Source organism: Salmo trutta, chromosome 13 (genome assembly GCF_901001165.1).
Source record: "Salmo trutta chromosome 13, fSalTru1.1, whole genome shotgun sequence".
NCBI classification, from domain to species: Eukaryota; Metazoa; Chordata; class Actinopteri; order Salmoniformes; family Salmonidae; genus Salmo; species Salmo trutta.
In genome coordinates, this window is record NC_042969.1 from 28,144,495 (window position 1) to 28,214,493 (window position 69,999).

The 69,999-nt window shown below is 43.3% G+C and overlaps 1 protein-coding gene across 1 annotated transcript; it reads left to right on the forward strand.

Moving 5' to 3' along the window:
- Positions 1–5,289: 5,289 nt before the first annotated feature.
- On the forward strand, positions 5,290–58,409 carry LOC115205596 (monocarboxylate transporter 8-like). Its single transcript, XM_029771740.1, has 8 exons — positions 5,290–6,472; positions 36,911–37,055; positions 39,111–39,348; positions 39,493–39,747; positions 45,712–45,855; positions 51,043–51,271; positions 57,511–57,765; positions 57,858–58,409. The coding sequence occupies exons 1-7, from the start codon at positions 5,953–5,955 to the stop codon at positions 57,747–57,749; spliced, it is 1,770 nt and encodes a 589-aa protein (XP_029627600.1). The 5' UTR covers positions 5,290–5,952; the 3' UTR covers positions 57,750–57,765; positions 57,858–58,409.
- Positions 58,410–69,999: the final 11,590 nt, after the last annotated feature.

The window sequence follows — 69,999 nt, forward strand, 5'->3', positions numbered from 1 at the left end:
TATTTCGCAACAAAGCATCCTTCACTCATGCTGCCAAACATACCCTCGTAAAACTGACTATCCTGCCGATCCTTGATTTCGGCGATGTCATTTACAAAATAGCCTCCAACACTCTACTCAGCAATTGGAGGCAGTCTATCACAGTGCCATCCGTTTTGTCACCAAAGCCCCATATACTACCCACCACTGTGACCTGTATGCTCTCGTTGGCTGGCATTCGCTTCATATTCGTTGAAAACCTACTGGCTCCAGGTCATCTATAAGTCTTTGCTAGGTAAAGCCCCGCCTTATCTCAGGTCACTGGTCACCATAGCAGCACCCACCCGTAGCACGCGCTCCAGCAGGTATATTTCACTGGTCAACCCCAAAGCCAATTCCTCCTTTGGCTGCCTTTCCTTTCAGTTCTCTGCTTCCAATGACTGGAACGAATTGCAAAAAATCACTGAAGTTGGAGACTCATATCTCATTCACTAACTTTAAGCACCAGTTGTCAGAGCAGCTCACAGATCACTGCACCTGTACATATCCCATCTGTAAATAGCCCATCCAACTACCTCATCCCCATACTGTTATTCAGTATTTGTTTTTTCTCCTTTGCACCCCAGTATCTCTACTTGCACATTCATCTTCTACACATCTATCACTCCAGTGTTTAATTGCTAAACTGTAATTATTTCGCCACTATGGCCTATTCATTGCCTTACTTCCCTAATCTTACCTCATTTGCACACACTGTATATAGACTTTTTATATTGTGTGCCGTTGTGCCGTGGCGGAGATCTTTGTGGGCTATACTCGGCCTTGTCTCAGGATGGTAAGTTGGTGGTTGGAGATATCTCTCCAGTGGTGTGGGGGCTGTGCTTTGGCAAAGTGGGTGGGGTTATATCCTGCCTGTTTGGCCCTGTCCGGGGGTTTCATTGGATGGGGCCACAGTGTCTCCTGACCCCTCCTGTCTCAGCCTCCAGTATTTATGCTGCAGTAGTTTATGTGTCAGGGGGGCTAGGGTTAGTCTGTTACATCTGGAGTATTTCTCTTGTCTTATCCGGTGTCCTGTGTGAATTTAAATATGCTCTCTCTAATTCTCTCTTTCTCTCTTTCTTTCTTTCTCTCTCTCGGAGGACCTGAGCCCTAGGACCATGCCTCAGGACTACCTGGCATGATGACTCCTTGCTGTCCCCAGTCCACCTGGCCGTGCTGCTGCTCCAGTTTCAACTGTTCAGCCTGCGGCTATGGAACCCTGACCTGTTCACCGGACGTGCTACCTGTCCCAGACCTGCTGTTTTCAACTCTCTAGAGACAGCAGGAGCGGTAGAGATACTCTCAAAGATCGGCTATGAAAAAGCCAACTGACACTTACTCTTGAGTTGCTGACTTGTTGCACCCTTGACAACTACTATGATTATTATTATTTGACCATGCTGGTCATTTATGAACATTTGAACATCTTGGCCATGTGCTGTTCTAATCTCCACCCGGCACAGCCAGAAGAGGACTGGCCACCCCTCATAGCCTGGTTCCTCTCTAGGTTTCTTCCTAGGTTTTGGCCTTTCTAGGGAGTTTTTCCTAGCCACCGTGCTTCTACACCTGCATTGCTTGCTGTTTGGGGTTTTAGGCTGGGTTTCTGTACAGCACTTTGAGATATCAGCTGATGTAAGAAGGGCTATATAAAAAAAATTGATTTGATATTGACTGTGTTTGTTTACTCCATGTGTTGTTGTTTGTGTCGCACTGCTTTGCTTTATCTTGGCCAACTCGCAGTTGTAAATGAGAACTCGTTCTCAACTAGCCTACTTGGTTAAATAAAGGTGAAATAAAAATAAATAATATTGTCACGCTAATATGACAGCTCATAAATCATGCTAACATGACATATCTCTGACAAGAATGGAAGAACACTGACAACACACAGACACACTGTCACGTTTGTCGTATGAAAGAGACCAAGGCGCAGCGTGCGTATCCTTCCACATCTTTATTTCTGTGTAAAACTATGCAAGACAGACATTAAACTATAAACAAAAACAACAAACCATGACGACGAGGTGCTACATGCATAAACTCAAAATAATCTCCCACAAACACTAGTGGGAAAAACAACAACTTAAATACGATCCCCAATTAGAGACAACGATGACCAGCTGCCTCTAATTGGGAATAATCCGAAAACCCCAACCTAGAAAAAAGAACCTAGAAGACAACATAGAAAATGTAAACTAGACCAAAAACCCCAACATAGAAAAAAGAACCTAGAACACAACATAGAACATTTTAACTCGGCAAAAACCCCAACATAGAAAAAAGAAACTAGAACCAAACATCGAAATAAATAAACTAGACAAAACCCCCCAGTCATGCCCTGACCTACTCTACCATAGAAAAATACAAGCTCTCTATGGTCAGGACATGACACACACATTCACTTCAGCATTTCCTCTTCTTTGTTTTGTTGTTAACTGCTACTTTTGTGTGTTTCTAACCAGATGGAAACATGGGACATGGCAGAACAATATCTATAGGCAGGGATCACTGGGTATGTGAGTGCTGGTACTGCTAATGCAGCAGGCCTTGAACACTTTATTATTAAAAACAAATAACACCTATTCAGTCCATTTGTTTTCACATTGATGAATTGCCAATGGACTTTTATGTGGATAATTCATCATGTACATTTCAATGAGGGAGTCTAGACTGTCAGGGACAATCATTGCTAGCTGCTGTCTGGTCACGTACACTGAGATGAAACCATGCATGTCACGTCAGGAGACTGTCTAGCACAGTGTGTCACACAAAATATTGTTTTGTCTGAATGTTTTCTTCCCCAGTGCGTCACCGTGTGCCAAAGACTACAGGTATGAGGGTGACACCTTTCGATAGAAGAGGTTTGCGTCCAATGCAAACCACACCAGGATCACAGACATCAGCTATGGAGTACAGCTAGGGAATAAACCAGTTAATTGAATTCTATAGAACAAACTGTATCACTTTCAGAACCCTGAGGGTAAATCATTTGACGTGAGTCACAACAGTGTGATAATGGTTCCGCCAGCCCCACCCCACCCCACCCCACCCCACCCCAGCCCTGCTGGATGCTGCATGTTCAGGCATGCTGAACACTACTTACATTACATGCACCTCTCCCCCTCTCGCTCACCCTCTCACCCTCACTAACCCTCTCTTTCTTAACCTCCCTCTCTCCTACTAACCCTCTCTGTGTCTCTCCATCTCACCCTCTCTCCCACGCACCCTCTCTCTCTTTTCCACTCACCCACCCTCTTTCTCTCCTTCTTTCTCCCACTTACCCCCTCTGTCACCCACTCACCCTCACTCAGTCAGTTCCAGTCTGACAGCATGCATCATTCAGCCTTGATGAAATTAAATGTCTGCCTCCAGACTTACCCCATATGGTTACATAAAGTCTCAGTCTTTTCTCTGCTGGGAGACCACCCACCCGCCCGCCCGCCCGCCCCCAGTCCCAGTCATTCCTCTGAATTCTTGAGCCTGGATCACCCGCCTCCACCTCTCAGAGGAATTAAAGAATCCCAGAATCAACAGGAAATCATTGACCAACCTTCTCCTGGGCCCCCTGACCTTTGACCCCTTACATGTGTGAATCACTGGGAAAGTTCTAGAAACAGAACTCCTCAATCATCTATGTATAGGCCTCATAAAGGAGTGGGATGATGCTCCCACAGAGATAAATCTTATAATGTAGTGATCTAATGATGAAATATATGATTACTAAACAACGCCACCCATCAGTGTATCAACCCCGAGGGACAAAGGGTGCTTAGCTATACACTGAGATAGGCCAGGTGAGGTATTCATTTCAAAAGCAATTCAGACAGGATGTTATTGGGTATTGGCTTAAGATGTTTTCCAAAGACATCCATAGGAATGTGACCCATGGATGTCGGACACTAGCTTGTTTCTACCTCGACATTGACCTAATTAGGCCTACATAAATTCAATCACAGCTAACCAAGAACTGTAATTTGGCTAAAGAGTGGTTTCTCCATCTCCCAACATGAGAGTGGTCAATCAATCCTAACCACACTGTCAACTAAACACATCCTGTGTGTCAACTGTGGCATATTGGCCCCATCCAATGGTGAAAGTTAACTATTGCACACAATCACAGCTGTGGTCTATGATTAGGGACAGTTGCACACAATCACAGCTGTGGTCTATGATTAGGGCCAGTTGTACACAATCACAGGTGTGGTCTATGGTTAGGGCCAGTTAGACCACAGCTGTGATTGTGTACATGACTAGGGCCAGTTGTTTTGGTTGGTTATTTGTTTTATACCAGTGTTTTCACCATTATCCACTAGGTTTGCTGCAGGTAGAAAATCCTAGGAAATGTTATTTAATTGACACAAGCTGTCTCCAATCAATCCATCATTGTCTGGTTGTGTGTGAGTGTTCTGTGGGGAGGCTTCCTCTACCAATCTTAATTGCACAAAGCCTATTATTTGGCAGGGAAAACTATTTGTAGATCAGTGATTCTATACCTAATTTTGCTCAAACTGATCCTCTCCAATGGACTCGGAAGTGGTAGCTAAAAATGTGTAATTTAGGGAAGTTTAGAGTGGCAATAAACAGTATAAACAATAACAAAACGTATTCCCCGCACCTGCTTCGGTAAAAAGCTGAGGGATGGGGCTGGAGGAATGTAACCTCTTATATTCATAGAGCTATTGATGCGAAGACTGACCATCCATGATATCAAAATTATAGTTTAATTTTAACCATGTTTAGAGGCCTATGTATTTTTATAAATTTATTTTACATTTAACTGGTGTAAACAAACTTATATTTGGGGTTCTGGTGGGGTATGAACTAAGCTCCTTAGGCATTTTTTAAAGTTATATTCTTGAAGAATATTGGGTACTTATAATTAAATGAAGTCCAAAAATTGATATATCAACTGCTGATTGCCCCCTTTAAAGGGTAGAGTCAATGATAACAACCCGACCGGGTTTCGAACCCAAAAATCAAACCCACACATTAATCGTTATGCCAAGAAGTTTAACAGGGACTGCCTGTGTAAGTGCAAACATAGAAGCTTGCTTTACAAGCCTCAGTTCTTCACCATTAGATGTAAATAACGTCTTAACGCTATTTTATCGTGGTCTAAAACGCCGATGTATGGGATGTAAACTTTGCATATTTGCTGATAAAATAGAAGGCTGCATCATGGCGTAGTGAAATTAAATCAGCTGCTATACACCGGATACAAAGTTGCGCCGAGAAATTGTTACATTGACACTTTTCCTCGAGAAACTGTAGTCTTCTACAAGTAAACTCACTCCATCAACGTCATGCACTGAGTTGCGGCTGCGCTTTCCAAAGTAGTTCGAGTCGTGTTTGTCACAGACAGCAGAATGGGTGGAGGCGTAATCTCGTACTGCAGGAATGTTAAACCCGTCTCTGAGCTCGGCCATTGGTGTGGAGGCGGGGGCAAGCTTGTTGAATGAAGGTTGTTTTCTGTGTTGACACCGTGATCCTGAAAGCCCCCGGCCGAGAGATCCACATATTCCAATGTAAAATTAAACAGATGTAAGAGGAGGAGCCGACACTCATTTATTTACAGATTTGGCTACACGATGTGGAGTGTAGAGACTCCGTGCAGCGCGAGCACGAGATTGGCGAGCAGCAGACGCTTTCACAGGTTGATTTACATTTTGCACGGAGCAGGAAAGCAAAAGTAAAATATTTTCTGTCGTCATAATTTCCCCAAGAAATAGGCTACGGGGACTGCTGATACCATGATAAATAAGACGTGCCTGTCCTTTCACCATACAATCGATTTTATAGCGACATTTCGGATACTGACATTGGTGCTGTGACTTCACTTTGTCTACTATTCTTGGAAGAGCAGAGCAGAAAGGAACCTACTTCGTTTTTATTATAGACAATCCTTGTCAATCAGTGGGCTACTGTCGCTATCTGATGCATGAGCGATGCAGCCAGAACACAACAGTAACCCCTATACTGGACAGGATGGGGGGGGTCAACGGGATAGGAGACAATCAGACGGAGGAGGAAGCATTGAGCCGCGAGCCGCCGACCGAACACTGTGATGAGGCTACTGCAGACTCTGAAATGGCGCACAACGGTGGTTCTCCCCAAGACCAGGAGAATCAGCAAGCACAGAAGGAGGACCAGGGACAGGACCTGGGAGATAGCGAATGCAAGATCCCACATGAGGACAGCACTATCCAGCTAATTGAGGCTGGATGTCTCGATAGTAAACCCGGTGTGTCCCCGTATTCCCAGTCTCAGTCTCCGGCACCAGGGCAGAGCCCCGGGTTCGTCCCACCCGAGGGCGGGTTCGGCTGGTTAGTTGTTTTCGCTGCTACCTGGTGTAATGGATCCATCTTCGGGATACAGAACTCCTTCGGTATCCTCCACATGATGCTGGTGAAAGACCACGCAGACCCCAATGACAAAACGTCGCAGTTTAAAGTAGGTGAGTCTGTCCTGTAACTGTTGCACCTGTTAAGATGAGCCTACTGATGCTGGTTTACTTTTGAAGATAATCGAGAATGGTCAAATAAACATAACCAGAACTAGAAGAATGCTCAGCATTGTCTCAAGACGATATTGAAGTAAAACATAAAATGACTTTTTTCATTATTGATCATATCCGTCTTTGCTGTGATGTGTCAGAGAATTTAGGCGACTACTTCAGTCTCATCATCATCGTCATCTGTCTGAAGACTTGAAGTTAATATATAGACTATACCTAGGCCATATAGCACCAGAGTTTCCTTGCATTAACTTTCTGGTCACGGCTCTAATTCTGTCATACCGCTGGATAACATACCGTTCTCATGTTGTTGTCCTTATGTTCTCCTCATGTTGTTAATGTATTTTCCACGTGACAAAGTCGCAAGTGTGTGTCACTAAAAGAAGCCCTCTGGTTGCCTGTCAGTTTTACCAAAGCCCTCTGTTGTATTGTGTCCTCAATCTTCACCTCCAATCTGTTTAGGATTTAATAGGCTTTTATTTCATAACACACACACATTTCTTTTGCCTCACTGCATCAGGGCCATATGTACTCACAAAGCATCTCAGAGTAGGCATGCTGATCAAAGATCAGTTCCCATCCTGTCCATGTGATCTAATGCATATGATCTACAGTATGAGGGAAAACTCTTAGTGTATACAGGCCCTGATGCAGGCCAGGGATGTGCAGTTAGTTTGTTTTTCTATAAATGATTCACAATGGGTGAGGAGGGAGGGAGGAAGGATGGTATTTTGGGATAGGTGAGGCTATAGTCTGTCCACGGCTCAGTTATCATTGAGCTGCAGCTCAGTTAGAGTTCATGTTTAACAGCTTAGTAGCCACCATGACACCATGAGTTGACTCAACCACTTATATTGTTAAGATGAAACATGTTTGTGGCTATAAAGAAAGCCAATTGTCTTCTCTCTAACGCTCTCTCAATTCTCAGAAGGGGTCTGATGTAGGCCTAGGCTAATTGTTAACTCTGTATACATTCTTGCTATGGAAGTGTACACATGCGCAGGTTTTCAACTGAAACAATTAGCCTATCCACTGGAGAGGTCTTTCCTCGTTCCCAAAACAACAACCCCTGTGTAATCTGATGACAATTGTCAAGACCTCTCCCTCTCTTATTTTTCCTCGGTTAAGACTTTTTAATGTTTGGGTCCATCCAGGATCCTGATTTCTAATCTTGAAAAAGGCGCCCACTGTTCTCATATCAAAAGGATTACATTAGTGAGCTGTAGTCAGATCCCTCAGCTCGACAAGCTCGCCCCGGCAAACTACGGTGCAGAAGGGGCTTATAGACTGCCTGGCACAGAATCACATTTCTCAGCTGGGCCCACCCTGAGTGCAGTGCCTAGGACAGTACCCACTCCTAATACCTCTTCAGACTGAGACATGAAGTAGAATTTACATTGATGCGAACTCTGTGAAATCAATGCCCATTGCCAAGATGGCGCCGGAGAAGAAGGCTGACGTTTTACGTGTTCCTATTGTGTTTTTTTGTTGGGTTCTTTGCATTGTTTGTAACTTATTTTTGTACTTATTTTGTACATAATGTTGCTGCTACCATCTCTTATGACCGAAATTAACTTCTGGAAGAATCAATTTTTTCCTTTAACGAGTCCGACAAGCCCGACGTGAATGACATACTGCTTTCCCGGGAACAGGCCCAGATCCCCATCATTTGGGTGAAGAGAAGGCTGAGAAAAAGAGGCAGGAGAGCAGGCTGCCTTCTGAGAATTCATAGGCGATCGAATAAACCCCCACTGCCTTCCATTCTGCTAGAAAATATTTGGAAAATAAAATTGATGACCGAAGGGACATTCAAAACTGTAATATCTTATGCTTCACGGAGTTGTGGCTGAACGACGACATTATCAACATACAGTTGGCTGGTTATACGCTGTACCGGCAGGATAGAACAGCGGCGTCTGGTAAGACAAGGGGCGGCGGACTATGTATTGTTGTAAATAACAGCTGGTGAGCAATATCTAAGGAAGTCTCGAGGTTTTGCTCGCCTGAGGTAGAGTATCTCATGATGAGCTGTAGACCACACAATCTACCTAGAGTTTATCTGTATTTTTCGTAGCTGTCTACATACAACCACAGACTGAGGCTGGCACCGAGACCGCACTCAATGAGCTGTATTCTGCCATAAGCAAACAAGAAAACACTCACCTAGAGGCGGTGCTCCTAGTAGCCGGGGACTTTAATGCAGAGAAACTTAAATCGGTCTTACCAAATTTCTATCAGCATGTTAAATGTGCAACCAGAGGGAAAAAAATTATGGACCACCTTTACTCCACAGACAGAGACGCATACAAAGCTCTCCCTCGCCCTCCATTTGGCAAATCTGCACCAGTGACTCGCTCAATAAAAAAGCAGTCAGAGGAAGCAGATGCTAAGCTACAGGACTGTTTTGCTAGCACAGACTGGTATATGTTCCAGGATTCCTCCGATGGCATTGAGGAGTAAACCACATCAGCCATTGGCTTCATCAATAAGTGCATCGATGACATCGTCCCCACAGTGACCATACATACGTACATACCCCAACCAGAAGCCATGGATTATAGGCAACATTCACACTGAGCTAAAGGGTAGAGCTGCCGCATTCAAGGAGCGGGACTCTAACCCGGAAGCTTATAAGAAATCCCGCGATGCTCTCCAACAAACCATCAAACAGGCAAGCGTCAATACAGGACAAAGATTGAATCGTACTACACCGGCTCTGGCGCTCATCGGATGTGGCAGGGCTTGCAAACCATTACAGACTACAAAGGGAAGCACAGCAGAGCTGCCCAGTGACACAAGCCTACCAGACCAGCTAAACTACTTCTATGCTCGCTTCGAGGGAAATAACACTGAAACATGCATGAGAGCACAAGCTGTTCCGGAAGACTGTGTGATCACGCTCTCCGCAGCCGATGTGAGTAAGACCTTTAGACAGGTCAACATTCACAAGGCCACAGGGCTTGACGGATTACCTGGACGTGTACTGCGGGCATGCGCTGACCAACTGGCAAGTGTCTTCACTGACATTTTCAACCTCTCACTGACCGAGTCTAATACCAACATGTTTTAAGCAGACCACCATAGTCCCTGTGCCCAAGAATACAAAGGTAACCTGCCTAAATGACTACCGACCCGTAGCACTCACGACTGTAGCTTTGAAAGGCTGGTCATGGCTCACATCAACAGCATTATTTCAGAAACCCTAGACCCACTACAATTTGCATACCGCCCTAACAGATCCACAGATGCAATCTCGATTGCACTCCACACTGCCCTTTCCCACCTGGACAAAAGGAACACCTATGTGAGAATGCTATTCATTGACTACAGCTCAGCGTTCACCATAGTGCCTTCAAAGCTCATCAATAAGCTAAGGACCCTGGGACTAAACACCTCCCTCTGCAACTGGATCCTGGACTTCCTGACGGGCTGCCCCAGGTGGTAAGGGTAGGTAACAACACATCCGCCACGCTGATATTCAACACAGGGGCCCCTCAGGGGTATGTGCTCAGTCCTCCTGTACTCCCTGTTCACTCATGACTGCACGGCCAGGCACAACTTCAACACCATCATTAAGTTTGCCGATGACACAACAGTGGTCGGCCTGGTCAACGATGACACAGCCTATTGGGAGGAGGTCAGAGAGACCTGGCCTTGTGGTGCCAGGACAACAAACTCTCCCTCACGTGATCAAGACTAAGGAGATGATTGTGGACTACAGGAAAAAGAGGACAGAGCATGCCCCCATTCTCATCGATGGGGCTGTAGTGGAGCAGGTTGAGAGCTTCAAGTTCCTTGGTGTCCACATCACCAACAAACTAACATGGTCCAAGCACACCAAGACAGTCATGACGAGGGCAAAACCTATTCCCCCTCAGGAGATTGAAAAGATTTGGCATGGGTCCTCATCCACAAATGGTTCTACAGCTGCACAATAGAGATCACCCTGACTGGTTGCTTCACTGCCTGGTATGGCAACTGCTCGGCCTCCGACCCCAAGGCACTACAGAGGGTAGTGCGTGCGTGTAGTGCGTACGGCCCAGTACATCACTCGTGCAAAGCTTCCTGCCATCCAGGACCTCTATAACAGGTGGTGTCAGAGGAAGGCCCAAAAAATTGTCAACGACTTCAGCCACCCTAGTTATAGACTGTTCTCTCTGCTACCGCACGGCAAGTGGTACCGAGCGCCAAGTCTAGGTCCAAGAGGCTTCAAACAGCTTCTACCCCCAAGCCATAAGACTCCTGAACATCTAATCAAATGGCTACCCAGACTATTTGCATTGCCCCCCCGCCCCCTCTTTTACATCACTGCTGCTCTCTGTTGGTATCATCTATGCATAGTCACCTACATGTACATATTACCTCGAATAACCGGTGCCCCCACACATTGACTCTGTACCGGTATCCCCCTGTGTAGTCTCGCTGTTGTTATTTTACTGCTGCTTTTTAACCTGTTGGGGCTAGGGGGCAGTATTTTCCCGTCCGGATAAAAAACGTACCCGATTTAAACTGGTTACTACTCTTGCCCAGAAGCGAGAATATGCAATTTGTTTCAATGTACCGGTAGGCACCTGCGGCTTATAGACATATGCGGCTTATTTATGTTCAAAATAATATATATTTTTAAATTCAGTGGGTGCGGCTTATATTCAGGTGCGCTTAACCTGTTGGGATAGGGGACAGTATTTCACGGCCGGATAAAAAACATACCCGATTTAATCTGGTTACTACTCCTGCCCAGAAACTAGAATATGCATATAATTAGTAGATTTGGATAGAAAACACTCTAAAGTTTCTAAAACTGTTTGAATGGTGTCTGTGAGTATAACAGAACTCATATGGCAGGCCAAAACCTGAGAAGATTCCATACAGGAAGTGCCCTGTCTGACAATTTGTTGTCCTTCTGTTGCATCTCTATCGAAAATACAGCATCTGTGCTGTAACGTGACATTTTCTAAGGCTTCCATTGGCTCTCTAAAGCCGCCAGAAAGTGGGATGGGGTGTCTGCTGTCTCTGGGCAAAGAACAGCAGCAGAATTTGTAAGTGGTCAGCCTGGGGACAGTGAGACTGAGATGCGCGTTCACGAGACTACTCAATTTTTATCTATCAGCCTTTGAATGAATACAATGTTGCCCGGTTGGAATATTATCGCTATTTTATGAGAAAAATAGCATAAAAATTGATTTTAAACAGCGTTTGACATGCTTCTAAGTACGGTAATGGAATATTTTGAATTTTTTTGTCACAAAATGAGCTCGCGCGTCACCCTTTGGATAGTGACCTGAACGAACGAACGAACAAAACGGAGCTATTTGAATATAACTATGGATTATTTGGAACCAAAACAACATTTGTTGTTGAAGTAGAAGTCCTGGGAGTGCATTCTGACGAAGAACAGCAAAGGTAATCCAATTTTTCTAATAGTAATTCTGAGTTTAGTGAGCCCCGAACTTGGTGGGTGTCAAAATAGCTAGCCGTGATGGCCGAACTATGTACTCAGAATATTGCAAAATGTGCTTTCGCCAAAAAGCTATTTTAAAATCTGACACCGCGATTGCATAAAGGAGTTCTGTATCTATAATTCTTAAAATAATTGTTATGTATTTTGTCAACGTTTATCATGAGTAATTTAGTAAATTCACCGGAAGTTTTCGGTGGGTATGCTAGTTCTGAACATCACATGCTAATGTATAAAGCTGGTTTTTGATATAAATATGAACTTGATTGACCAACCATGCATGTATTGTATAACATAATGTCCTAGGAGTGTCATCTGATGAAGATCATCAAAGGTTAGTGCTGCATTTAGCTGTGGTTTTGGTTTTTGTGACATATATGCTTGCTTTGAAAATGGCTGTGTGATTTATTTTTGCCAGGGTACTCTCCTGACATAATCTAATGTTTTGCTTTCACTGTGAAGCCTTTTTGAAATCGGACAATGTGGTTAGATTAACGAGAGTCTTGTCTTTAAAATGGTGTAAAATAGTCATATGTTTGAGAAATTGACGTTATAGCATTTTTTAGGTATTTGTATTTTGCGCTACGCGATTCCACTGGCTGTGGACTGTTGACTATGTCCCACCTAGCCCATAGAAGTTAATTACTTGTTACTTTTATTTATTATTCTTATTTGTACTGCATTTTTGGTTAGGGGCTCTTAAGTAAGCTTTTCACTGTAAGCTCTACATCTGTTGTATTCGGCGCATGCGACTAATAACATTTGATTTGAAGTGAGATCCCAGGTCCAGTCAAACGGATCGACAGTAAGGCACACTAGTTCTCCCCATAAGAGCTATGACGAGGGAAATGAGGTACCAATCGCTGCCCAGAGTTGCTTGTTTTGATCAGTGTCCAAATCTCTACGAAACAGATGTCATGACATGTTTAGATTATTACTATGTAATTACACAGGTACAAATGATGGCCTGAGGTTACCTGGGGGTATCAACACCATTTGGCTAAGTGTGTAGAAGGATCCACATATCAAGATGGAGGAAATCCTCCTCTTAATTCTTTCATCAAAACAATAGTTTCATGATCTGAACCAGATGGGCAAGAAGTGAATCCTTATCAACAAAGGGGTGCCTACAGAGCGTGTTTGAGGTATCACAGTGAAACGAACGAAGGGTCAGGGACTTATAGTAGAGGATAGAGTAGTGGAATGAGTAAGGGAGGGACATGACAAAAGAGAACAAGGTGTGAGGGAACATCCAGTTCCTTGAAGTTACCACTGTTTGCGTTCCAAATGCATGTTGGCATTTATTGTCATGAATCTTGCCCTGGAGGCAGCTCTGCAGAGTGGTCACTAGCTGACACAGCCACAAAGTCATCAAATCAGATTTTAAACCTAACCTTAACCACACTGATAACCCTAACCTTAAATTAAAACCCGAAAGCACATTTTTGTTTTCATTAATTTTTATGATATAGCCAATTTTTACTTAGCAGCTGGCCATCTAGCGGAAATCGCTCAGTTCTGCCTCCAGGGCAACATTTATGACAATAAAGATCAATCTGTGTCCCAAATGGACCTGTATTACCTTGATGATTCACTACTTTAGACCAGGGCCAATAGGGTTATGGTCAAAAGTAATGCACTGAATACAGAATAGTGTTCCATTTGGGACGCAACCACTGTAAATCTGAGAGTGTTTTCTTGGCGAAAGCAGAATGGTGGTGACTTATCAAATCGCATAATGATCATTGATTAATTACTTGAAGGAGAGAAGGAAGGGTTAGGGAAGAAGGAAGGAAAATGGATGCATTTTCGAAACAGGGTGTCAATCTAGGAGTGAGGGGAGGAAAGATATGGAGAGGGTGATGGACATACATTTATTACATCACTCATACTGTATCACTAGCCACTTTAAACAATGCCACTTTATATAATGTTTACATACCCTACATTACTCATCTCATATGTATATAGAGTCGTGGCCAAAAGTTTTGACAATGACAAATATTAATTTTCACAAAGTTTGCTGCTTCAGTGTCTTTAGATATTTTTGTATAATTACAAGCATTTTGTATAATTACAAGCATTTCATAATGCATGACAATCTGGACCCTTTCTTTCTAAAATTATCTGCCAAAATTATTGCAACCCCTATTACTAGCCTGTTCAACCTCTCTTTCTTGTCGTCTGAGATTCCCATAGATTGGAAAGCAGGTGCTGTCATCCCCCTCTTCAAAGGAGTGGACACTTGACCCAAATTGCTACAGACCTATATCCATCCTACCCTGCCTTTCTAAGGTCTTCGAAAGCCAAGTCAACAAACAGATTACCGACCATTTTGAATCCCACCGCACCTTCTCCGCTATGCAATCTGGTTTCAGAGCTGGTCATGGGTGCACTTCAGCCACGCTCAAGGTCCTAAACAATATCGTAACCGCCATCGATAAGAAACAATACTGTGCTGCCGTATTCATTGACCTGGCCAAAGCTTTCGACTCTGTCAATCACCACATCCTCATCGGCAGACTCAATAGCCTTGGTTTCTCAAATGATTGCATCGCCTGGTTCACCAACTACTTCTCTGATAGAGTTCAGTGTGTCAAATCGGAGGGCCTGTTGTCCGAAACCTCTGGCAGTCTGTATGGGGTTGCCACAGGGTTCAATTCTTGGGCCAACTCTTTTCTCTGTATACATCAAAGATGTCGCTCTTGCTGCTGGTGAGTCTCTGATCCACCTCTACGCAGACGACACCATTCTGTATACTTCTGGCCCTTCTTTGGACACTGTGTTAACAACCCTCCAGACGAGCTTCAATGCCATACAACTCTCCTTCCGTGGCCTCCAACTGCTCCTAAATACAAGTAAAACTAAATGCATGTTCTTCAACCGATCGCTGCCTGCACCTGCCCGCCTGTCCAGCATCACTACTCTGGACGGTTCTGACTTAGAATATGTGGACAACTACAAATACCTAGGTGTCTGGTTAGACTGTAAACTCTCCTTCCAGTCTCACATCAAACATCTCCAATCCAAAGTTAAATCTAGAATTGGCTTCCTATTTCGCAACAAAGCGTCCTTCACTCATGCTGCCAAACATACTCTCGTAAAACTGACCATCCTACCGATCCTCGACTTCGGCGATGTCATTTACAAAATAGCCTCCAATACCCTACTCAACAAACTGGATGCAGTCTATCACAGTGCCATCCGTTTTGTCACCAAAGCCCCATATACTACCCACCACTGTGACCTGTACACTCTCGTTGGCTGGCCTTCGCTTCATAATCGTCGCCAAACCCACTGGCTCCAGGTCATCTACAAGACCCTGCTAGGTAAAGTCCCCCCTTATCTCCGCTCACTGGTCACCATAGCAGCACCCACCTGTAGCACGCGCTCCAGCAGGTATATCTCTCTGGTCACCCCCAAAGCCAATTCCTCCTTTGGCCGTCTCTCCTTCCAGTTCTCTGCTGCCAATGACTGGAACGAACTACAAAAATCTCTGAAACTGGAAACACTTATCTCTCTCACTAGCTTTAAGCACCAGCTGTCAGAGCAGCTCACAGATCACTGCACCTGTACATAGCCCATCTATAATTTAACCCAAACAACTACCTCTTCCCCTACTGTATTTATTTATTTAATTTATTTTGCTCCTTTGCACCCCATTATTTATTTCTACTTTGCACTTTCCTCTACTACAAATCTACCATTCCAGTATTTTACTTGCTATATTGTATTTACTTTGCCACCATGGCCTTTTTTGCCTATACCTCCCTTATCTCACCTCATTTGCTCACATTGTATATAGACTTATTTTTCTACTGTATTATTGACTGTATGTTTGTTTTACTCCATGTGTAACTCTGTGTTGTTGAATGTTGTCGAACTACTTTGCTTTATCTTGGCCAGGTCGCAATTGTAAATGAGAACTTGTTCTCAACTTGCCTACCTGGTTAAATAAAGGTAAAATAAAAATAAAATAAAACAATAAGTGTCAAAGGCTTTTATTGACAATTACATGAAGTTGATGCAAAGAGTCAATATTTGCAGTGTTGACCCTTCTTTTTCAAGACCTCTGCATTCTGCCCTGGCATGCTGTCAATTAACTTCTGGGCCACGTCCTGACTAATGGCAGCCCATTCTTGCATAATCAATGCTTGGAGTTTGTCAGAATTTGTGGGTTTTTGTTTGTCCACCCGCCTCTTGAGGATTGACCACAAGTTCTCAATGGGATTAAGGTCTGGCGAGTTTCCTGGCCATGGACCCAAAATATTGATGTTTTGTTCCCTGAGCCACTTAGTTATCACTTTTGCCTTATGGCAAGGTGCTCCATCATGCTGGAAAAGACATTGTTCGTCACCAAACTGTTCCTGGATGGTTGGGAGAAGTTGCTCTCGGAGGATGCGTTGGTACCATTCTTTATTCATGGCAGTGTTCTTAGGCAAAATTGTGAGTGAGCCCACTCCCTTGGCTGAGAAGCAACCCCACACATGAATGGTCTCAGGATGCTTTACTGTTGGCATGGCACAGGACTGATGGTAGCGCTCACCTTGTCTTCTCCGGACAAGCTTTTTTCCGGATGCCCCAAACAATCGGAAAGGGGATTCATCAGAGAAAATTACTTTACCCCAGTCCTCAGCAGTCCAATCCCTGTACCTTTTGCAGAATATCAGTCGGTCCCTGATGTTTTTCCTGGAGAGAAGTGGCTTCTTTGGTGCCCTTCTTGACACCAGGCCATCCTCCAAAAGTGGAGGATTCTTATTTGTTCCTTTACACTTGTGTGTGTGTATAAGGTAGTTGTGAAATTGTTAGGTTAGATTACTTGTTAGATATTACTGCATGGTCGGAACTAGAAGCACAAGCATTTCGCTACACTCGCATTAACATCTGCTAACCATGTGTATGTGACAAATAGAATTTGATTTGATTTGTAGTGAATGATCTCAGGCCAGGGAATTTCTGAAACAGACTTAGGCCATGTGACCCACAAGGCTTGGTATGGGTTGAAATAGAGTGACAGTCAGTGATTTATTGAGCTGGTTTGTGTCCTGTTATTGTAGCTTTCTGGAGTCTATAATAACTGTTATGGCCATGGTCATAATGGTTATTTACTATTAGCAGCTATGTCTTTATTCCAAACCACCGGAAATGCATTTTATGTTGGCTGTATTTGGGGAGTTGTTACCCACGAGATGGCCTGAAACATGAATAGAGAGCAGACATGACAGTCTGGCGCCATTAATTTACAGCACAACAAACTAGAATCCTCTTACTCCATCTGTCTGGACCTGCTGGCTCAGCTCATTTTACTACATTTGATTTGCCCTGAAATAGAAATAGCTCATCTGGTTTACAGACTGAAGGAAACACATTTACAGGATTTAAAGACTTAATGCTTGAAATATTGACACTAGTTTGTACATAACATCCCTATGCACGGTATTATGGTCAGTTTAAATAGGAGTAGAATACAGTAAGATGGAACTATCCCTAAAATTGGTATTTTGTCCATTTCAGAAAGATATCTATTCACTGGCATCTGTATGCTGTCTCTCTCCCATCCTTATAGGCCATAGAAATATTCCACTCTGTGCCCATTTTGAACCCGATGGAAGGTTATGTTTATGATTTGTGTTCTCTGGGACCTGACAAACATAATCCCCTAAAAGGATATTTGATTTCAGATTCGTTTTTGATGAATAGATGTAATTTGTTTCCATTATTTTACAAGATACTGTTATTACAGTTAGACTAGCATCCTGTCCAGAGGTGTTTAGTTACACATCAAGCCGCCTCATGCTACTGTACCAAAACAAGAAAAAATAAGTTTTGGCTTGTACAAAACTACTCACTTTGTAAGACAATACATTATCTTTACCATGCCTATGATCATTTACCCATGAGTAATGAACTTGTTCCGATACTTCACCCTTTTGTATTCTCTCTGGACTAGAACAGAGGCTAGCTACAGCATAAATCCTAACAACTTGCAGATTAAGGAATAATGTGGCATGTTTGGCATTCCAGAAGGCTGTGGGATAGAATAGTTCCCAATCGGATCAGGGCCCATTGTCCAGTCCATCGCCTCCCCCTCCAATGCATTTTTAGACCCAATCAAATACTTGCCCAGTCCTCAACAGTTTGTGTATGTACTTTAGGCCACTTAATTGTGCACAGAAGCTGAAGGTATTTTCACTCCTCATAGTGTATTTAGACCCATTGAACAACCTGTTTCTGAGTCCACTATACTGTAACTCTGCCTGTACTCCAGGCCTAGGACCTCTTGTTTGTTCAGAAGCTAAGCTATGCAACACATTACACCCATTGAACTTCTTTCAAAAGCTCACTATAGTGTGACACTGTGCATATAGTTGACTCATGCATACAGTAAATACTGTGTATACACGGCAAACAAAAATTGGTTCGGTGAACCAGTTCAGGGAACAGAACTGAAAAATAACTGAACCGTGAATGAAAGTGACACATACTGTTTCGGAACAGAACCGTTATTTTAAAAGCATGGGAACCGGTTCATTCCAGACATTTTTCTAGTCCCACAAAAAATGCTACAAAGTGCGTGTGCATATAAAGCGCATCATCTTCCGGCGCCGACAGAGATGGCCGCCTCGCTTCGCGTTCCTAGGAAACTATGCAGTATTTTGTTTTTTTTATGTCATTTCTTACATTGTTACCCCAGGAAATCTTAGGTTTTATTACATACAGTCGGGAGGAACTATTGGATATAAGAGCAACATCAACTCACCAACATTACGACCAGGAATACGACTTTCCCGAAGCAGATCCTCTGTTTGGTCCACCACCCAGGACAATGGATCGGATCCCAGCCGGTCATTCAAAACAACGGTGCCGCAGACGGAGCGGTCTTCTGGTCAGGCTCCGTAGACGGGCACATTGCGCACCGCTCCCGAGCATACTACTCGCCAATGTCCAGTCTCTTGACAACAAGGTAGACGAAATCCGAGCAAGGGTTGCCTTCCAGAGAGACATCAGAGACTGTAACGTTCTTTGTTTCATAGTGTGTCTCGAGTGAGCCATATTTGTATCTGAGTCGGTACAGCCACCTGGTTTCTTCCCGCATCGCGCCGACAGAAACAAACATCTCTCTGGTAAGAAGAAGGGCGGGGGTGTGTGCCTTATGATTAACGACTCATGGTGTGATCATAACAGCATACAGGAACACAAGTCCTTTTGTTCACCTGACCTAGAATTCCTTACAATCAAATGCCGACCGCAATATCTACCAAGAGAATTCTCTTCGATCATAATCACAGTAGTGTATATCCCGCCCCAAGCAGACACATCGACGGCCCTGAAAGAACTTCATTGGACTCTATGTAAACTGGAAACCACATATCCTGAGGCTGCATTTATTGTAGCTGGGGATTTTAACAAGGCTAATCTGAAAACAAGGCTCCCTAAATTTTATCAGCATATCGATTGCGTGACCCGGGCTGGAAAAACCCTGGATCATTGTTATTCTAACTTCCGCGACGCATATAAAGCCCCCCCCGGCCCCCCTTTTGGAAAAGCTGACCACGACTCCATTTTGTTGCTCCCAGCCTATAGACAGAAACTAAAACAGGAAGCACCCGTGCTCAGGTCTGTTCAACGCTGGTCCGACCAATCAGATTCCACACTTCAAGATTGCTTTGATCATGTGGACTGGGATATGTTCCGCATAGCGTCGAACAACAACATTGATGAATAAGCTGATTCGGTGAGCGAGTTTATTAGCAAGTGCATCAGTGATGTTGTACCCACAGCGTCTATTAAAACATTCCCCAACCAGAAACCGTGGATTGATGGCATCATTCGCGCAAAACTGAAAACGCGAACCACTGCTTTTAATCAGGGCAAGGTGACCGGAAACATGACCGAATACAAACAGTGTAGCTATTCCCTCCGCAAGGCAATCAAACAAGCTAAGCGTCAGTATAGAGACAAAGTAGAGTCGCAATTCAACGGCTCAGACACGAGAGGTATGTGGCAGGTTCTACAGTCAATCAAGGACTAGAAAAGAAAAATCAGCCCCGTCGCGTACCACGATGTCTTGTTCCCAGACAAATTGAAACAACTTCTTTGCTCGCTTTGAGGACAGTACAGTGCCACTGACACGGCCCGCTACCAAAACCTGCGGGCTCTCCATCACTGCAGCCAACGTGAGTAAAACATTTAAACGTGTCAACCCTCGCAAGGCTGCAGGCCCAGACGGCATCCCCAGCCGCGTCCTCAGAGCATGCACAGACCAGCTGGCTGGTGTTTTTACGGACATATTCAATCAATCCGTATCCCAGTCTGCTATTCCCACATGCTTCAAGAGGGCCACCATTGTTCCTGTTCCCAAGAAAGCTAATGTAACTGAGCTAAATGACTACCGCCCCGTAGCACTCACTTCCGCCATTATGAAGTGCTTTGAGAGACTAGTCAAGGACCATATCACCTCCACCCTAGACCCACTCCAATTTGCTTACCGCCCCAATAGGTCCACAGATGACGTGGCTCAGTTGGTAGAGCATGGTGTTTGCAACGCCAGCATGTTGTGTGCAACGCCAGGGTTGTGGGTTCGATTCCCACGGGGGGCCAATACAAAAAAAAAAAAAGGCATGAAATGAAATGTACGAAATGTATGCATTCACTACTGTACGTCGCTCTGGATAAGAGCGTCTGCTAAATGACTAAAAATGTAAAAATGCAATCACACTGCACACTGCCCTAACCCATCTGGACAAGTGGAATACCTATGTGTGAATGCTGTTCATCGACTACAGCTCAGCATTTAACACCATAGTACCCTCCAAACTCGTCATTAAGCTCAAGACCCTGCATCTCAACCCCGCCCTGTGCAACTGGGTCCTGGACTTCCTGACGGGCCGCCCCCAGGTGGTGAGGGTAGGTAACAACATCTCCACCCTGCTGATCCTCAACACTGGGGCCCCACAAGGGTGCGTTCTCAGCCTTCTCCTGGACTCCCTACTGACGTTACCATATGCTACTGTACTGACGGTACCGTAGGCTACTTTACTGACATTACCATAGGCTACTGTTCTGACGTTACCAAAGGCTACTGTACTGATATTACCATACTGACGTTACCATAGGCTACTGTACTGACGTTACCCTAGGCTACTGTACTGACGTTACCATAGCTATTGTACTGACGTTCCTATACTGTCGTTACCATAGGCTACTGTACTGACATTACCATACTGACGTTACCATAGGCTACTGTGCTTACATTACGATACTGATGTTACCATAGGCTACTGTACTTACGGTACCATAGCTATTGTACTGACGTTCCCATACGGACATTACCATAGGCTACTGTTCTAACATTCCCATACTGACGTTACCATAGGCTACTGTACTGACGTTACCGTACTGACGTTACCATAGGCTACTGTACTGACATTACCATACTGACATTACAATAGGCTACTGTACTGACGTTACCATACTGACGTTACCATAGGCTACTGTACTGACATTACCATACTGACATTACAATAGGCTACTGTACTGACGTTACCATAAGCTACTGTTCTGACATTTCCATACTGGCGTTACCATAGGCTACTGTACTGACATTACCATGCTGACATTACCATACTGACATTACCATACTGACATTACCATAGGCTACTGTACTGACGGTACCGTAGACTACTGTACTGACATTACCATACTGACATTACCATACTGACATTACCATAGGCTACTGTACTGACGGTACCTTAGGGTACTGTACTGACATTACCTTAGGCTACGTTACCATACTGACGTTACCATACTGACGTTACCATACTGACGTTACCATACTGACGTTACCATAGGCTACTGTACTGAAGTTACCATACTGACGTTGCCATAGGCTACTGTACTGACGTTCCCATACTAACGTTACCATAGGCTACTGTACTGACGTTCCCATACTGACGTTACCATACTGACGTTACCATAGGCTACTGTACTGACGTTACCATAGGCTACTGTACTGACGTTACCATACTGACATTACCATACTGACGTTACCATAGGCTACTGTACTGACGTTCCCATACTGACGTTCCCATAGGCTACTGTACTGACGTTACCATACTGACATTACCATAGGCTACTGTACTGACATTACCATACTGACGTTACCATAGGCTACTGTACTGATGTTACCATACTGACGTTACCATAGGCTACTGTACTGACGTTCCCATACTGACGTTCCCATACTGACGTTACCATACTGACATTACCATAGGCTACTGTACTGATGTTACCATACTGACGTTACCATAGGCTACTGTACTGACGTTCCCATACTGACGTTACCATACTGACATTACCATAGGCTACTGTACTGATGTTACCATACTGACGTTACCATAGGCTACTGTACTGACGTTCCCATACTGACGTTCCCATAATGACGTTACCATACTGACATTACCATAGGCTACTGTACTGACGTTACCATACTGACGTTACCATAGCTACTGTACTGACGTTCCCATACTGACGTTGCCATAGGCTACTGTACTGACGTTCCAATACTGACATTACAATAGGCTACTGTACTGACGTTCCCATACTGACATTACAATAGGCTACTGTACTGACGTTCCCATACTGACATTACAATAGGCTACTGTAATGACGTTACCCTTGCTACTATACTGACGTTACCATACTGACGTTACCATAGGCTACTGTACTGACGTTACCCTTGCTACTATACTGACGTTACCATACTGACATTACCATAGGCTACTGTACTGACGTTACCCTTGCTACTATACTGACGTTACCATACTGACATTACCATAGGCTACTGTACTGACGTTACCATACTGACGTTACCATAGGCTACTGTACTGACGTTCCCATACTGACGTTACCATAGGCTACTGTACTGACGTTCCCATACTGACATTACAATAGGCTACTGTACTGACGTTACCCTTGCTACTATACTGACCTTACCATACTGACATTACCATAGGCTACTGTACTGACGTTACCCTTGCTACTATACTGACGTTACCATACTGACGTTACCATAGGCTACTGTACTGACGTTACATTACTGACATTACCATAGGCTACTGTACTGACGTTACCATACTGACGTTACCATAGGCTACTGTACTGACGTTCCCATACTGACGTTCCCATACTGACGTTACCATACTGACATTACCATAGGCTACTGTACTGATGTTACCATACTGACGTTACCATAGGCTACTGTACTGACGTTCCCATACTAACGTTACCATAGGCTACTGTACTGACGTTCCCATACTGACGTTACCATACTGACGTTACCATAGGCTACTGTACTGACGTTACCATAGGCTACTGTACTGACGTTACCATACTGACATTACCATACTGACGTTACCATAGGCTACTGTACTGACGTTCCCATACTGACGTTACCATACTGACGTTACCATAGGCTACTGTACTGACGTTACCATACTGACATTACCATAGGCTACTGTACTGACATTACCATACTGACGTTACCATAGGCTACTGTACTGATGTTACCATACTGACGTTACCATAGGCTACTGTACTGACGTTCCCATACTGACGTTCCCATACTGACGTTACCATACTGACATTACCATAGGCTACTGTACTGATGTTACCATACTGACGTTACCATAGGCTACTGTACTGACGTTCCCATACTGACGTTACCATACTGACATTACCATAGGCTACTGTACTGATGTTACCATACTGACGTTACCATAGGCTACTGTACTGACGTTCCCATACTGACGTTCCCATAATGACGTTACCATACTGACATTACCATAGGCTACTGTACTGACGTTACCATACTGACGTTACCATAGCTACTGTACTGACGTTCCCATACTGACGTTGCCATAGGCTACTGTACTGACGTTCCAATACTGACATTACAATAGGCTACTGTACTGACGTTCCCATACTGACATTACAATAGGCTACTGTACTGACGTTCCCATACTGACATTACAATAGGCTACTGTAATGACGTTACCCTTGCTACTATACTGACGTTACCATACTGACGTTACCATAGGCTACTGTACTGACGTTACCCTTGCTACTATACTGACGTTACCATACTGACATTACCATAGGCTACTGTACTGACGTTACCCTTGCTACTATACTGACGTTACCATACTGACATTACCATAGGCTACTGTACTGACGTTACCATACTGACGTTACCATAGGCTACTGTACTGACGTTCCCATACTGACGTTACCATAGGCTACTGTACTGACGTTCCCATACTGACATTACAATAGGCTACTGTACTGACGTTACCCTTGCTACTATACTGACCTTACCATACTGACATTACCATAGGCTACTGTACTGACGTTACCCTTGCTACTATACTGACGTTACCATACTGACGTTACCATAGGCTACTGTACTGACGTTACATTACTGACATTACCATAGGCTACTGTACTGACGTTACCATACTGACGTTACCATAGGCTACTGTACTGACGTTCCCATACTGACGTTCCCATACTGGCGTTACCATACTGACATTACCATAGGCTACTGTACTGATGTTACCATACTGACGTTACCATAGGCTACTGTACTGACGTTCCCATACTAACGTTACCATAGGCTACTGTACTGACGTTCCCATACTGACGTTACCATACTGACATTACCATAGGCTACTGTACTGACGTTACCATAGGCTACTGTACTGACGTTACCATACTGACATTACCATACTGACGTTACCATAGGCTACTGTACTGACGTTCCCATACTGACGTTACCATACTGACGTTACCATAGGCTACTGTACTGACGTTACCATACTGACATTACCATAGGCTACTGTACTGACATTACCATACTGACGTTACCATAGGCTACTGTACTGATGTTACCATACTGACGTTACCATAGGCTACTGTACTGACGTTCCCATACTGACGTTCCCATACTGACGTTACCATACTGACATTACCATAGGCTACTGTACTGATGTTACCATACTGACGTTACCATAGGCTACTGTACTGACGTTCCCATACTGACGTTACCATACTGACATTACCATAGGCTACTGTACTGATGTTACCATACTGACGTTACCATAGGCTACTGTACTGACGTTCCCATACTGACGTTCCCATAATGACGTTACCATACTGACATTACCATAGGCTACTGTACTGACGTTACCATACTGACGTTACCATAGCTACTGTACTGACGTTCCCATACTGACGTTGCCATAGGCTACTGTACTGACGTTCCAATACTGACATTACAATAGGCTACTGTACTGACGTTCCCATACTGACATTACAATAGGCTACTGTACTGACGTTCCCATACTGACATTACAATAGGCTACTGTAATGACGTTACCCTTGCTACTATACTGACGTTACCATACTGACGTTACCATAGGCTACTGTACTGACGTTACCCTTGCTACTATACTGACGTTACCATACTGACATTACCATAGGCTACTGTACTGACTTTACCCTTGCTACTATACTGACGTTACCATACTGACATTACCATAGGCTACTGTACTGACGTTACCATACTGACGTTACCATAGGCTACTGTACTGACGTTCCCATACTGACGTTACCATAGGCTACTGTACTGACGTTCCCATACTGACATTACAATAGGCTACTGTACTGACGTTACCCTTGCTACTATACTGACCTTACCATACTGACATTACCATAGGCTACTGTACTGACGTTACATTACTGACATTACCATAGGCTACTGTACTGACGTTACCATACTGACATTACCATAGGCTACTGTACTGACGTTACCATAGGCTACTGTACTGACGTTCCCATACTGACGTTACCATAGGCTACTGTACTGACGTTCCCATACTGACGTTACCATAGGCTACTGTACTGACGTTCCCATACTGACGTTACCATAGGCTACTGTACTGACGTTCCCATACTGACGTTACCATAGGCTACTGTACTGACGTTCCAATACTGACGTTGCCATAGGCTACTGTACTGACGTTCCCATACTGACGTTACCATAGGCTACTGTACTGACGTTCCCATACTGACGTTACCATAGGCTACTGTACTGACGTTCCAATACTGACGTTACCATAGGCTACTGTACTGACGTTCCCATACTGACGTTACCATACTGACGTTACCTTAGGCTACTGTACTGACGTTCCCATACTGACGTTACCATAGGCTACTGTACTGACGTTCCCATACTGACGTTACCATAGCTACTGTACTGACGTTCCCATACTGACATTACCATAGGCTACTGTACTGACGTTACCATAGGCTACTGTACTGACATTACCATACTGTCGTTACCATAGGCTACTGTACTGTCGTTCCCATACTGACGTTACCATAGGCTACTGTACTAACATTACCATACTGAGATTACCATACTGACGTTACCATACTGACATTACCATAGGCTACTGTACTGACGTTCCAACACTGACGTTACCATAGGCTACTGTACTGACGTTCCCATACTGACATTACCATACTGACATTACCATACTGACATTACCATACTGAGATTACCATACTGACGTTCCCATACTGACTATGCCATAGGCTACTGTACTGACATTACCATACTGACATTACCATCGGCTACTGTACTGACGTTACCATACTGACGTTGCCATAGGCTATTGTACTGACGTTCCCATACTGACGTTACCATAGGCTACTGTACTGACGTTCCCATACTGACGTTACCATATGTTACTGTACTGACGTTCCCATACTGACGTTGCCATAGGCTACTGTACTGACGTTCCCATACTGACGTTACCATAGGCTACTGTACTGACGTTCCCATACTGACGTTGCCATAGGCTACTGTACTGACGTTCCCATACTGACGTTGCCATAGGCTACTGTACTGACGTTCCAATACTGACGTTACCATAGGCTACTGTACTGACGTTTCCATACTGACGTTACCATAGGCTACTGTACTGACGTTCCCATACTGACGTTACCATAGGCTACTGTACTGACGTTCCCATACTGACGTTGCCATAGGCTACTGTACTGACGTTCCCATACTGACGTTGCCATAGGCTACTGTACTGACGTTCCAATACTGACGTTACCATAGGCTACTGTACTGACGTTACCATACTGACGTTACCATAGCTACTGTACTGACGTTCCCATACTGACGTTGCCATAGGCTACTGTACTGACGTTCCCATACTGACATTACAATAGGCTACTGTACTGACGTTACCCTTGCTACTATACTGACGTTACCATACTGACGTTACCATAGGCTACTGTACTGACGTTACCCTTGCTACTATACTGACGTTACCATACTGACATTACAATAGGCTACTGTACTGACGTTACCCTTGCTACTATACTGACTTTACCATACTGACATTACCATAGGCTACTGTACTGACGTTACCATACTGACGTTACCATAGGCTACTGTACTGACGTTCCCATACTGACATTACAATAGGCTACTGTACTGACGTTACCCTTGCTACTATACTGACCTTACCATACTGACATTACCATAGGCTACTGTACTGACGTTACCATACTGACATTACCATAGTCTACTGTACTGACGTTACCATAGGCTACTGTACTGACGTTACCATACTGACATTACCATAGGCTACTGTACTGACAATACCATACTGACATTACCATAGGCTACTGTACTGACGTTACCATACTGACATTACCATAGGCTACTGTACTGACGTTACCATAGGCTACTGTACTGACGTTCCCATACTGACGTTACCATAGGCTACTGTACTGACGTTACCATACTGACATTACCATAGGCTACTGTACTGACGTTACCATAGGCTACTGTACTGACGTTCCCATACTGACGTTACCATACTGACGTTACCATAGCTACTGTACTGACGTTCCCATACTGACATTACCATAGGCTACTGTACTGACATTACCATACTGACGTTACCATAGGCTACTGTACTGACGTTACCATACTGACGTTACCATAGGCTACTGTACTGACGTTACCATAGGCTACTGTACTGACATTACCATACTGTCGTTACCATAGGCTACTGTACTGACGTTACCATAGGCTACTGTACTAACATTACCATACTGAGATTACCATACTGACGTTACCATACTGACATTACCATAGGCTACTGTACTGACGTTCCAATACTGACGTTACCATAGGCTACTGTACTGACGTTACCATACTGACATTACCATGCTGACATTACCATACTGACATTACCATACTGAGATTACCATACTGACGTTCCCATACTGACGTTGCCATAGGCTACTGTACTGACATTACCATACTGACATTACCATCGGCTACTGTACTGACGTTACCATACTGACGTTGCCATAGGCTACTGTACTGACGTTCCCATACTGACGTTACCATAGGCTACTGTACTGACGTTCCCATACTGACGTTACCATATGTTACTGTACTGACGTTCCCATACTGACGTTGCCATAGGCTACTGTACTGACGTTCCAATACTGACGTTACCATAGGCTACTGTACTGACGTTCCCATACTGACGTTACCATAGGCTACTGTACTGACGTTCCCATACTGACGTTGCCATAGGCTACTGTACTGACGTTCCCATACTGACGTTGCCATAGGCTACTGTACTGACGTTCACATACTGACGTTACCATAGGCTACTGTACTGACGTTCCCATACTGACGTTACCATAGGCTTCTGTACTGACGTTCCAATACTGACGTTGCCATAGGCTACTGTACTGACGTTCCAATACTGATGTTGCCATAGGCTACTGTACTGACGTTCCCATACTGACGTTACCATAGGCTACTGTACTGACGTTCCAATACTGACGTTACCATAGGCTACTGTACTGACGTTACCATACTGACGTTACCATAGGCTACTGTACTGACGTTACCATAGGCTACTGTACTGACGTTCCCATACTGACGTTGCCATAGGCTACTGTACTGACGTTCCCATACTGACGTTACCATAGGCTACTGTACTGACGTTCCAATACTGACGTTCCAATACTGACGTTACCATAGGCTACTTTACTGACGTTCCCATACTGACTTTGCCATAGGCTACTGTACTGACGTTCCCATACTGACGTTACCATAGGCTACTGTACTGACGTTCCCATACTGACGTTACCATAGGCTACTGTACTGACGTTCCCATACTGACGTTACCATAGGCTACTGTACTGACGTTCCCATACTGACGTTTCCATAGGCTACTGTACTGACGTTCCCATACTGACGTTACCATAGGCTACTGTACTGACGTTCCAATACTGACGTTCCAATACTGACGTTACCATAGGCTACTGTACTGACGTTACCATAGGCTACTGTACTGACGTTCCCATACTGACGTTGCCATAGGCTACTGTACTGACGTTCCAATACTGACGTTACCATAGGCTACTGTACTGACGTTACCATACTGACGTTACCATAGGCTACTGTACTGACGTTACCATACTGACGTTACCATAGGCTACTGTACTGACGTTCCAATACTGACGTTACCATAGGCTACTCTACTGACGTTACCATAGGCTACTGTACTGACGTTCCCATACTGACGTTGCCATAGGCTACTGTACTGACGTTCCAATACTGACGTTGCCATAGGCTACTGTACTGACGTTCCCATACTGACGTTACCATAGGCTACTGTACTGACGTTACCATACTGACGTTACCATAGGCTACTGTACTGACGTTCCCATACTGACGTTACCATAGGCTACTGTACTGACGTTACCATACTGACGTTGCCATAGGCTACTGTACTGATGTTCCCATACTGACGTTACCATAGGCTACTGTACTGACGTTACCATACTGACGTTACCATAGGCTACTGTACTGACATTACCATAGGCTACTGTACTGACGTTCCCATACTGACGTTACCATAGGCTACTGTACTGACGTTCCCATACTGACATTACCATAGGCTACTGTACTGACGTTACCATAGGCTACTGTACTGACATTACCATAGGCTACTGTACTGACGTTCCCATACTGACGTTACCATAGGCTACTGTACTGACGTTACCATAGGCTACTGTACTGACATTACCATAGGCTACTGTACTGACGTTCCCATACTGACGTTACCATAGGCTACTGTACTGACGTTCCCATACTGACATTACCATAGGCTACTGTACTGACGTTACCATAGGCTACTGTACTGACATTACCATAGGCTACTGTACTGACGTTCCCATACTGACATTACCATAGGCTACTGTACTGACGTTCCAATACTGACGTTACCATAGTCTACTGTACTGACGTTCCCATACTGACATTACCATAGGCTACTGTACTGACGTTACCATAGGCTACTGTACTGACGTTCCCATACTGACGTTACCATAGTCTACTGTACTGACGTTCCCATACTGACATTACCATAGGCTACTGTACTGACGTTACCATAGGCTACTGTACTGACGTTCCCATACTGACGTTACCATAGGCTAATGTACTGACGTTCCCATACTGACGTTACCATAGGCTACTGTACTGACGTTACCATACTGACGTTACCATAGGCTACTGTACTGACGTTCCCATACTGACGTTACCATAGGCTACTGTACTGACGTTCCCATACTGACATTACCATAGGCTACTGTACTGACGTTCCCATACTGACGTTACCATAGGCTACTGTACTGACGTTACCATACTGACTTTACCATAGGCTACTGTACTGACGTTCCCATACTGACGTTACCATATGTTACTGTACTGACGTTACCATACTGACGTTACCATAGGCTACTGTACTGACGTTCCCATACTGACGTTACCATATGTTACTGTACTGACGTTACCATTCTGACATTACCATAGGCTACTGTACTGACGTTCCCATACTGATGTTACCATAGGCTACTGTACTGACGTTCCCATACTGACGTTACCATAGGCTACTGTACTGACGTTCCCATACTGACGTTACCATAGGCTACTGTACTGACGTTACCATAGGCTACTGTACTGACATTACCATACTGTCATTACCATAGGCTACTGTACTGACATTACCATAGGCTACTGTACTGACGTTACCATAGGCTACTGTACTGACGTTCCCATACTGACATTACCATAGGCTACTGTACTGACATTACCATAGGCTACTGTACTGACGTTACCATACTGACATTACCATAGGCTACTGTACTGACATTACCATAGGCTACTGTACTGATGTTACCATAGGCTACTGTACTGACGTTCCCATACTGACGTTGCCATAGGCTACTGTACTGACGTTCCCATACTGACGTTACCATAGGCTACTGTACTGACGTTACCATACTGACGTTACCATAGGCTACTGTACTGACGTTCCCATACTGACGTTACCATAGGCTACTGTACTGACGTTCCAATACTGACGTTGCCATAGGCTACTGTACTGACGTTCCAATACTGACGTTACCATAGGCTACTGTACTGACGTTCCCATACTGACGTTACCATAGGCTACTGTACTGACGTTACCATACTGACGTTACCATAGGCTACTGTACTGACGTTCCCATACTGACATTACCATAGGCTACTGTACTGACGTTACCATAGGCTACTGTACTGACGTTTCCATACTGACGTTACCATAGGCTACTGTACTGTCGTTATATAGGCTACTACTGTACTGACGTTACCATACTGACGTTACCATACTGACGTTACCATAGGCTACTGTACTGACGTTCCCATACTGACGTTACCATAGCTACTGTACTGACGTTCCCATACTGACGTTACCATAGCTACTGTACTGACGTTCCCATACTGACGTTGCCATAGGCTACTGTATTGACATTACCGTACTGACGGTACTGTAGGCTACTGTACTGACGTTACCATACTGACATTACCATAGTCTACTGTACTGACGTTACCATAGGCTTCTGCACTGACGGTACTGTAGGCTACTGTACTGACGTTACCATACTGACATTACCATAGTCTACTGTACTGACGTTACCATAGGCTACTGTACTGACGGTACCGTAGGCTACTGTGCTGGCGTTATAATTCTGTGGACCTAATTCTGATGATGCAGGTCATAACAAGATGCCCAGCACTTCAAGCCTCTTCCTCAACCCTTTCTTGCTCTCTCCCCACTTGTTTGTCCATCATGTATGTAAACAACTATCTTGCCTGCTCTATCCGCACTGATTGGTGAAGTAATTTAATGAGCTTATTGTGAAAAACTGTTGATTTCACATGTTAGGGAGATTTCAGGGAGAATAGCGCGCTCACACAGTAAGTGTGGTCACTGTCTCTTTAAATAGCTAACAGCCTCCCCCTGGCATCTGAGGAACAACCATGCAGTCTGGGGCCTGAGAGGAGGGAAGGAGAGAGAGTGAGGGAGAGGGGTGTCCTCTTTTTCTGTGTGCCTGTCACTATACACCTGTCACTATGCCTCCTATAAAGAAGCATGTTTTTCTCTCCCTCTGCATGGTTTTCTCTTCTTTTCTTAAACCTCCTCCCCTCTCCCTGTGTCTCTTTCTTTTGTTTTGAAGGGTTCAGACATTGAGTGCACTCTGGCTGTTTTATTATTAAGACTGTGGGCTGCTGGGAAAGAGGGCGAGAGGTTTAGAGGGATGAGGAGATGAGAAGGGGTGGAAGGTGGGCGAGTGGAGATGTTGAGAAGATTATAGGACTCAGGGCTGGATGGAATGAAGGGGTGTGGAGTTGGTCAAGCATCAAGGGTTTCTACTATATGCTTTCTGTGGCTGCCTCAGAAATGGACCCTATTCTCTAGATAGTGAAGTACTTTTGAAAAGGGCCGACGCAGTCTGTCTTTATTCCTCCTCTGGTCCGTTCTGCATGGTTTGCTTCCTTTTGGATGATTGTCTTAAAACAAACACTAACTAACTGGATGCTTTACTGTAAAACAGCATGTTGTATAGAAAACATGTTTGGTGAATAATAGTCTCCTTCTTTTTTTTGTAGTTTATATACAGTACCAGTCAAAAGTTTAGACACACCTACTCATTCAAGGGTTTTTCTTTATTTTTTACTATTTTCTACATAAGAGTGAAGACATCAATACTATGAAGTAACATACATGGAATCATGTAGTAACCAAAAAAGTGTTAAACAAATCAAAATATATGTTATATTTGAGATTCTTCAAAGTAGCCACCCTTTGCCTAGATGGCAGCTTTGCACACTCTTGGCATTGTCTCAACCAGCTTCATGAGATAGTCACCGGAAATGCATTTCAATTAACAAGTGTGCCTTGTTAAAAGTTAATTTGTGGAATTTCTTTCCTTCTTAATGCGTTTGCCAATCTGTTGTGTTGTGACAAGGTAGGGGTGGTATGCAGAAGATAGCCCTATTTGGTAAAAGACCAAGTCAGTATTATGGCAAGAACAGCTCAAATAAGCGAAGAGAAACGACAGTCCATCATTACTTTAAGACATGAAGGTCAGTCAATCCGGCAAGTTTCAAGAACTTTGTGTTGTTACAAAAACCATCAAGCGCTAGGATGAAACTGGTTCCCATGAGGACCGCCACAGGAAAGGGAGACCCAGAGTTATCCTCTGCGGCAGAGGTAAATTCATTAGAGTTACCAGCCTCAAAAATTGCAGCCCAAATAAATAATTCAGAGTTCAAGTAACAGACACATCTCAACAGTAACTGTTCAGAGGAGACCACGTGAATCAGGCCTAAAGGACACCAATAAGAAGAAGAGATTTGCTTGGGCCAAGAAACACGAGCAATGGACATTAGACCGGTGGAAATCTGTCCTTTGGTCTGATGAGTCCAAATTTGAGATGTTTGGTTCCAACCATTGTGTCTTTGTGAGATGCAGAGTAGGTGAACGGATGATCGCCGCATGTGTAGTTCCCCCGTGAAGTATGGAGGTGGAGGTGTGACGGTGTGGGGGTGCTTTGCTGGTGACACTTTCGGTGATTTTATTTAGAATTCAAGGCCCATTTAAACAGCATGGCTACCACAGCATTCTGCAGCGATACGCCATCCCATATGGTTTGCGCTTAGTGGGACTAATTTGTTTTCAACAACACAATGACCCATCACACCTCCAGGTTGTGTAAGGGCTATTTGACAAAGAAGGAGAGATGGAGTGCTGCATCAGATAACCTGGCCTCCACAATCACCTGACCTCATCACAATTGAGATGGTTTGGGATGAGTTGGACCACAGAGTGAAGGAAAAGCCAACAAGTACTCAGCATATGTGGGAATTCCTTCAAGACTGTCGGAAAAGCATTCCAGGTGAAGCTGGTTGAGACAATGCCAAGAGTGTGCAAAGCTATCATCGAGGCAAGGGTGGCTACTTTGAAGAATCTCAAATATAAAATATATTTTAATTTGTTTAACACTTTTTTGGTTACTACATGATTCCATATGTGGTATTACATAGTTTTATTTTTTAACTATTATTCAACAATGTAGAAAATAGTAAAAATAAAGAAAAACCCTACAATGACTTACTGGTACTGTACAGTTGAAGTCAGACGTTTACATACACCTTAGCCAACTACATTTAAACTCAGTTTTCCACAATTCCTGAAATTTAATCCCAGTAAAAATTCCCTGTTTTAGGTCAGTTAGGATCACCTCTTTTATTTTAAGAATGTGCAATGTCAGAATAATAGTAGAGAGAATGATTTATTTCCGCTTTTATTTCTTTCATCACATTCCCAGTGGGTCAGAAGTTTACATACACTCAATTAGTATTTGGTAGCATTGCCTTTAAATTGTTTAACTTGGGTCAAATGTTTCGGGTAGCCTTCCACAAGCTTCCCACAATAAGTTGGGTGAATTTTGGCCCGAATTTTCCTCCAGCATCTTCACAAGGTCCTTTGCTGTTGTTCTGGGATTGATTTGCACTTTTCACACCAAAGTACGTTCATCTCTAGGAGACAGAACGCGTCTCCTTCCTGAGTGGTATGACGGCTGCGTGGTCCCATGGTGTTTATACTTTGTACAGATGAACGTGGTACCTTCAGGAGTTTGGAAAATTGCTCCCAATGATGATCCAGACTCGTGGAGGTCTACAATTATTTTTCTGAGGTCTTGGCTGATTTCTTAGATTTTCCCATGATGTCAAGCAAAGAGGCACTGAGTTTGAAGGTAGTCCTTGAAATACATCCACAGGTACACCTACAATTGACTCAAATGATGTCAATTAGCCTATCAGAAGCTTCTAAAGCCACTACATCATTTTCTGGAATTTTCCAAGCTGTTTAAAGGCACAGTCAACTTTGTGTATGTTAACTTCTGACCCACTGGAATTGTGACACAGTGAATTATAATGAAATAATCTGTCTGTAAACAATTGTTGGAAAAATTACATGTGTCATGCACAAAGTAGATGTCCTAACCGACTTGCCAAAACTATAGTTTGTTAACAAGAAATTTGTGGAGTGGTTGAAAATTTGTTTTAATGACTCCAACCTAAGTGTATGTAAACTTCCGACTTCAACTGTACGTTCTCCATGTTTCCTACATTGTAGCAAGTTAGCAGCTGATCTATATTCTACTGTAACCTGGATCGCGGTCCAATGTATTGCTTGTCATATCGACAAATATCATTTTGCCATGTTTGCTTACTGCTTTGGCCAGGGAAGATGAAACATTAAATGGCTGCCAAGGGCAAAATGTGATCTGCTCAGATCTCACATGAACAGGTCTCTCTACTGTTGTCATCCTCCCAACCATACATTCTAATGTTCATTGACCCATTACGTGCACCAAATGACACCAATATAATATATATATATATATAGGGATTAGGGTGCCTTTTGGGATGCAACCCCACTCTGTTGGACCCAGAACAGACTGGAGACATTAAAGCTTCCTTTGGCCCTTAAGACCCAGGGATGGTTTGCCCTAGAGGGTAAAGCATGTCTCTGTGCGCAGTAGTCAGAACACATTAACCCCATTGGGCACAGTAGTACAACATGTTATTATCATAGTCATATATGCCTGGATCTCTATCCATGGCTGAGTAGTAGTAATAATAATAATAGGTTTATTTTAGTGTTTTTTTTACAAATGGAATCTCAAAGTCACTTTAAAAAAACATGGTTATTATTATACAGTACAGGTTATATGAGGGTACAGCATGTTAATATTATACTAGATCAGCTGTTATTCTACAGATTATATGAGGGTACAGCATGTTAATATTATACTAGATCAGCTGTTATTCTACAGATTATATGAGGAGGATATAGCATGTTTCTACATGCTGATGAGCCCCATTGAGTACCCTACTACAAGTTTTATACAGGATATCAATTACAGCATGTGTGTGTATGTATAGGTTAACCTTACTGCTGTGGTCATGAGCACCAGGTAAGTTAACAGTTTAAATCGAGGTTGACATGTTCTTCTGCAGAGCACACACATGTTGGCTTCTGGAGGTTGTCAACAGGTTGGTTGTGAAAGGTTGCACAGAGGTTGTACACTGGTTGTAAATATGTTGCAAGCAGGGCATAGACAGGTAGCAGACATGTACTTCAGACAGACTGTCCATACATCACAGACCCGTTATCAGTTGACATACATGTACTGTAACAAGTACCATGTTGAAGGACACAGATTAAGGGATTCATCCTACATTGCCCTTACTGTAGTTACTGACCCTCTTCTCTAGGTAGCTCTCATGTTGCTTGGAAACAGCTTTGAGGTTACATTTTGACTGTATCAATATGGAAAATAATCCTGTTAATGTATGGACCTGTCCCTACATCCCTACCTCTTCCTGACCTGTCCCTCCCTCTCCTCCCTGCCTCCAGCCTGGGTGGGGGCCCTGGCGATGGGCATGATCTTCTTCTGTTCCCCGGTGGTCTCCATGTTCACCGATCACTTCGGCTGCAGGAAGACAGCTGTGGGCGGGGCCACCATGGCCTTCATCGGACTCCTCAGCACCGCCTTCGCAACGTAAGAGAAACTTCTGTTCTAGAACCCTTCTAGAGCCCTCCAAACATTCTAGAATCATTACAACACTCCACACTTTCTATTACTATTACAACCCATCTACTCTATTACTATTACAACCCATCTACTCTAGAACTATTTCAACCCATCTACTCTTGAGCCCTTCTAGAACCCTCCACAATCTTTAGAACTGTCCTTGTATGTTTTGCCACTCCTTTTGCACATCATTTACACGTCCTGCCCTCAGTGACTTGAGCATTACACATTCATGTTAGGGTGTCACAGGCTCTGTTCCAAAATGTACACTAACTTACTACTTATAAGGAAGTAAATTATTGGATATACAGTGCATTCGGAAAGTATTCAGACCTCTTGACTTTTTCCACATTTCATTATGTTACAGCCTTATTCTAAAATGTATTACATTTATTTTTCCCCCCTCATCAATCTACACACAATAGCACATAATGACAAAGCAAAAATAGGTTTTTAGAATGTTTTGTAAATGTATTACAAATTAAAAACCGATATCACATTTACACAATTATTCGGATCCTTTACACAGTACTTTGTTGAAGCACCTTGGCAGCGATTACAGCCTTGAGTCTTCTTGGGTATGACGCTACAAGCTTGGCACACCTGTATTTGGGGAGTTTCTCCCATTCTTCTGTGCAGATCCTCTCAAGCACTGTCAGGGTTGATGGGGAGTGTCGCTGCACAGCTATTTTCAGGTCTCTCCAGAGATGTTTGATCGGGTTCAAGTCCGGGCTCTGGCTGGGCCACTCAAGGTCATTCAGAGACTTCCCGAAGCCACTCCTGCATTGACTTGGCTGTGTGCTTAGGGTCGTTGTCCTGTTGGAAGGTGAACCTTCGCCCCAGTCTGAGGTCCTGAGCGCTCAGGAGCAGATTTTTTTATCAAGGATCTCTCTGTACTTTGCTCCGTTCATCTTTCCTGGGTTCCTGACTAGTCTCCCAGTCCCTGCCGCTGAAAACATCCCCACAGCATGATGCTGCCACCACCATGCTTTACCATAGGGATGGTGCCAGGTTTCCTCCAGACGTGACGCTTGGCATTCAAGACAAAGAGTTCAATCTTGGTTTCATCAGACCAGAGAATCTTGTTTCTCATAGTCTGAGAGTCCTTTAGGTGCCTTTTGGCAAACTTCAGGCGGGCTGTCATGTGCCTTTTACAGAGGAGTGGCTTCAGTCTGGCCACTCTACCATAAAGACCTGATTGGTGGAGTGCTGCAGAAATGGTTGTCCTTCTGGAAGGTTCTCACATCTCCACAGAGGAACTCTTGAGCTCTGTCAGACTGACCATCGTGTTCTTGGTCACCTCCATGACCAAGGTCCTTCTCCCCAGATTTCTCAGTTTGGCCGGGTGGCCAGCTCTAGGAAGAGTCTTGGGGGTTCCAAACTTCTTACATTTAAGAATAATGGAGGCCACTGTGTTCTTGAGGACCTTCAATGTGCAAAAATGTTTTGGTACCTTTCCCCAGACCTGTGCCTCGACACAATCCTGTCTTGAACCTCATGGCTTGGTTTTTGCTCTGCCATGCACTGTCAAATGTGGGACCTTATATAGACAGGCATGTGCCTTTCCAAATCATGTCCAATTAATTGAATTTACCACAGGTGGACTCCAAGTTTTAGAAACATCTCAAGATTGATCAATGGAAACAGAATGCATATGATCTCAATTTCTAGTCTCATAGCAAAGGGTCTGAATACTTACGTCAATAAGGTATTTCCGTTTTTAATTTTTAATACATTTGCAAACATTTCTAAAAACCTGTTTTCGCTTTGTCGTTATGAGGTATTGTGTGTAGATTGAGGAAAACAATTCATTTAATTTATTTTAGAATAAGGCTGTAATGTAACAAAATGTGGAAAAAGTCAAGGCTCTGAATACTTTCTGAATGCACCGTATATTCTAGGTGCTAAGTTATGCTAGTGTGGAACATAACACAGTAGTGAGATCGCCTGCCTCTTCACCCATTAGAATTGACATACATTAGTTTTCCAGTGTTTTATTACCTCTACCCCCTGCCCACCCAGGTCCCTCAGCCTACGGTATCTCACCTATGGGATCCTGTTTGGCTGTGGCTCGTCCTTTGCCTTCCAGCCCTCCCTGGTGATCCTGGGCCACTACTTCCGGCGGCGGCTTGGCCTGGCCAACGGCGTGGTGACGGCGGGTAGCAGCCTGTTCTCCATGGGCCTCCCGGTGCTGCTCACCAAGGTGGTGGAGCCGCTGGGCCTCAGCAGAACCTTCCAGATCCTCAGCCTCTTCATGCTGGTACTGTTGTAATGTGTTCGATGATCATCCATTACACAGCTTGTTTGTTTACATTTTCCTGATTTTGAATGATGTGACTCGTTGAAGTAAACGTGAGATTCGACTTTGAACAACTGTTTCTTTTCGTTCTTTTAAACATAACAGGTCCAGGCCCTGCTGGCCCTGACCTTCAGACCCCTGCTGCCCCAGAGCGCTCCAATGGGACCACCAGAACCAGGGGGCCCCGTTGGGTCCACAACCCAGCCAGGAGCCCCTGCCCGGGGAAGCCGCTGGAGCAGGGCCCAGACCCAGGTCCGGAAGGCCTTTAATGTGAAGGTGTTCCACATCATCACCTACCGGGTGTGGGCGTTCGGGGTGTCTACTGCTGTGCTGGGTTACTTTGTGCCTTACATCCACTTGGTAAGGGCTCAGGGACCATCAATACAATTTCTTCAAGATTTGACCATGTTCTTGATATTGTCTTGTATTTAGGGCACTGTTTTCTGCTGGCAGAGACACCTACGCTGTGAGTGAAATTATAATGATAGAATTATAATAATCTGCAGCACAATTTATGATGTCACTTTTCTTTAACAATTTCCATTTAGAATGTTGCTGTGTGTTGGTTTACAGCACAGCTGTTTTTGCGAGGGGAAAATAATGTCACCCTAACTGCTTTTAGTGTCAGCTTGATTGGCATCTTATCGTATGTAGGAAAACTAGACTTTCTGACCAAGAGTTCACCAAGTCAACTTTAGAGGAAATCTTGTGTAATATTGTGTTGGGTTAGGTTACATTGTGTGTTGGGTTAGGTTACGTTGTGTGTTGGTTAGGTTACGTTGTGTGTTGGTTAGGTTACGTTGTGTGTTGGGTTAGGTTACGTTGTGTGTTGTGTTAGGTTACGTTGTGTGTTGTGTTAGGTTACGTTGTGTGTTGTGTTAGGTTACGTTGTGTGTTGTGTTAGGTTACGTTGTGTGTTGTGTTAGGTTACGTTGTGTGTTGTGTTAGGTTACGTTGTGTGTTGTGTTAGGTTACGTTGTGTGTTGTGTTAGGTTACGCTGTGTGTTGTGTTAGGTTACGTTGTGTGTTGTGTTAGGTTACGTTGTGTGTTGTGTTAGGTTACGTTGTGTGTTGTGTTAGGTTACGCTGTGTGTTGTGTTGGTTAGGTTACGTTGTGTGTTGTGTTGGTTAGGTTACGTTGTGTGTTGTGTTGGTTAGGTTACGTTGTGTGTTGTGTTGGTTAGGTTACGTTGTGTGTTGTGTTAGGTTACGTTGTGTGTTGGGTTAGGTTACGTTGTGTGTTGGGTTAGGTTACGTTGTGTGTTGTGTTGGTTAGGTTACGTTGTGTGTTGTGTTAGGTTACGTTGTGTGTTGTGTTAGGTTACGTTGTGTGTTGTGTTAGGTTACGCTGTGTGTTGTGTTAGGTTATGTTGTGTTAGGTTAGGTTACGTTGTGTTAGGTTAGCTTACGTTGTGTGAGGTTAGCTTACATTGTGTGTTGTGTTAGGTTACGTTGTGTGTTGTGTTAGGTTACGTTGTGTGTTGTGTTAGGTTACGTTGTGTGTTGTGTTAGGTTACGTTGTGTGTTGTGTTAGGTTACGTTGTGTGTTGTGTTAGGTTACGTTGTGTTGTGTTAGGTTACGTTGTGTGTTGTGTTAGGTTATGCTTTGTGTTGTGTTAGGTTACGTTGTGTGTTGTGTTGGTTAGGTTACGTTGTGTGTTGTGTTGGTTAGGTTACGTTGTGTGTTGTGTTAGGTTATGCTTTGTGTTGTGTTGGTTAGGTTACGCTGTGTGTTGTGTTGGTTAGGTTACGCTGTGTGTTGGGTTAGGTTACGTTGTGTGTTGGTTAGGTTATGCTTTGTGTTGTGTTAGGTTACGTTGTGTGTTGGTTAGGTTATGTTGTGTGTTGGTTAGGTTACGTTGTGTGTTGTGTTAGGTTACGTTGTGTGTTGTGTTGGGTTAGGTTACGTTGTGTGTTGTGTTAGGTTATGCTTTGTGTTGTGTTAGGTTACGCTGTGTGTTGTGTTAGGTTATGCTTTGTGTTGTGTTAGGTTATGCTTTGTGTTGGGTTAGGTTACGTTGTGTGTTGTGTTGGTTAGGTTACGTTGTGTGTTGTGTTAGGTTACGTTGTGTGTTGTGTTAGGTTACGTTGTGTGTTGTGTTAGGTTACGCTGTGTGTTGTGTTAGGTTATGCTTTGTGTTGGGTTAGGTTACGCTGTGTGTTGGTTAGGTTACGTTGTGTGTTGTGTTAGGTTACGCTGTGTGTTGTGTTAGGTTACGCTGTGTGTTGGTTAGGTTACGTTGTGTGTTGTGTTAGGTTACGTTGTGTGTTGTGTTAGGTTACATTGTGTGTTGTGTTAGGTTACGTTGTGTGTTGGTTTGGTTACGTTGTGTGTTGGTTAGGTTACGTTGTGTGTTGTTAGGTTACGTTGTGTGTTGTGTTAGGTTACGCTGTGTGTTGTGTTAGGTTACGTTGTGTGTTGTGTTAGGTTACGTTGTGTTAGGTTACGCTGTGTGTTGTGTTAGGTTACGCTGTGTGTTGTGTTAGGTTACGCTGTGTGTTGTGTTATGTTTCATTATGTTTTGGGTTAGGTTACATTGTGTTGGGTTAGGTTGTGTTCGGTTAGGTTACATTGTGTGTTGGGTAGGTTGTGTCATTGTGGTGTTGGGTAGGTTCTGTCATTGTGGTGTTGGGTTAGGTTGTGTCATTGTGGTGTTGGGTAGGTTGTGTTAGGTTAGGTTACATTGTGTTGGGTAGGTTGTGTCATTGTGGTGTTGTGGTGTTGGGTAGGTTGTGTTAGGTTAGGTTACATTGTGTGTTGGGTAGGTTGTGTCATTGTGGTGTTGTGGTGTTGGGTAGGTTGTGTTAGGTTAGGTTACATTGTGGTGTTGGGTAGGTTGTGTCATTGTGGTGTTGGGTAGGTTGTGTCATTGGTGTTGGGTAGGTTGAGTTGTGTTAGGTTACATTGTGTGTTGGGTAGGTTGTGTCATTGTGGTGTTGGGTAGGTTGTGTTGAGTTGTTAGGTTAGGTTACATTGTGGTGTTGGGTAGGTTGTGTCATTGTGGTGTTGGGTAGGTTGTGTTGTGTTGGGTTAGGTTACATTGTGGTGTTGGGTAGGTTGTGTCATTGTGGTGTTGGGTAGGTTGTGTCATTGTGGTGTTGGGTAGGTTGTGTCATTGTGGTGTTGGGTTAGGTTGTGTCATTGTGGTGTTGGGTAGGTTGTGTCATTGTGGTGTTGGGTAGGTTGTCATTGTGGTGTCGGGTAGGTTGTGTCATTGTGGTGTCGGGAAGGTTGTGTCATTGGTGTTGGGTTAGGTTACATTGTGTGTTGGGTTAGGTTACATTGTGTGTTGGGTAGGTTGTGTCATTGTGGTGCTGGGTTAGGTTACATTGTGTGTTGGGTTAGGTTACATTGTGTGTTGGGTTAGGTTACATTGTGGTGTCGGGTAGGTTGTGTCATTGTGGTGTCGGGTAGGTTGTGTCATTGTGGTGTTGTGTTAGGTTGTGTCATTGTGGTGTTGGGTAGGTTGTGTCATTGTGGTGCTGGGTTAGGTTACATTGTGTGTTGGGTTAGGTTACATTATGTGTTGGGTTAGGTTGTGTCATTGTGGTGTTGAGTTAAGTTACATTGTGTGCTGGGTTAGGTTACATTGTGTGTTGGGTTAGGTTGTCAGACAGACCCACTTATCTAAAATAAGCAGCTAGTGACATTGTTGCATGGTGATGTGAGGAATATCAAGGAGACGCCTTGTCACAGCAGTATGTTATGTAAAAAATCCCAGAGGGATGAGGACAGAAGGAGAGAGGGAGGGAAGGATTAGAAAGAGAGAGGGAGGGACAGAGAGCGAGAGGGAGGGAAGAGAAGGGGGCGGTAGATGTGTAGTGTGAAGTTCTGCTACACAAGTCAGATGTTTTAGACAGCCTCCCCACTGCCTGTTCTGTTTTCTCAGGCCCCAGAGCCAGGCCCAGTTGTAAACAAAGCCACCGGCTTTTGTTGTGCTCGTTGCTTTAGGTCAGCCCTAAACATGGGTATCCTATGGCCCTTGATGTTATTCTGGTGCCATGTAGTGCAGAATCAAAGCAGAAGAAACATTTCATATGTTTCCTCAGGGAGAGAAGCTTCTGATCAGGAATGGACTTCAGAGGGTTTTGTGTTTTGGATCAGATTCAGGTGTTGGGCGGAGAGGAGAGAAAGGAAATCGCTCACCTATAGCTCCGCACCTTCCTGGTTCACTGTTGACAGTTCTTCTGACAGTGGGACGTTGATGAAAAAATGTGTTATTCCAAGGAATGGTTATGGAAATTTGGAATGTTATAAGAAGCAAAAATCCCTGTTTCTCCGTTGAAATCCCTTCACTAAGAATCCCATTGATGATTTCAACATGGGAATAGCACACATGAAAGAATCCATGATGACATATCAAGAAATTACTACGCATTTGATGTGTAATTCTGTATTTTCTTTGGCTATTTTGTTTCGTTGCTTCCAACCCCTCAGGGGGTGTATGTTTCCAGGGGGCTTGGTTTGGCTGCTTCCAACCCCTCAGGGGCTGTATGTTTCCAGGGGGCTTGGTTTGGCTGCTTCCAACCCCTCAGGGGGTGTATGTTTCCAGGGGGCTTGGTTTGGCTGCTTCCAACCCCTCAGGGGGTGTATGTTTCCAGGGGGCTTGGTTTGGCTGCTTCCAACCCCTCAGGGGGTGTATGTTTCCAGGGGGCTTGGTTTGGCTGCTTCCAACCCCTCTGGGGATGTATGTATCCAGGGGGCTTGGTTTGAAAGCAGCAATGGACATTTATTTTGATTTATAAAAAAAATAAAAAATCACCCCTTTTTTCTCCCCAATTTCGTGGTATCCAATTGGTAGTAGTTACAGTCTTGTCTCATCGCTGCAACTCCAGTACGGACTTGGCGAAGGTCGAGAGCCATGCGTCCTCCGAAACACAACCCAATCAAGCCGCACTGCTTCTTGACACAATGCCCATCCAACCCGGAAGCCAGCCGCACCAATGTGTCGGAGGAAACACCGTACACCTGGCGACCGTGTCAGCGTGCACTGTGCCCGGCCCACCACAGAAGTCGCTAGTGCGCGATGAGACAAGGATGTCCCTGCCGGCCAAACCCTCCCTAACCCGGACGACGCTGGGCCAATTGTGCGCAGCCCCATGGGCCTCCCGGTCGTGGCCGGCTGTGACAGAGACTGGACTCGAACCCAGAATCTCTAATGGCACAGCTAGCACTGCGATGCAGTGCCTTAGACCACTGCGCCACTCGGGAGGCCCTAAGCAATTGACATTTTCTTACATATAGGTGTTCCGCTAGCGGAACCCCTAGCCAACAGCCAATGGGATCGCATGGCGTGAAATACAAAAACCTAAAAAATCCAATAATTTCCATTTTTCAAACATACGACTATTTTACACCATTTGAAAGATAAACCTCTCCTGAATCCAACCACGTTGTCCGATTTCAAAAAGGCTTTACAGCGAAAGCAAAACATTAGATTGTGTTAGGAGAGTACATAGACCAAAATAACCACACAGCCATTTTCCAAGAAAGCATATATGCAAGCAAGCACCCGACAAGTTCGGGGCAACCTAAACTCAGAATTAATATTAGAAATATTGTATTACCTTTGCTGATCTTCGTCAGAATGCACTCCCAGGACTGCCACGAGAAATGTTGTTTTTGTTTGAAATAATCCATAGTTATGTCCAAATACCTCCGTTTTGTTCGTGCGTTCAGGTCACTATCCAAAGGGTAACGCGCGAGCCCAATTCGAGACACAAAAAGTCAAAATGTTCCATTACCGTACTTAGAAGCATGTCAAACGCTGTTTAAAATCAATTTTTATGGTATTTTTAACGTAGAATTGCGATAATATTCCAACCGGACAATAGTGTATTCATTCAAGGAGGAAAAGAAAAAACAGCGTGCTCGCGGGAACGCGCATATCCAATCTCTTTGTCCTCAGGCAGACCACTCAGTAACTGAGCTCCTATACTCTGCCCAGAGACAGGAGAAGGCTCAACTTTCTGAAGGCTTTAGACAGCCAATGGAAGCCTTAGAAAGTGCAACGTAACAGCACAGATACTGTAGTTTCGAAAGGGACTAGAAAGAACTACATTTCTCAGATCCTACACTTCCTGGTTGAATTTTTCTCAGGTTGTTGCCTACCATATGTGTTCTGTTATACTCACAGACACCATTCAAACAGTTTTAGAAACTTCAGGGTGTTTTCTATTCAAACCTACAAATAATATGCATATTCTCGTTTCTGGGCAAGAGTAGTAACCAGTTTAAATCGGGTACGTTTTTTCATCCGGCTGTGAAAATACTGCCCCCTATCCATATCAGGTTAAAGTATTCCTCTTGTTCTTTTCCACCAGATGAACTTCGTGAAGGAGCAGTTCAAGGAGCCCCAGAAGGAGTGGATCTTGTTGGTGTGTATAGGAGCCTCATCTGGCATGGGACGCCTCCTCTTCGGGAAAGTAGGAGACCTCATTCCCGGAGCCAAGAAGATCTGGATGCAGGTGAGGTAACCCTCTTCGGCATTCAATTGTCAGCTTAATTGGAACCATTTCAGATGTTTAAATATGGGTAAGCACGTCAGCCACATGCCCTTGGTTTTTTCACCTGGATCGTGACGGCTACTAAATACTTAAAATCCATAACTATTTCAAATACATACAATACCGTTGAAAAGTTTGGGGTCACTTAGAAATGTCCTTGTTTTTTAAAGAAATACTATTTTTTTGTACTTTAAAATAATATCAAATTGATCAGAAATACGGTGTACAGTTGTGGCCAAAGGTTTTGAGAATGACACAAATATTAATTTTCACAAAGTCTGCTGCCTCAGTTTGTATGATGGCAATTTGCATATACTCCAGAATGTTATGAAGAGTGATCAGATGAATTGCAATTAATTGCCAAGTCCCTCTTTGCCATGCAAATTAATTGAATCCCAAAAAACATTTCCACTGCATTTCAGCCCTGCCACAAAAGGACCAGGTGACATCATGCCAGTTATTCTCTCGTTAACACAGGTGTGAGTGTTGACGAGGACAAGGCTGGAGATCACTCTGTCATGCTGATTGAGTTCGAATAACAGACTGGAAGCTTCAAAAGGAGGGTGATGCTTGGAAGCATTGTTCTTCCTCTGTCAACCATGGTTACCTGCAAGGAAACACATGCTGTCATCATTGCTTTGCACAAAAAGGGCTTCACAGGCAAGGATATTGCTGCCAGTAAGATTGCACCTAAATCAAAAATGTATCGGATCATCAAGAACTTCAAGGAGAGCGGTTCAATTGTTGTGAAGAAGGCTTCAGGGCGCCCAAGAAAGTCCAGCAAGTGCCAGGATCGTCTCCTAAAGTTGATTCAGCTGCGGGATCGGGGCACCACCAGTACAGAGCTTGCTCAGGAATGGCAGCAGGCAGGTGTGAGTGCATCTGCACGCACAGTGAGGCGAAGACTTTTGGAGGATGGCCTGGTGTCAAGAAGGGCAGCAAAGAAGCCACTTCTCTCCAATGAAAAACATCAGGGACAGACTGATATTCTGCAAAAGGTACAGGGATTGGACTGCTGAGGACTGGGGTAAAGTCATTTTCTCTGATGAATCCCCTTTCCGATTGTTTGGGGCATCCGGAAAAGAAGCTTGTCCGGAGAAGACAAGGTGAGCGCTCCCATCAGACCTGTGTCATGCCAACAGTAAAGCATCCTGAGACATTCATGTGTGGGGTTGCTTCTCAGCCAAGGGAGTGGGCTCACTCACAATGTGGCCCAGAAGTTAATTGACAGCATGCCATGGCGGATTGTAGAGGTCTTGAAGAAGTTTGGTCAACACTACAAATATTGACTCTTTGCATCAACTTCATGTAATTGTCAATAAAAGCCTTTGAGACTTATGAAATGCTTGTAATTATACTTCAGTATTCCATAGTAACATCTGACAAAAATATCTAAAGTCACTGAAGCAGCAAACTTTGTGAAAATTAATATTTGTGTCATTCTCAAAACTTTTGGCCACGACTGTAGACATTGTTAATGTTGTAAAGGACTATTGTAGCTGGAAACGGCTGGTTTTTAAATGGAATATCTACATCGGTGTACAGAGGTCCATTATCAACAACCATCACTCCTGTGTTCCAATGGCACGTTGTGTTAGCGAATCCAAGTTTATCATTTTAAAAGGCTAATTGATCATTAGAAAACCCTTTTGCAAATATGTTTAAACAGCTGAAAACTGTTGTCCTGATTAAAGAAGCAATACAACTGGCCTTCTTTCGATTAGTTGAGTATCTGGAGCATCAGCATTTGTGGGTTTGATTATAGGCTCAAAATGGCCAGAAACAAAGAACTTTCTTCTGAAACTCGTCAGTCTATTCTTGTTCTGAGAAATGAAGGCCATTGCATGTGAGAAATTGCCAAGAAACTGAAGATCTGGTACTACTCCCTTCACAGAACAGTGCAAACTGGCACTAACCAGAATAGAAAGAGGAGTGGGAGGCCCCGGGCACAACTGACCAAGAGGGCAAGTACATTAGTGTCTAGTTTGAGAAACAGACGCCTCACAAGTCCTCAACTGGCAGCTTCATTACCGTAATTTCCGGACTATTAAAAACCTGTTAGGGACAGACGTTCCGCTAGCGGAACGCCTCACCAATATCCAATGGTATACAGTGGCGCGAATTACAAATACCTCAAAAATGCAAAAACTTCAATTTCTCAAACATATGACTATTTTACACCATTTTAAAGACAAGACTCTCCTTTATCTAACCACATTGTCCGATTTCAAAAAGGCTTTACAACGAAAGAAAAACATTAGATTATGTCAGGAGAGTACCCTCCCAAAAATAATCACACAGCCATTTTCAAAGCAAGCATATATGTCACAAAAACCAAAACCACAGCTAAATGCAGCACTAACCTTTGATGATCTTCATCAGATGACACTCCTAGGACATTATGTTATACAATACATGCATGTTTTGTTCAATCAAGTTCATATTTATATCAAAAACCAGCTTTTTACATTAGCATGTGATGTTCAGAACTAGCATACCCACCGCAAACTTCCAGTGAATTTACTAAATTACTCACGATAAACGTTCACAAAAAACATAAATTATTTTAAGAATTATAGATACAGAACTCCTTTATGCAATCGCGGTATCAGATTTTAAAATAGCTTTTCGGTGAAAGCACATTTTGCAATATTCTAAGTACATAGCCTGGCCATCACGGCTAGCTAATTTGACACCCACCAAGTTTGGCCCTCACCAAACTCAGATTTACTATAAGAAAAATTGGATTACCTTTGCTGTTCTTTGTCAGAATGCACTCCCAGGACTTCTACTTCAACAACAAATGTTGTTTTGGCTCCGTTTTGTTTGTGCGTTCAAGTCACTATCCGAAGGGTGACGCGCCGGCGCATTTCGTGACAAATAATTTCAAAATATTCCATTACCGTACTTCGAAGCATGTCAAACGCTGTTTAAAATATATTTTTATGCTATTTTTCTCGTAAAATAGCGATAATATTCCAACCGGGCGACGTTGTGTTCATTCAAACACTGAAAGAAAAAAATGGAGTAGTCTCGTGAACGCGCGCCTCAGTGTCATTGTTCTCAGAAGGACCACTCAAAAAGAAAATGCTGTTTTTTCGCCCAGAGACTGGAGAGCTCTCATTCCACTTTCTGGCGCCTTCCTAGAGCCAATGGAAGCCTTAGAAAATGTCACGTTACAGCAGAGATGCTGTATTTTTGATAGAGATGCCCGAGAAGGAGAACAAATTGTCAGACAGGGACTCCTGTATAGAATCTTCTCAGGTTTTGGCCTGCCATATGAGTTCTGTTATACTCACAGACACCATTCAAACAGTTTTAGAAACTTTAGTGTTTTCTATCCAAATCTACTAATTATATGCAGATTCTAGTTTCTGGGCAGGAGTAGTAACCAGATTAAATCGGGTATGTTTTTTATCCGGCCGTGAAATACTGTCCCCTATCCCAACAGGTTAAGCGCACCTGAATATAAGCCGCACCCACTGAATTTAAAAATATATATTATTTTGAACATAAATAAGCCGCATATGTCTATAAGCCGCAGGTGCCTACCGGTACATTGAAACAAATTAACTTTACACAGGCTTTAACGAGACACGGCTTGTAACAAAAAATAAAACATTTGCAGTAAGCTTTAGTTGTCTTTTTGCACTGAGTCAATTCCTCACGCTGCTGTTTCCAACGTCTTATCATCGACTCATTAAGACCAAGCTCCCGTGCAGCAGCTCTATTTCCTTTTCCAACAGCCAGATCAATCGCCTTCAACTTGAAAGCTGCATCATATGCATTTCTCTGTGTCTTTGCCATGATGAGGGTGACAAAATGACTACCGTAATCAGAATGATGGGAAGTTTGAGAGCGCTCGATTTAATCTAAACAGTAAACAAGTTGTTTGACCTTAACCCGTTCGGCAATTTCATTGGTCTAATGAAAGCTTCATGCCGCCAAAAAACTGAGCACGTCACAGAATGTTTTTTTGGAGAAAAAAAAATTGAAAGTGGGAAAAATCCATATATTAGCCTCGTCATTGTTTAAGCCGCGAGGTTCAAAGCCTGAGAAAAAAAGTTGCGGCTTATAGTCCGGAATTTACGGTAAATAGTACCTGCAAAACACCAGTCTCAATGTCAACTGTGAAGAGGCGACTCCGGGATGCTGGCGTTTTAGGCAGAGTTCCTCTGTCCAGTGTTTGTTATTTTGCCCATCTTAATCTTTTCTTTTTATTGGCAAGTCTGAGATATGGCTTTTTCTTTGCAACTCTGCCTAGAAGGCCAGCATCCCGGATGTCTTGGCTGATTTCTTTTGATTTTCTCATGATGTCAAGCAAAGAGGCACTGAGTTTGAAGGTAGGCCTTGAAATACATCCACATGTACACCTCCTATTGACTCAAATGATGTCAATTAGCCTATCAGAAGCCATGACATCATTTTCTGGAATTTTCCAAGCTGTTTAAAGGCACAGTCAACTTTAGTGTATTTAAACTTCTGACCCACTGGAATTGTGATACAGTGAATTATAAGTGAAATAATCTGTCTGTAAACAATTGTTGGAAAAACTACTTGTGTCATGCACAAAGTAGGTGTCCTAACCGACTTGCCAAAACTATAGTTTGTTAACAAGAAATTTGTGGAGTGGTTGAAAACGAGTTTTAATGACTCTAACCTAAGTGTATGTAAACTTCTGACTTCAACTGTAGATATTCCATAAAAAATCTGCTGTTTCCAGCTACAATAGTCATTTACAACGTTAACAATGTCGACACTGTATTTCTGATCAATTTGATATTATTTTAATGGACAAAAAATGGGCTTTTCTTTAAAAAACAAGGACATTCGCTGCGCTTGATAAAATGGAACTAATTGAAGTGGTTGAAATTATTTGACATGGATTTGACCCAAGTTGTTTGCCATGTTGGTCAGTTGCTTTGTTGTTTCTGTATGAAGGGAAAGAGTGTATAAGGGAGAAGGTATTAGTCTGGAGAGGTATTGGACAACATTAACCTAAGACTCCTCTCTCCGACACGTTGCACAACGCCACCCAAAGTAAAATGTACGCCCACACCACTGTACTTCAAGTGACTTTGGAGAAAAGTGTCTGCTAAATGGCAATAATTATTGTGTGTTTATTGTCTCTGCTCTTCTCTCCCCCAGTCGGTGTCGTTCATGGTGCTGGGGCTGATGTCCATGATGATCCCCCAGTGCACGGTGTTCGAGGGGCTGATTGTGGTGTGTGTGTTCCTAGGGCTGTGTGACGGCTGCTTCATCACTATCATGGCTCCTATAGCCTTTGAGCTGGTGGGCCCCATGCAGGCCTCCCAGGCTATAGGATACTTACTGGGACTCATGGCCCTGCCCATGACCGCAGGACCCCCCATCGCTGGTGAGTACTATCGGTTCCTTGGGTTACTAAACACTGACCTCCAAAGATGTTGAATGGCAGGTGATAAAGAGATGGTTTACTTCTATGTGACAGGCAATTGCTGCTGAGTATCACCTCAAAACTTAGGAGTGGAAGCCAACGTGATAAAAATATGCTTAGTTTCTCCTCTACAGGAACCTATTCCTTCCCATCGAGAAAAGTCAAGTCTCGAGCTCGCATAGTAGTACCATATACAGTGCCATTGGAAAGTATTCAGACCCCTTGACTTTTTCCACATTTTGTTACGTTACAGCCTTATTCTAAAATAGATTAAATAAAAAAACATCCTCCGCATTCTACACACAATATCCTATAATGACAAAGCAAAAAGTTTTTTTTTTACATTTTTGCAAATGTATTAAAAATAAAAAACAGATACCTTATTTACATAAGTATTCAGACCCTTTGCTATTAGACTCTAAATTGAGCTCAGGTGCATCCTGTTTCCATTGATCATGCTTGAGCTGTTTCTACAACTTGATTGGAGTCCACCTGTGGTAAATGCAATTGATTGTGCATGATTTGGAAATGCACACGCCTGTCTATATAAGGTCCCTCAGTTGACAGTGCATGTCAGAACAAAAACCAAGCCATGAAGTCGAAGGAATTGTCCATAGAGCTCTGAGACAGGATTGTGTCAAGGCACAGATCTGGGGAAAGGTACCAAAAAATGTCTGCGGCACAGTGGCCCCCATCATTCTTAAATGGAAGAAGTTTGGAACCACCAAGACTCTTCCTAGAGCTGGCCAAGCTGAGCAATCTGGGGAGAAGGGCCTTGGTCATGGAGGTGACCAAGAACCCGATGGTCAGTCTGACAGAGCTCAAGAGTTCCTCTGTGGAGCAGGGGCGAAAATCTGATATCAACTTTGGAGGGGACAATTACATGAAATTTTCTCAAGAGCAATTCCTGAGGGGGACACCAAAAGTAGTGCTGTAACACATAGCCTACATTGTAATATGGTAAATGTATATTGAGGAACCAAAGAAATAAGGTGTTTGCCGTACTCCTAACTACCGGTACCCAAAACTACACAACTAATCACAACAGCAATACCATTGCCTTTAACAAATCTTAGTTCAGTCACCAGTTTAAGTTGAGAGTGGGGGTATCCATGGCATTTTCCAATTATGTTCCTATTTTACAAGTCAAAAAAATTGAGAACCTTTCATAATGTTGCCAAACAAAGACTCAACAAACTTACCTGAGACTCCCTGTCTCTGCCAGTCTGTCCCTGCATATCTGTCCCCAACTCTGCTGTCTGTGTGCCATCTGTTGCCTGCTCTGCCTAATGACATCATTGTGAAACATTTCCATTAGAACTTCATTTCTTTCTTCTGAACATTTTATCAACTAGTCTTTGAGATATTAGGCTACTAGGGTTCTTACTATGCGTTTTGGTGTATTGAAAAATACTCTGATGTCCGTCTTTTATTTTTCTACCTGGCTGGCTGGCTACACACACAGTGTGTAGGTTATTTACAGTAGGAGACGGGCTTCTATCATCTTCAATCATTCTATTTGGGCTTCGATCTAAAAGGTAGCTAGCAAATGTGAAACGGATTAAAATGACAAGAGTTGACAGCTGTATGAGTTCACCATTTACACAACATACGACGCCACATAAATGGAATAGGTACTAGCTAGCTAAATAGTTAATATTTGCGCGCTAGCTCTGCATATTCAGCTAGTATGTGTGCGCGATTGACTGGATTAACCTCACGTCAGTTACGTGCATTGAGTGCCTTTCAGACAGTAGATACGACCTCTCTGTTACCTAGCAAGCTAAGGAACTGGCAGTGGATCAAACCATTGTGAGGCAAAGGGTGGGGGGGGTCGCAATCTTTTGAAACTTAAAAACGCGCTATTAAGTGTCTATAATCAGCACAATTGCTTTCATTGCGTATTATTAATATTATTTAAATTACATAGTTATGTTTCAGTGATATATTGGGGGGGACAAATCATATTTTTCCCAGGATGGGGGGGTCGTGTCCCCCCCATCCCCCCCGGGATTTCCGCCCCTGCTGTGGAGATGTGAGAACGTTCCAGAAGGACAACCATTTCTGCAGCACTCCACCAATCAGGCCTTTATGCTTGAGTGGCCAGACTGAAGCCACTCTTCTGTAAAAGGCACATGACAGCCCGCTTGGAGTTTGCCAAAAGGCACCTAAAGACTCTCAGACCATGAGAAACAAGATTCTCTGGTCTGATGAAAACAAGATTGAACTCTTTGGCCTGAATGCCAAGCGTCGCTTCTAGAGGAAACCTGGCACCATCCCAACGGTGAAGCATGGTGGTGGCAGCATCATGCTGTGGGGATGTTTTTCAGCAGGAGGGACTGGGAGATGAACGGAGCAAAGTACAGAGAGATCTTTGATTAAAAACCTGCTCCAGAGCGCTCAGGACCTCCAGACTGGGGTGACGGTTCACCTTCCAATAGGACAACGACCCTAAGCACACTGCCAAGACAGCACAGGAGTGGCTTCGGGAAAAGTCTCTGAATGTCCTTGAGTGGCCCTGCCAGAGCCCGGACTTGAACTCGATCGAACATCTCTGGAGAGACCTGAAAATAGCTGTGCAGCGACGCTCCCAATCCAACCTGACAGAGTTTGAGAGGATCTGCAGAGAAGAATGGGATAAACTCTCCAAATACAGGTGTGCCAAGCTTGTAGCGTCATAGCTAAGAAGTCTTGATGCTGTAATCACTGCCGAAGGTGCTTCAACAAAGTACTGAGTAAAAGGTCTGAGTACATATGTAAATATGATATTTCAGTTTTTATATTTTTTATAAATTAACAAAAATGTCTAAACCTGTTTTTGCTTTGTTATTGTGTGTAGATTGACTAAAATGATTTTTTTTTCTTAATCAATTTTAGAATAAGGCTGTAACCTAGCAAAATGTGGAAAATGTCAAAGGGTCTGAATACTTTCCAAAGGCACTGTAAACCCTTTGAGGATAGCCAATTTCCATATGGAATTATAAGTGGGGTAAGATTAGAATAATGTATTTTGTGTTTATCATGCCGTTGAGCTGACATGTCTCCTCCATATACATACGTATATTCACTGCTTTTTATGTACGTCATTGGTCTTGGCTCTGAATGTAGCTGGTCTATAGAGTAAATAGAGTGAGTGTGCATCCCGAATGGCACCTTATTCCCTTTATAGTGCACTACTTTTCACCAGGGCCCATAGAGCTCTGGTCAAATGTAGTGCACTATATAGGGAATAGGGTGAAATTTGGGATGCACCCTGAGTAAAGTGACTGAGTTCCATGGCTGGTAATTTGTTACAGAGGGAGTAGTAGTCTTGGATAGTGGATAGTTTGGCGATGGGTTGTAGACATTATGGCTGTATTTATAGGGCTCTGCTACTCTCCACTGCCACCCTTCAGGCTCCACTGCCACTGGCCACATTTCTGTTCAGACCACCAGGGTGCTGTTCAGAGTGATGCAATGATTCTGATAGAAATGTATTACGTAGAACAAGTATCAGTATCAGTCATGTTGAATAGGGAGTCATTATATGTCTATCTGCAATATTCAGAATAGTTTCCTCTGGCTGAAAACACTCCAGAGATCCCAGTGAGAAGGAGGAGGAATCATGCCCCGTCAGTCTGCAGCAGGAGCACCCAGACTGGACATAAGCCTGTCTGCTTGCCTCCCGGGAGACCTGGGTTCAAATAGTTTTAGATATATTTTTTTCTACTTTGAGCTCTGCTTGAGTCTGCCTTGAGTGCCAGATGTACGGGGTTTGCAGACTACACTTTAGTAGACTGAATAATTGATTACATCACGCCAGGCAAGCTCAATCAAGCATGGCTAAAGTATTTGAAAGATTCTGAATAATATTTAAACCCAGGTCTGTCTCCCGGCTCGTCCTCCTTCTCAGAGCCTCAGTGTTCTGTATTGACATTGCGTCCTGTGAGGCCTGGCTGAATATACAGTGGGGAGAACAAGTATTTCATACACTGCCGATTTTGCAGGTTTTCCTACTTACAAAGCATGTAGAGGTCTGTAATTTGTATCATAGGTACACTTCAACTGTGAGAGACGGAATCTAAAACAAAAATCCAGAAAATCACATTGTATGATTTTTAAGTAATTAATTTGCATTTTATTGCATGACATAAGAATTTGATCACCTACCAACCAGTAAGAATTCCGGCTCTCACAGACCTATTAGTTTTTCTTTAAGAAGCCCTCTTGTTCTCCACTCATTACCTGTATTAACTGCACCTGTTTGAACTCATTACCTGTATAAAAGACACCTGTCCACACACTCAATCAAACAGACTCCAACCTCTCCACAATGGCCAAGACCAGAGAGCTGTGTAATGATATCAGGGATAAAATTGTAGACCTGCACAAGGCTGGGATGGGCTACAGGACAATAGGCAAGCAGCTTGGTGAGAAGGCAACAACTGTTGGCGCAATTATTAGAAAATGGATGACGGTCAATCACCCTCGGTCTGGGGCTCCATGCAAGATCTCACCTCGTGGGGCATCAATGATCATGAGGAAGGTGAGGGATCAGCCCAGAACTACATGGCAGGACCTGGTCAATTACCTGAAGAGAGCTGGGACCACAGTCTCAAAGAAAACCATTAGTAACACACTACGCTGTCATGGATTAAAATCCTGCAGCGCACACAAGGTCCCCCTGCTCAAGCCAGCGCATGTCCAGGCCCGTCTGAAGTTTGCCAATGACCATCTGGATGATCCAGAGGAGGAATGGGAGAAGGTCATGTGGACTGATGAGACAAAAATAGAGCTTTTTGGTCTAAACTCCACTCGCCGTGTTTGGAGGAAGAAGAAGGATGAGTACAACCCCAAGAACACCATCCCAACCGTGAAGCATGGAGGTGGAAACATCATTCTTTGGGGATGCTTTTCTGCAAAGGGGACAGGACGACTGCACCGTATTGAGGGGAGGATGGATGGGGGCATGTATCGCGAGATCTTGGCCAACAATCTCCTTCCCTCAGTAAGAGCATTGAAGATGGGTCGTGGCTGGGTCTTCCAGCATGACAACGACCTGAAACACACAGCCAGGGCAACTAAGGAGTGGCTCCGTAAGAAGCATCTCAAGGTCCTGGAATGGCCTAGCCAGTCTCCAGACCTGAACCCAATAGAACATCTTTGGAGGGAGCTGAAAGTCCCTATTGCCCAGCGACAGCCCCGAAACCTGAAGGATCTGGAGAAGGTCTGTATGGAGGAGTGGGCCAAAATCCCTGCTGCAGTGTGTGCAAACCTGGTCAAGAACTACAGGAAACGTATGATCTCTGTAATTGCAAACAAAGGTTTCTGTACCAAATAAGTTCTGCTTTTCTGATGTATCAAATACTTATGTTATGCAATAAAATCCAAATTAATTACTTAAAAATCATACAATGTGATTTTCTGGATTTTGTTTTAGATTCCGTCTCTCACAGTTGAAGTGTACCTATGATAAAAATTACAGACCACTACATGCTTTGTAAGTAGGAAAACCTGCAAAATCGGCAGTGTATCAAATACTTGTTCTCCCCACTGTATCTTTCTTTCTTTCCTTCTTTCTTTCTTTCTTTCCTTCTTTCTTTCTTTCTTTCTTTCTTTCTTTCTTTCTTTCTTTCTTTCTTTCTTTCTTTCTTTCTTTCTTTCTTTCTTTCTTTCTTTCTTTCTTTCTTTCTTTCTTTCTTTCTTTCTTTCTTTCTTTCTTTCTTTCTTTCTTTCTTTCTTTCTTTCTTTCTTTCTTTAGTGCCAGATGTTTTAACAAAATGTACCCCAATTTAGTGGTATGCATGGTTTCTATGGTTACCCTGTAAAAGTAATAAAGCAAAGACATGCCCCTAGCTGGCACCTGACTACTGATGCTGTACCATCTGACAGCCCTCCAGACTAATAAACTATTTCTTATCTTCTTAGACATTTTTAAGACAGCTAATTATTAGTTCTGAGCTAGTTCCTGGAATAAAACAGACAAACAGGTAAAACGACTTGAATCACCAAGATAGTGGGTGAATATCAAAGGACATTGGAGCAAAATATCAAAAGCTCCTCCCTTAGATCTTCTCCACCAATTAATTTTGAGAAAGAGGCATTGAGAGGACACGAGGAATCAAGGAAATACAATTGAGATTTGCTCAGTGATTGTATCTTGAATAACGACTAGTGGTTTATACACCACATCTGAAACTTCTCCCTCTCTTGTCCCCCAGGACTCCTGCATGACTACTGTGGTGATTACAACATGGCCTTCTACCTGGCAGGGGGTCCTCCCATCGTGGGGGGCATTGTGCTGTTCTTTGTGCCCCTGATACACCGGCGGCAGCAGAGAGCCTTTGAGGGCCAGGATGGGGGGCCGGATGACCCGAGCACGGATCATATGCTGCCCCCGGCGGCCTGCTCTAACGGAAACATGATGCCTGGGTACACTGACGTGGAGACACACATCTGAGTAGCACTACACAAAGGTATGAGAGGGGACGCACACACACACACACACACACACACACACACACACACAGATGCTTGATTTTTTTCTCTTCCTTCTTCCTTCTCTCAGGGATTCTATTCACCAGCACCTGAGATCTATCCGTCCCTGCACCGCCTCCCTTCCCCCGGCCCCTGACCCCCGGCCCCTGACCACGGACTACCTGATGATGTACCTCTCAACTTCTGACATAGTTTCTATAGGAAGACCGCTCCTGTCTATAGGAAGCCCTCTCCTCTCTGAACGCCATTAGTTCCTTATAGTGATCCCTGTGGTCTAAGGAAAGAGGGGGAGACGTTTTTTTGCCCTCTGAAGTAAAGGAGGAACACGTCACTGATCATCCTCCTTGAATGAAGAGAGAGACGATTGGCATTATCATAGGACCTGGGCGTCACACAATCCAAAACAGTGCACTCGTTCCCTGTGTCCTTCAGCTCATTTAAAATGGTTTTAGACTTCAAAATGTCAATTCACACATACATAAGTGTGTACCATATAGAGCTGGCCGCCTGAAAACAAATATTTTTTAATTTCTGTTACATGAATGTGAATGTTTTAATATGCTTCAGTAGGTTTTTAAATGACAGATTGTTCAGAAAGATAAATGGTATTTGAGTAATTGAATGGAGTACTTTGTACTTCTCTGTCTAGACCACAAGCATCTCACACTTTATTTAATGTTATGTTCTTTCTGTCTGTAGGTGTTTCATTATATACACTACCGGTTAAAATTTTTAGAACACCTACTCATTTTTCTTTATTTTTTATTATTTTCTACATTGTAGAATAATAGTGAAGACATCAAAACTATGAAATAACACATAAAGCTGTAAAGCTGTCATCAAGGCAAAGGGTGGCTATTTGAAGAATCTCAAATATAAAATACAGAAGTTTACATACACCTTAGCCAAATACATTTAAATTCAGTTTTTCACAATTCCTAACATTTAATCTGAATAGAAATTCCCTGTTTTAGGTCAGTTAGGATCACCACTTAATTCTAAGATTGTGAAATGTCAGAATAATAGTAGAGAGAAGGATTTATTTCAGCTTTTATTTCTTTCATCACATTCCCAGTGGGTCAGAAGTTTACATACACTCAGTTAGTATTTGGTAGCATTGCCTTTAAATTGTTTAACTTGGGTCAAACGTTTTAGGTAGACTTCCACACGCTTCCCACAATAAGTTGGGTGAATTTTGGCCCATTCCTCCTGACAGAGCTGTTGTAACTGAGTCAGGTTTGTAGGCCTCCTTGCTCGCACACGCTTTTTCAGTTCTGCCCACAAATTTTCTATAGGATTGAGGTCAGGGCTTTGTGATGGCCACTCCAATACCTTGACTTTGTTGTCCTTCAGCCATTTTGCCACAACTTTTGAAGTATGCTTGGGGACATTGTCCATTTGGAAGACCCATTTGTGACCAAGCTTTAACGTCCTGACTGATGTCTGGAGATGTTGCTTCAATATATCCACATCATTTTCCTCTCTCATAATGCTATCTATTTTGTGAAGTGCACCAGTCCCTCCTGCAGCAAAGCACCCCCACAACATGATGCTGCTACCCCCGTGCTTCACGGTTGGGATGGTGTTCTTCGGCTTGCAAGCCTCCCCCTTTTTCCTCCAAACATAATGATGGTCATTATGGCCAAACAGTTCTATTTTTGTTTCATCAGACCGGAGGACATTTCTCCAAAAAGTATGATATTTGTCTCCATGTGCAGTTGCAAACCGTATTCTGGCTTTTTTATGGTGGTTTTGGAGCAGTGGCTTCTTCCTTGCTGAGCGGCCTTTCAGGTTATGTCGATATAGGACTTGTTTTACTGTGGATATAGATACTTTTGTACCTGTTTCCTACAGCATCTTCACAAAGTGCTTTGCTGTTGTTCTGGGATTGATTTGCACTTTTCGCACCAAAGTACGTTCATCTCTAGGAGACAGAACGCGTCTCCTTCCTGAGCGGTATGACGGCTGCGTGGTCCCATGGTGTTTATACTTGCGTACTATTGTTTGTACAGATGAACGTGGTACCTTCAGGTGTTTGGAAATTGCTCCCAAGGATGAGCCAGACGTGTGGAGGTCTACAATTTTTTTTCCTGAGGTCTTGGCTGATTTCTTTTGATTTTCCCATGATGTCAAGCAAAGAGGCATTGAGTTTGAAGGTAGGCCTTGAAATACATCCACAGGTACACCTCCAATTGACTGAAATGATGTCAATTAGTCTATCAGAAGCTTCTAAAGCCACTACATCATTTTCTGGAATTTTCCAAGCTGTTTAAAGGCACAGTCAATTTAGTGTATGTAAAGTTCTGACACACTGGAATTGTGAAATAATCCGCCTGTAAATAATTGTTGGAAAAATTACTTTTGTCATGCACAAAGTAGATGTCCTAACCGACTTCCCAAAACTATAGTTTGTTAACAAGAAATTTGTGGAGTGGTTGAAAAACGGGTTTTAATGACTTGATCTTATGTTTATGTATACTTCCGACTTCAACTGTATATTTTGATTTGTTTAACACTTTATTTTGGTTACTACATGATTCCATATGTGTTATTTCATAGTGTTGATGTCTTCACTATTATTCTACAATGTAGAAAATGGGAAAAAATAAAGAAAAACCCTTGAATGAGTAGGTGTTTGAAAACTTTTGACCGGTAGTGTAGATCTAGGGAATAATATGACATTTGAATTATTTCAGTTCATTTGATAACTTATTACAATTACATTTTGCAAGTTTCAATTTATTTTGTTTCTGATCGATCAAGGAAGAACATAGCTGTTTCAATTTTGTATTGTACTATAGGTCTCAATGGTGATTCCCCCTTGGAAAAGCCACTAAAACGAAGTCATCTCAACCACATACGTACTTCTGCAGTTTTTCCATATGTAACCCGTGGTGGAGCTACAGATAGAGAGTACCAGACCACACAGAACGGATTATTTACCCGCTTCTGACTTTGTAGAGGCTTAAATCCATTTTTTAAACTTTAAGTCAATCAGATCTTTTTCATACACAAGTGTGGATACTTTAAAGTAAATACACCTCTGAGAAGTTTTGCCAATGTTTTATTTACTCTGCAGATTTGTTTTTATTGTTTTTAAGTTTCTAAATGTTTTTTTAATTTGTTTTTACCATCTGTTTCTTACAATGGCATTTGGATCTTGTTATTCCCATGGGGGTGAATCCTAACATCCACTTTCAGACTCCCATTGGCGTCAATATATGACTAAGTGAAAAATAACCTTTTAGTCTGCCAGGTTTTTTGCAAACAATCCAAATCTACATGAAGTGCATTGAGCTTAATTTTGAATCGAAAGGCCATAGTTTTTGCTGTGTGTGTTTGGGCATTGGTCCACAGACCAGAGAACGATTGCCATTACATGCATGCACTCATTGACTAGGTCCTTTTTTCAGCCTGATTCCCATTGGTCCACATCAAACTGATGACTCTTTGTTGATGAGTTTGCTGCTTCTTATCTTCAGATGACAACATACTGGTTGTTGGGTTCATGCGTCGTCACGGTAATAACCAGATACTTCCTCATGGAGATTTTCACCCTAGTAGAGAAATTCAATAAATTGCAGTTGCTGTTACGTTTCATAAATGTTAAACGGACCACTTACCTACATGAGATTACATTTTACGCACGACAGAAGGGTTGAATATGAGTGTCCCGAATGGCACCCTATTCCCTATATAGTGCCCTATGGTCAAAGGTACCACACTATAAAGGGAATAGAGTGATATTTGGGACACTGCCTAGACCTAATGGTAGGACAGAGAGGGAAACGGAGAGAGGACAAAGACGTCAATACCTCAGTAATCTAGTTAAATATGTTGGCATTCTTCAAATTATGACATCATACTTCCAAGTGAAATGAAATGGTTGCTTGTTGTAGTTTTTTTCTCCAGCTGTTAGTTTCAGAGCCACAGAGCTTCACATACTGCCAACATCTTCCAAAAAAACCAGATTTTCAATCTACTTCACTCCAGTTATTAATACTCATTATTGTTGCTTTACCAGATGCTCGGAAATATAACATAACAGTTCCAATCCATGAGGAAACTGGTCAAACCTGTGTGTGTATATGAGATGTACCTTCCCTCTCCCCCGTCTGGCTGTGAGACATCCTTTTAAAACTCTTTATTTTTCCTTCCTGCTTCTCTAAATGTCATTCAGTTCAGTTCAGTTTACCTGCCATATAATATAGCTTTTATCCCTATGGTCCTAGCCTCCATTAGGTTGCAGACGGAGTGGACAAGGGTCACCAAGTTATCTCTACTCTTACCTCATTAAGTTCCTCCGTCTCTTCTCTCTTCTGTTGATCTTACCGCCATGCTGCTCCTATATCTCCTACAGCTGGTCTGAGAGCCCGCTAGCTCACTGTGCATTATCATCCTTAGGATAGATGGGAGAGGAAACCTTGTTTGATCAAGCAAGCTGTAATACAATATGTACTTTTTGATTATTTATTTTGATCATTCTCCTATAGTTGGTCAGAGAGCTTGCTGGATATAGCCTGGTTTAAACCAGATTGAACCATTGTGAGTGCAGCATTCAGTCTGGTCTACCAGGCTATGCTGCTGGCTCACCAAGCATCCTTATCCTTATACTGTAGATGCGGAGTAAACTGTGCTGTTTGCTCGCTGTAATCAAACGCTACAAGATGTACTTTTGATCATTCTCTTGTTTAGTTTGGCACTGGTCATTGTTCTGTTTGTGTTTTGATGAGATCGGCTATTGAAATATTAGATTATTAACCACTGAGACATATTTGGACAGGAGAGGTTAATGACTGATAGTGAAACATGCAGACTTCATGGTGTTGTTTGCTTAACCACTGTTTGGCTAGTCAGTCCTGTTGTCTCTGCAGTGGTTTCTGAGTGGGCACTAGTGCAGATTGCACCTGAAATCTTTAGGCCCAGTACCAGTTCAAGGAACGGTCACGTATAGGGTTACATAGGCTTTCATGTACTCTATGAGAGTATAATCTTATTATACATCTTCATATTTACACGGCTTAAATAACTACATTATTACATTTTATGTTTCCTAATATTGTTGGTATTTTAATTGTATCTCACCCCATAGCAGCCATAGCATTCTAAACCCCAGTGATCTTTTGGGAGTTTTCTCCCAAACAATATGTCGTTTTTTAGTCTGAGCCAGCCCAGTGTGTGTTAGACAGGGCTGTTAGATAAGGTCAAATACAGTCCTAAGTCTCTGTCCCAAATGGAACCCTATTCCCTTTATAGCGGACTACTTTTGACCAGAGCCCTATGGATCCTGGTAAAAAAACAAACACACTATATAAGGAATAGAGAGCCATTTGGGACGTATCCCACGTCTGCATACTTCTGACCACACCTACCTAGTTTCTTCTTCTTTAGCTTTTGCTGTATAACCCATAGACTGTACATCACCCTGACTGTATAACCCGTAGACTGTACATCACCCTGACTGTATAACCCGTAGACTGTACATCACCCTGACTGTGTCACCCGTAGACTGTACATCGCCCTGACTGTGTCACCCGTAGACTGTACATCACCCTGACTGTCACCCGTAGACTGTACATCACCCTGGCTGGATCACCCATAGACTGTACTTTACCCTGACTGGATCACCCGTAGACTGTACATGACTGTGCTGCTCTTGTTTAATATTTTAACTCACCTCATCTCTTGCACAATGTTTCTGCTGTTATTTTCATCACAACTCTCACCTCAGATTTCCTACCAACTGTCACCAATCTCTTCCTGAACCTCAACTTTTCAGATATATATATATTTTTCATTGTATTTTTTCAAGAAATGTTATAACAATAGGAATCACAAGATTTGAAATGAAGATGTATGCTGCAAGATACATGTCAAGTTATTTTGGATCTGTAATAAAACACAATTTGTTATCGTGTAATATGATGGGAACTGCATGAGTTTTCTCTGGCCAGCTGAGTGAAGCCATCCACAGCATTATACAGTATGTCTCTGGATATAACATACTGCTAGTAAGTGTGTGTGTGTGTGAGACACAGTATGACTCATTGCAAAATGCACTGAGGCTGATCATCATGGTGTGTGTTAACTGCCCCCTGACTAACTGGCATATATCCATATGAACATGGTTTAGTTAGGTCTGACAGTAGCTATGACTACCAGAAATGTGTTATGTGATGTTAAATTGTGTGATGTTAGCTCAGTCTCAGTATGACTCAGGGAGAAATGATGCCTGTTATCCGTGAACACGGATCAGTGCAGCCAGGTGTCCAGCTGTTGCTTACATCCCAAATGGCACCCTATTCCCTTTAAAAGTGCTATACGGTCAATCTCACATCTGCATTGGCCGTGCAGCATTTACGGTGATATGGGCTCTGCAGAAATAAGGGCATTCATACTTCTTGCGCTTCGCAGAGCAGCGCAGAGCTGTTGTCAAGGAAGTGAGTTTGTGTTTATACAGCGATGCAGTATGGAACTCAATGTGGCCTCTGCATGCCTCCAGAGACTCCGCGATTGTGCAACACCATCCATATGGCGCCTCTGACCACATTTTCGGATCAAGCATAAATTGTCTGTTATAGTGCCCTACTTTTGACCAGAGCCCTTAGGGTACACTACATAAGAAATAGGGTGCACTACATAGGGAATAGGGTGCCATTTGGAATGTAGACTCTCCCTCTGCTCCCCGCTCTCCCATTTCACCCACTTTACTCGCTGAAATACAATTTATGATTGATCCGAAATGTGGTCAGAGGCTCCATATGGGGGGGGTGACGCATCGCGGAGCCTGTGGAGGCATGCAGAGGCCAAATTTAGCTCTGAACCACATTGTAACAGTGTGGAGGACTCCGTATAGCTGTGCATTGACATGATTGGTTGACGGTAGGTGATGGTGTGAGCTCTTGTTCAAACACAAACTCATTTCCTTGACATCTTCTCAACTGCGCTCAGTTCGCTGCTCAGCGAAGCGCAAGACGTTTGAATGGGCTGACTTTTGCAGACGCCGCATCACCGTAATTGCCAATCAAACATGACTTAGCGAGCATGCGCCGTTGAATGCACCAGAAAATAACCACCAGAATTCTGTTTGGGTCTTAGAACTACCAGCAGTCAGGCATGTTGTACTACCCTGTTGCACCCCTCTCTGGTGGCTTACATTCAGGCTCAGCAGGCCTGAGCCTGGCCTGGCCTGGGATGGATGGGTGGGTGGGTGGATAATTAGTTTTAAGTACGGTGTTGGGGAGCAGGGGACTGTGTGAAGGGGTTTTAAGTAGAACAGTTTTGGGGATTAGGGGACTGTGTGGCTGGACACGGGGGTTGTTGCCAAAATGTTGCGCAGATGGTTTTCTGTTACGGTCTGCTTTCTCCTGTGTGTGAATGGGGCAGGGGCTATATAGATGGCTCTTGTAGGAAGGATAGGTTGCTTGGTTGGCCTGTAGGGACCGAACAGTAGCTAAGTGATGCACTTGCACAGTGTCTCCAGAAGAGGGCGCCTTCTCCCCTTCAGAACACAGTGAGTCATACTGTAGTACTATTGAACACAACTAAACCCTATTGTTTCTAGGGACAACCTAGATATGACACTTCATATTCACTATGTAACGGAGCACACAAAAATAAAATAAAAATCCACTATGCCATAGTACAGTATTACCACACACAGATCAACTGAATCATCTCAGATTGCATAACCAGAAAGTTTTTACACATTGTGAAATCTACTTACTAATTTGGCACATTTTATTTATATGGCATACTACTACCAGACTATGCAGAATAATCAGTTACATGGGAATCCCTTTACTTCATTTACCATAAAGACCGTCTGTAAATACTTAAATGACAGAAAAGTAGAAACTGATTTTGTGTGTGTGTGTGTGTGTGTGTGTGTGTGTGCGCTTCAGGATTCCTGGGGAATGATTGTTCTGTGGACATGGGCCTTGAGGTTCCAGGAGGAAGAGATGTAACATAAATCATATGGGTATTTCCACAGTAGGTGTGACTCCTACCACTAGGGACTACTAACTGCTTTTCTCTTCCGAAACTTCTCTCACACCAATCTGACACTAGAAGTCCTAAGGGTCCTTTGATGGTGTCACATGATTTGTATTGTTGTTACAAACTAACTTACACACACAGAGAAGAGGGTTTGCCAAATAAAAAACAGAGTCCAGTCATCATTGCTTACATGACTAAGTAAAGTAAGTTCTGCCTTGTCCGAACCAGAAAGGCCCTAACATGCCCATATGGGCCGGTCTCCTATCCTCTTAGGGCCCATGTCCTGTTTTTGTAGCGTGAGGAAGCTTCATGTACAAGTACATCCCCTGGACAGGACACTAGTATGATTAAGACCTATTAAGGTTTTATTGGAATGAAAACCAGGTGAATATACATGTTTCTGTTCCCATGGTGATAGGGATTGTGTTCTGTTATTGTTTGGACAGGGATAAAGTGTGACATGTTTCTGTCTGTCATCCCACTGGGCACAGACGTCAGTTCAACATCTATATTTGGTTGAGTTGTCAACTAATGTGAATTCAACTTGAAATCAATCAACATTGCCAACATGTCATTGGATTTAGGTAAAAAATTGGGTGAAAAAAATACATGCCCTTACGCTGATTTATTTTCTCTCTCATATCCAATCAGTTTTCCACATTGATTCAATGTCATCACAGATTTTTTGGGTTGAAATAACGTGGAAACAATTGATTCAACCAGTTTGTGCCTAGTGGGATGTTTTTGCCAACATTTATCCAGCAGTGTTGTCTGTCTGTTCTCCCCATCCAAACCAAACAACACGGCTTTGTGGTCAACTTCCTCAGTGCGGGGCTGATAACGAGAGGATTTATGTGCCCGGTGTCCACAAACACACTGCTCACTGTACTCCCTTTCTCACACAGACACAATGCTCTCTCTTCCTCTCTCACACACACTGCTCTCGCTCTTCCTCTCACAGACACACTGCTCTCTCTTCCTCTCTCTCACACACACTGCTGTCTTTCTCCCTCACACACACTGCTGTCTTCCTCTCTCACACACACACTGCTGTCTCTCTCTCTCCCTCGCTCTCATATACACACACTGCTCTCTCTCTCACACACACACACACACTGCTCTCTCTCTCCATCTCTCTCATATACACACACTGCTCTCTCTCTCTCCCTCGCTCTCATATACACACACTGCTCTCTCTCTCCCTCTCTCTCTCACACACACACACACACACACACACACACACACACACACTGCTCTCTCTCTCCCTCTCTCTCATATAAACACTGCTCTCTCTCTCCCTCGCTCTCATATACACACGCACTGCTCTCTCTCTCCCTCTCTCTCTCTCTCACACACACACACACACACACACACACACTGCTCTCTCTCTCTCTCCCTCTCTCTCATATACACACACTGCTCTCTCTCTCTCTCCATCTCTCTCATATACACACACTGCTCTCTCTCTCCTCTCTCCATATAACTCTCCTCTCTCCTCCTCTCATATACACACACTGCTCTCTCTCTCTCCCTCTCTCTCATATACACACACTGCTCTCTCTCTCTCTCCTCTCTCTCATATACACACACTGCTCTCTCTCTCTCTCCCTCTCTCTCATATACACACACTGCTCTCTCTCTCTCTCCCTCTCTCTCATATACACACACTGCTCTCTCTCTCTCTCCATCTCTCTCATATACACACACTGCTCTCTCTCTCCCTCTCTCTCATATACACACACTGCTCTCTCTCTCCCTCTCTCTCATATACACACACTGCTCTCTCTCTCTCTCCCTCTCTCTCATATACACACACTGCTCTCTCTCTCTCTCCCTCTCTCTCATATACACACACTGCTCTCTCTCTCTCTCCCTCTCTCTCATATACACACACTGCTCTCTCTCTCTCTCCCTCTCTCTCATATACACACACTGCTCTCTCTCTCTCTCCCCTCTCTCTCATATACACACACTGCTCTCTCTCTCTCTCTCCCTCTCTCTCATATACACACACTGCTCTCTCTCTCTCTCTCTCCTCTCTCTCATATACACACACTGCTCTCTCTCTCTCTCCCTCTCTCTCATATACACACACTGCTCTCTCTCTCTCTCTCCCTCTCTCTCATATACACACACTGCTCTCTCTCAATTCAATTCAATTCAATTCAATTCGCTTTATTGGCATGACGTAACAATGTACATATTGCCAAAGCTTACTTTGGATATTTACAATATAAAAATAAATAAAAATGAGAATCAAAAATTGTCAACGGGACAACAGTAACAACAATAACCAACGGTCAATATAACCATACATTCAACAATAACAATAATCATACAGTTGAGGACATGTGCAGGTTTATTGGTCTGTCAGACACTGTCCCTCAACTTATGGCAGGCAGCAATGTAGTGCGCTGCCAACCCACAGCTCTCTGCGTCCTCCCCCAACAGGATGGGTAGCCTATCCTCATCAGAGAGGTCTTTAAAACCTTGAATAAGGATTTCAAATTTGGGGAAATGACACTCTCTAATTGTTTTATATTTTTGACATTTTGTCAGGAAATGCAGCTCCGTCTCAGGTTCTGCTGTTGTGCAGTGGTTGCACAGCCTTTCCTCTACAGGGAGCCAGGTTTTCCTGTGTCTACCCTTCTCAATGGCAAGGCTGTGCTCACTGAGCCTGTACTTTGTCAAGGTTTTTCTAAGGTTTTGATCAGTAACCATGGTCAAATATTTAGCCATAGTGTACTGTCGATTTAGGGCCAGATAGCACTGCATTTTGCTTTGTGTTTGTGCTTGTGTTTCCCAATAAGCAATGTAGTTTTGTTTTGACTGTGTTGTAATTTGGTTTATTCTGATTGATTGGATGTTCTGGTCCTGAGGCTTCAGTGTGTTAGTAGAACAGGTTTGTGAACTCAGCCCCAGGACCAGCTGGATGAGGGGACTCTTTTCTTTGCTCAGCTCTTGGCATTGCAGGGCTTGGTAATGATATGAGAGGGGGTCACTGTATTTTAGATGTTTCCAAAACTTAATTGCTCTTTTTTGAGTTTTTATTATTAGTGGATATTGGCCTAATTCTGCCCTGCATGCATTGTTTGTAGTTTTCCTCTGGACACGTAGGAGAATCTTACAGAACTCTGCATGTAGGGTTTCAATGGGGTGTTTGTCCCATTTGATGAAATCTTGTTTTGCAAGTGGACCCCACACCTCGCTGCCATAAAGTGCAATTGGTTCAATGACATATTCAATTAGTTTTAGCCAAATTTTAATAGGTATTTCAATTTGAATTTGCTTTTTAATGGCGTAGAATGCCCTGCGTGCTTTCTCTCTCAGTTCATTCACTGCCTCATTAAGGTGTCCAGTTGAGCTTATTTTTAAACCTAAGTAATTGTAGTGTGTACAGTACTCTATATATTTTGTACCAATTGAGAACTTTGGTCTAATTCCCTGAGATCTGGATCTTCTCTGGAAAATCATTATTTTAGTCTTTTTGGGGTTTACTGCCAGGGCCCAGGTCTGGCAGTACTGCTCTAGCAGGTCCAGGCTCTGCTGTAGGCCAGGTGCTGTGGGTGACAGCAGGCATAGGTCATCTGCGAAGAGTAGGCATTTAACTTCTGAATTGTGGAGACTAACACCAGGGGCTGAGGATTTTTCTAGAATAGTGGCCAATTCGTTAATGTAAATATTGAAGAGTGCAGGGCTCAGATTGCAACCCTGACGAAGGCCCCGCCCCTGGTTAAAGAATTCTGTCCTTTTCTTACCAATTTTAATGCTGCACGTATTGCCAGTATACATTGATTTAATTATGTCATATGTTTTACCCCCTACACCACTTTCAATAACTTTGTAGAACAGTCCTGTATGCCAAATAGAATCAAATGCTTTTTGGAAGTCGATAAAGCAAGTGTATATTTTGGTATTATTTTGGTGGACATGTTTATCTATCAGGGTGTGTAAGGTGTAAATATGATCAGTTGTGCGATGTTTTGGTATAAATCCAATTTGGCTTTTACTCAAGACATTGTGCTTATTAAGGAAGTTTAGAACTCTTACATTGATGATACTACAGAAAACCTTCCCCAGGTTACTGTTCACACAAATGCCTCTGTAATTGTTAGGGTCAAATTTGTCTCCATTCTTAAAGATTGGGGTTATGAGTCCTTGATTCCAGATGTCAGGGAAATAACCTACACTCAGGATCAAATTAAACAATTTTA

Bases quoted from the DNA above. Each gene is read 5' to 3' on its own strand.
- LOC115205596 (XM_029771740.1), top strand. From the start codon at position 5,953: ATGCATGAGCGATGCAGCCAGAACACAACAGTAACCCCTATACTGGAC. The intron at 37,056-39,110 runs GTAAGAGAAACT...CTGCCCACCCAG, and splicing joins CTCAGCACCGCCTTCGCAAC to GTCCCTCAGCCTACGGTATC. The intron at 39,748-45,711 runs GTAAGGGCTCAG...CTTTTCCACCAG, and splicing joins TTGTGCCTTACATCCACTTG to ATGAACTTCGTGAAGGAGCA.